The 53651-nt window shown below is 35.1% G+C and overlaps 1 protein-coding gene across 1 annotated transcript; it reads right to left on the bottom strand.

The window, feature by feature from the left end:
* Nucleotides 1-851: 851 nt before the first annotated feature.
* On the bottom strand, nucleotides 852-44944 carry Fbxl5 (F-box and leucine rich repeat protein 5). The gene is made up of 11 exons (XM_046423737.1): nucleotides 44766-44944; nucleotides 34215-34430; nucleotides 30862-30957; nucleotides 29388-29574; nucleotides 27291-27473; nucleotides 24595-24720; nucleotides 21147-21295; nucleotides 20498-20580; nucleotides 18924-19649; nucleotides 7764-7912; nucleotides 852-1642 (listed from the first exon to the last, which is right to left on the bottom strand). The coding sequence occupies exons 1-11, from the start codon at nucleotides 44847-44849 to the stop codon at nucleotides 1566-1568; spliced, it is 2076 nt and encodes a 691-aa protein (XP_046279693.1). The 5' UTR covers nucleotides 44850-44944; the 3' UTR covers nucleotides 852-1565.
* Nucleotides 44945-53651: the final 8707 nt, after the last annotated feature.

The following is a 53651-nucleotide window of genomic DNA, read 5'->3' as shown; positions in this document are numbered from 1 at the left end:
ATATTGTTGTCTGATTACACAAGAGATAAACCCGAGCCCTTCCTTGATGACTCAGGAGAATCCTTGCAGATGTTCAATTTTATCATTCAACCCGTGTAAATATAGAAGATGAAGTATTGGGCAAGATGAGACTCACTCCAGAAGATTTCTCAGTTTGTCTTCTCAAAACAGTCCCTGATGCCAACTTTTCAAATAAACGTTATTAATACCCAGGGAAATAAAAATACAGTAACTACGAAACCATCAACCTTACAAAATAAAACTTTCCTTTGTTTCCTTCAAGTGTTAGTTGAATTAAAAAGCACCTGTAAATTCTTATACTCAACAGAAGATTTTTTTCTTCATCTTTAGACAGCACAAAGAGTTTTTTTTTTTTTTTCTGAGTGTAAAGTGAAATCTGCCTTTCTGTAGTGTGTATTTGTCCTACTCCCAACTAAAAATGCCAAAGGCCACAAAGATCCTGACTATGATTACTTCTTTTCTTCTTCCCAGTTTTACTTAAAAAAAAAAAAAAAAAAAAAAAAAAAGTGGCATGGCACTCTTTTCTTCTTCATGACATAAAATTAAACAAGGATGACATAAAATGGACCTAATATATGCCTTTCTGAATGGTAGGTCTCACTTTCACAATCTTTTTACAAAAAGCAATTAAGATAAAAACATAGATTCAAATTTTGACTACTGAATGACTCATTTCAAAAAGAAAATTCAAGTCAATAATACTCAGTGTCTATAAAATTGTCAGGATCATGAAACACAAAAGACAAAATATTTAATACTATATTTAATACTATTTTATACTAACATTAATCTGGATTGAGATCTAAAATAAAATCACAACACAAAAGATATTACTTGGTAAAATCCTCAAAGTAGATTTTATTTATACATTTCTTTAAACGATTGTGGAATTTTTAAAAATCCCTCCCAAATTTGACAATATATGGGCAGCAGTGGGAACCAGGGGTCTTGGAAGAAAGCAAATACAAATAGGCTGGTGCTCTTCTAGCTCACTGAGCTAACACCAAAAAGCCAATTTATTCTACAACCTTAAAGAATCTCCTATGTGGGTATGTTTGAATTGGCCCTCGGATAACTGTTCAAATAAACAAAAATGTTACAGAAGAGAGATTCATTTCCAAAAAGTGTGGTCTTTGAAAATAAAATTTCAGAAATGTGTATCTGAAAAGATCTGCAGAGCTTAGTACAGTGTTTCTATGAAGCGATAACCCCAGTGACTTTAAAACTCAAAATAACCTAAAAAATACTTTAAATGGCATAGCATTAGTAACATTCTTTTCAAAGCATTCCATTTAAAAGAAATTAAATAAGACTGCTCTCACCCTTATGAAAAAACCTAACCCCTTTCTAAAACAAAAATGTATTTTGCAAGAGAAACACTGTACAATTCACTGGTAAATTAAGATTTCTGAAGTTGTGATAAACGGGGCCAAAACAAGACACAATCAAAAGGGATGGTTAACACAAGAAATGTGCTATAAGTAAAGTGCATGAAAGGAAGCCTGCTCAGCTAAATGAAGTAGACAAAGGTCAGAAGTCAAGGGTCATTCGCCAGAGCGGCAGCAGGCTCGAAAACCACACTGCAAGTTCTGGCATCCACTGGCGGTGTCAGCATGAGGACCTGTATGAAAACAGAGAAATGTGAAAGGAGGAATTTCTTAGAGATCATATAATAGTTTTTCTTATGAAGTAGCTAAGAAGTTTGTTCTCCTAGCAGTACACTGATATCACAGAAGTAAATCTTATACAGAAAAATCTTATTCAGAAAAAAATTGCCAATAGCAACTTGACTTTTCTTTCATGGTCTAAAAGGCAAATTGGGGAAGGTAAAGAAATAATTCTTTGGCAACAATCTTACAAAATAAAAACCCAAGAAGAAAAGAAGACAATCTCTAGAAATAAAACTGCCAGGCTCATTTAAAGACATATTCTTATATTCTGAACATCTTTCCTAGAAATGTAATTAAGGCAAAAACAACCTCATCTTTATGTAAAAAGTCAGCTAAAGAATCCAGTATTGAGCAATGAGTATCATACTCCAAGTTTAAAACAAAATATACTAGAGAGACATAGACTTAATATGTTTTTCATATTTTTATTTAACATTTGTAGCAAGAAAAAAATCATGTTAGGATTAAATTATTTTCCAAAATTTGAGTATATAATGAGTAAACAAACACCTAAGCATAATAAAAAACTGTGATTCACTTACAAAGAAGAGTAATAAAATATTTGTGGATAATTATCCCAGTCACACTATGATACCCAGACATTAGATAAAAGATCCATTAAGGAACCTAGCTGAGAATTAGAAAATAACAAAAAAGTTTCACAGCACATATTCAAATGTAAAGCACTCTGTATAAATGACAGGTTTCATAAAGGCAGGCAAATGTGGAAGAGTTATTTCAACTATATTGAAGTCTTTCAGGATGTCTGCACCATGAACAAAAAACAATTAATTAGTTCTTTATGTAGCCATTATGACAACCAAAATATTTATAATGATACTATAAAGATCAAAAAATGAAAAAAATACATGAAATATAACTTTACATTGGAACATAGCAAATGGATTGTAAGTGAAAAATTATAAAATGCTGGAGTGATACCTAGCTTAACTTAGAAATGTATTCTTTAAATTTTATTTATTTTAGTTGTTGATGGACCTTTATTTTTCATTTATATGCAGTGCTGAGAATCAAGTCCAGTGCCTCACATACTCGAGGCAAGCACTCTACCACTGAGCTACAATCTCAGCCCCTAGAAATGTATTTTAAATTTGTACTGTTTTGTTTTCTTAAGTAGATTTCAACAAGAATACTATGCTAATACTACTATAATAAAGTAATTCCTTGCAACTGAACATATATAACTTCTCCTTCCATTCCAAAGAGGCATACACAAAAGAAAAGGGATATATAGTCACTAAAGTGTAATGTTCACACATTTCACTATGGAATAAGTTTCAAAATGTATCTTTAAGAAATAGTGAACTTGTACACATCCGTGTGGGATAGCAACAGCTTATGACTTCACTTATTTTTAAATATTTATACTTAATTTTAATATTGACATGATGTCTAGGATTAGTTTCAAATTAACAGGGGAAGCACATATGGGAATAAGTAATGGTACAGATGAACTATAACTGCTGAAGCTAACGGTACATTTAGAATCATTATAGTACTCTGTTTATATATTTTAAATTATTCCATAGTTACTTTAAGTATAAAATTAGATCACTACAAGTCATTTTTATTTCTTCAAAATAAAAATCTTCACTTTTGAAAGTTAAATGTGTCAAATATTTAAAATTTACAAAGCATTTTTTGTTAATATTATTCTCTCTGAAAATAAGGTACATTGTGAAGCCATCTTAACCACAAAGTCAAGATAATTTTTTTTAGTACACATTAGTATTTACTAGAAATGCCCCATCAAGGAATGTTATAGTTTGAAACTCTTCACTCACTGTCAGTCTTTGGCCAGTTTTCCCTTTGAATATGTTTCAGCTTTACCTACCATGCATCACCCAGACCCCCATATTTCTTTGTCTTTGCTCAACCTTTCTATGGTTATAGCTTTGCCTACCAACCATCTAGTACCTTTCTCCAAGATCTAAGCCCTGCCTCACTTACCATCTCCCTGCCTTGACACTTAGTCTGTACACAAATTTTTAATTGCTGGTTTTTGCTAAATTATATCTGACTATGATTTTATCAGTATATAATTCTATCCTCAGCTTTTAAGGGAGAAATATGAGACAATAAGACTCAATTTTCCAAGCTAAAACACCCAAAAATTCTTCAAAATGTCTACATTTTTAAAAGAGACTGGCTCTTTCTATGTTGATCAGATTGGCCCCAAACTCCTCAGCTCAAGAAAGCCTCCAACTTCAGCGTCCCAAACAGGTAGGACTATAGGTATTGTCGGCTGCACTTATCTATGTCCCCCCCTTTTTTTAATGGCAGAAAGTTAAAGAAGGAAATTTCATACTGAATCCAACAGTGGAAAAATCAGAAACAATGGCTGGAAGCAAAGTTTCAAGGAAAAAATGTAAACAGGAGCCTCCATGGGGGCAATAGACCAAGAAAACTATTCTCCTAGAGACTCATGCCTATCCAGACACTAGAGAGCTGTACCATCCTATCCCAAAGATACAAGGGCCTAGCATCCTCAGTTTCCACCCTGTCTATCTGGGTCACTCCGCCCTCAAAGTCTAAGGCATGGTGGGGGGAAAAGGAAGAATAATGTAAACATAAAAATCTGTGCCCTGGATTAAGTGAAATGCCAACACAATTGTGATGTCAGCTCATCACAAAATTCTTGCTGATAATGATATAAAATGCATCAATTCCTTACTATATGTACTAGAATATATTTCAGTGAAATTCTAAATGATAAAGAGAGGAAATTAATATACTGGTGTTTTCAAATGTAAAAGTAGGCTCTATCTCGGTAATCCTATAGGTACATAATCACTAACATGTTAAATGCCTCATAATTACAAAAGCATCATAAGGTCATTAACAGAGCAGTTATTGATATCTGATCCTAATGATCCATGAAAGTAATAGTATTTTCCAAAGCATTTTATTGTGAAGATCAAAGTAAAAGTGAAGACACCTCTGTTTAAAATCTAGTCTCAAACTGTAGAAAACAGGGAAGAATAGCAATTCCCAAAGCAAGGCAACTGTGAGCAAGGTTAATATAACAAGCATCACAGAAGGACTGATGAGAAAAGAAAACACATGGACAACAGAAAAAGTAAGGCAGCATCAAAAAGAAATATAACTAGGATACACTGAATTGCCAAGTACCTCAGGTAGACAGCTAACTATACTTGAGAGATATTAACAATTCTAATGAGAGTTCCCTTTAAATATCTGACTCATCCAGGGCAAATTTCCAACCTCTTTGTAGGAGAAAATCCAAATGGTTATAATATATAGGGCTAAACTACATAAAGAATAACATTATTTAATGATTATGTATCAAGTAAAATTTAAAATGTGTGGCAAAGAATAACTTTTGGAAGAAAACATTTTAAATATTAGATGAAGGTAGCTATTATTTCCCAAAATTTTTACTAGAGAATGGATTTATCTTTCCTAGGTTTTAAGTACTATAACTTATGCTATACATCTGCACTTACCTTCACTTACCTTTAATTCCTCTTTAACTTAAATTAGAAATGTAAGAAAGCAAATCATCTGAAACTGTATCACCTCCAGAACTATGAGCTACTCTATCTTAATTCATAAACTATACATACATTGAAATGTGAATCAGTATAAGTCTATTTGCTATCATTTTTCAAATGTTCTTCAGAGCTCTAAATTATGCCATTCCAATTAACACTTCTTAAAAGACAAAGAATTTTGTAGGTGTTATGGCTAAGAATCATTTAAATTCAAACCAATTAATAGATTTAAAAGCCATGAAGAATCACTGGAAGAACTGAAATTTTCATCTTATAGCAGTACTTTTAATTTTGGTAGAGTAGTTATTGCTTGAATATCTAATAATGATCTTCAAAATTTGCTAGTGCTAGTGCTTAGGAAACAGACCATTCTGCTTTAATTATCACTTACTGATATGAATAATGTTTATCAATATTCTTTTAGGTACTTACAGATTTTAACAAAATACAATTTTGGTTAAAAGTTACTTTCAAATATTTAAAATATGATCTGTCACCTAAATGTTTTCGTGTTATTCTATACCACTATATCTTAAAACATACTGGCTGCTTTCAGAAATAGTAAATAAAAAGCTCCCCTCCTGCATTTACTAAAATAATTACTGTATAAGCTGAGCTGTTTTAAAACACACTGTGTCAAGACATCTTGCAAAATGAATACAATTCCAATACTTTCTAGTCACCCTGTGAGCTAGATTTCCATTTCTCACAAGTCACGCTTTAACAAGTCATAAAAGAAAATTTAAATCTGAACAATTCAAGCACTACCATTTCCTTTCTTATCTTCCAAAGTCAATCATTTATTGAAAAAATTACCAACCATTTATAAAATTTTTTTCACTGAACAGAAAGAATATAGCAGCTACTTTGGAACACTATAGTAGTTATATATTCAAAACAAATTAAGATAAAAAGAATACTGACACAATACAGAAGACTTTAAGCATTAAATACATCCTATCATTTAAATTATTTCAAGAAGTTTAAAAAGGCATAAACACAAAAAGGCAGATAATAAAAATTAACTGAAACCTAATACTTCACAACTCCAAACATTTATATAGCCAAAAATAAATGTAACAAATAAGGTTGTGAGATTTATTCCTAACTCCTGAATAAAGTGTTTTTCTTACAAGAAATAACTGCTTACTGATTATTTTGATAATATGCCCTATAAGTAGAAAGTACATTGAAGCTTCAATGACATAACTTTGTTTATATTAAAAAAAAAAAAATCCCTTCTCAACCCCTTTTTGTCCACAAAGGTAACTGCTTCGTCACATCAACATACTCTGCTTTTATAGGCTTAGCAACCTGCAACAAAAATAACATCATTTTCACTGCTTCTTGATTGTATACTAAAGCAAAAGAGAGCAAAGATATGCTCCAACTTAATGCTAAATATCAAGAACTCCATATCCTGCAAACCAATGTGATTCCAGGAATAGAAGAACTAAAATTCCCATCTCTTATATATAAGAAAAAAGTAATTTCTGAGAAATAGCAACTTGTTAACTCCTCTACTTTGTCACTACTCTTTCTAGTTTTCCTGGCTCCTGTCAATTGTTCTGTGTGAGAAAAACTCAGTTGATCTTCCTGATCTATTACAATGAACTGGGTTCTCAAAGGCAACAGTATGTGGTATAAAAAGATAGGTTAATAGCAGAATCTGAGTGATCTAAATTTTCTTCCAGTTATAAACATAGGAGGTTCACTTGTTTATTAATAATTGAAGGGCAGCTTTTTATGCTTCTGGGAAATTCAGCCTCTACCAATGATGTATCAGTGCCAAAATGGCACTGGGTATATATTAAACAGGCCCACTATAGGGTAGGATAGGCTTCAAACAAACAAATTATGAAATATTTATCTGATGACATTTAAAAGTAGGTTCAGGAATCAATTTCCAAAATACTATGAAAACTTCAGTCATATCTAAAGCATCTCAGCGTTTTCTCAACCCCATATACTATGACCCTGTCAATCTTCACTGAAATTTACCTGGAACCAGACCCCGAATTCCTAAAGAGTTGATATTGCCAAGGCCCTCTTTAATATACTAGATTAAATAAATCTGTCTTACAAGAAAAATGAGTGTATCATCAGTGAATCTAACAGTGTAAGTTTTAGATACACTAAGAAATCAGTGTATCTGAAACATCAATACCTCTAAATTGTTAGTGAAAGCTACAATACCAGAGGAATTTTCAAATTTTTATAAGAATTTTAGTATTTCTACAATAACTTACCATTTGTAAATAATTAATCTATTATATGCATCAAAAGCCTAGCAGAACAGATACTTGAAACATCTATCTCACAAGAAAAACTTACCTTTCTAGAAGTTAATTAATGAAAATCTGTGATTGTTTAAAATGTTATCAAATGTAAAGGACTAAATCTGAAAGTAAAACAATTTGAGTAATTAGGAATCTACAAATAGAAACCATAAAATAGAAACCATAAAAAGTATTAGAATGGCTAGAATTTAAAAAATCAATTCCTTCAAAATTATCTCATTGTTAAAATGCATTACCGTTAATGTTGTCACAGTAGTAAAAGTATTCATCATTTAGAGAAGGACATGCTGAGACCAAATCCTGAAGGCCTGCACCAGTTACAGTAAGACAGCCAGAGAGATTAAGGTGCTCCAAGTAAGGCAGCCCTCCTCCCAGAGTCAAAACCCTATAAAGGAAATGGTTCGACAATTAGATCCATTAAAATGCTTATGCTCCTGGTCCACTGAACCACTAGTTCAGCAAACCTTTCAACTTGGGAACAAGAAAATTTAAGAATTTCTGTAAAACACTTGATAACTAACCTAATCATCAGGTAGGAATACATTTAGCTCAGAAAAACTATAGGTTTTTCCTAAAGAAATTCAATTAAAGAATCTATGAAACTTTTCTTTATAAGAACATTGCATCAGCTCTTATAGGAAGGAAGTACTGAACCCTGGGACTGTAATGTTCCTTTTACCAGATTGCCTAAGTAAGTAAAAAGTATCAAAAAACAATTTTTTTTCTGAAGATCACTAAAGTTTTAAAACCTAATGACCGTATTACAGTTCCTCAAAAAATTACATTTAGCCTATAACCTGGTGTTTCTCTTCTAGGTACTTACCCAATATAAAAACTTATATACATGACTATTCACAGCAGCATTATCCATATAGCCAAAAATTTAAAATGACTCAAAAGACCATTAATTAATACATAGATATACAAAATGTGGCATATCTACATTAAATGTTATGTAGCCCAAAGTACTGACACATGTTATGAGATGCATGGACCTTGAAAACATGATGCTAAGTGAAAAAAGCAAACCCAAAATGATACACATTATGATTCCATTAATATTATCATGCCAAAATAAATCCACAGAAAAAGAAGGCAGGGCTTCTTTTGCCACGGGCTGAGAGCAAGGGAGAATGGGAGTGACTGCTAATAAGTACTAGGTTTCTTTCTGGGAAAGAATTCAGTACTTATAAATATTCAGTACTTCATAAAAAACTAAAACCGAAGGGAGAGAGAAGGGAAATTGCATGGAAATGGAAGGAGACCCTCAGGGTTATACAAAATTACATACAAGAGGAAGTGAGGGGAAAGTGAAAAAAAAAAAAAAAAAAAAAAAAACAAGGGGGAGAAATGAATTACAGTAGAGGGGGTAGAGAGAGAAGAGGGAAGGGGAGGGGAGGGGAGGGGGGATAGTAGAGGATAGGAAAGGCAGCAGAATACAACAGACACTAGTATGGCAATGTGTAAATCAGTGGATGTGTAACTGATGTGATTCTGCAATCTGTATACGGGGTAAAAATGGGAGTTCATAACCCACTTGAATCAAAGTGTGAAATATGATATGTCAAGAACTATGTAATGTTTTGAACAACCAACAATAAAAATTAAAAAAAAAAAGTCAGTTATAAAAAAAAAAAAACAAAAAACTAAAACCCACTAAATTTTATACTTTTAAAAAGGGGTTAATTTTAAGGCATATGAATTACATATCAATTAAAAAATCTACTAGCATAATGTACAGGAATATAAACATTCATATAAATAGAATAAAATGAAAGAGTACTAAAACAAGAGTGGTAAAGCCAAAACATATATTAAGAACAAAACTAAGGAACTGGGGTTGTGGCTCAGTGGTAGAGCGCTTGCCTAGCACCTGCAAAACACTGGGTTCAATCCTCAGCTCCACATTAAAATAAAGGCATATATATATATAAACAAAACTAAGAACATCAGTATTCCGTATAATAATTATTGAACAAGGGCTGGGGATGTGGCTCAAGCGGTAGTGCACTAGCCTGGCATGCGTGCGGCCCGGGTTCAATCCTCAGCACCACATACAAACAAAGATGTTGTGTCCGCCGAAAACTAAAAAATAAATATTAAGAATTCTCTCTCTCTCTCTTTAAAAAAAAATAATAATTATTATTATTATTATTGAACAATATTACAACAGGAAAAATTGAGAAATGTGGAAAAAGGAAAGAGAAAATTAAGAAACTAACAATACAATGAATTTAGTAAAAAATAACAACAACATTATGAAGATGTAGAGAAATTAGGAAGTATGTAAACACTTGAGATTGAGAAGAGTACATTTTAGAATCAAGTGCATACTGAACATATGAGAATTTTGCCTTAGGAAGTATCTGAGAGTACTGAGAGTTCTGTGAATGCACATTTAAAAGAGGAAAACAATATGTTTTTTATCTTACATTTTGGCTTTAAAGAACTTTTTTGTTTTCACATCATAGATTGCTACCATCTCTATAGACTAAGTTAAGAGCAGCAGCAGTTCAGAAACTCCATGGTTTGACAGGACCACAGTATTAGAAATAATAAGACAATACAGGGTTTAAAGTTTAATAATTTTTCTTTCTTTCTTTTTTTGGTTCTGAGAATTCAACGCTGGGGGTTCCATCCTTAGTACTTTCTATTTATTTATTTATTTTTTTAATTCTGATACAGTGTCTCACCAAGTTGCTGAGGCTGGCCTTGAACTTGTGATCCTCCTGCCTCCTGAGTCACTGGGATTACAGGCATTGCCACTGCACCAGGGTTTGTTCCTCACCACCACTACCCAATGTGGAACAGTTCATAAAATTAAAATATTCAGTTCAAAAAATGGCATAAAAGCTCTCAAGGGGTTTCTCAATGCAAGACAAACTGCATGGGGTATAAAATTTCATATTACAAATACACTTGAGTAAGGGATTTGTGCAGCCACTGGCTTTACTGACCTTAGTAAGAAATCAAACCAGTAAAAAAGTAAACAGCAATTATAATATCATATGATGAATGCTCGCCTGGGAATATGGAGAAGGGCCTTGGGAGATCAGAAAAGGTTTCCCAAAAGTGACATAAACTGTGATAGAAATGTAATAAATGAACAGAAATCAATAATGAGATGTTACAGAGCAAATACAGCTAAACATAAACTTTATGAACTTAATGAAGTCATTAACTTTAAGAAACTCAGTGAGATACAAGAGAAAACAGGGACAATTCAATGAAATCAGGAAAAGCAATTTATTATCTAGTAAGAAATTCAACAGAGACAGGTATTATTAAAAAAAAAAAAAAAGAAGAAGAACCAACAAACAAATCTTGTAATTAAAGAACTCAATGAATGAAATAAAAACAAAAGAGAGCTTCAACTGCAAAATAGATCAAGCAAAAGAAACAATCTGAATTTAAAGAAAGGTATTTTGAAATTACCTAGTAAGGAGGGGTGGCAATGAAAAACAGTGATGACAACCTATGAGACTTATGGTACACCATAAAGTCATTAAGTGAGCAAATAATCACATTATGACAGTTACAAAAAGAAGAGAGACAAAAGAGACAAAGGTACAGAAAGTTTATTTAATGAAATAATTACTTAAAATGTCCAAATCTTAGAAAAGATATGGATATCCAGCTGCATGAAGCTCAAAAATGTCTAGATATTTAATTGAAATAAGTGCTGTACATGGCACAGTTTAATTAAACTGTCAAAAGTAAAAGACAAAGAATTTTAAAAGCAGTAAGAAGAAAAGTCAAGCTACATGTAAGGAAATCCTCATTATGCAATCAGCAGATTTCTCTGTAGAAACTTGGTAGGCCAGGAGATGATGAGATGAGATGAGATGAGATGAGATGAGTTGAGATGAGATGAGATGAGATGAGATAAGGGGAGGGGAGGGGAGGGGAGGGGAGGAAGGAAGGAAGGAAGGAAGGAAGGAAGGAAGGAAGGAAGGCAGGCAGGCAGGCAGGCAGGCAGACATATGTAGGAAGTAAATTGTGGGCTGGGGTTGTAGCTCAGTGGTAGAGCACTTTGCCTAACTCATGTGAGGCACTGGGTTCAATCCTCAGCATCACATAAAAATAAAAGTACTGTGTCCATATACAACTAAAAATATTTTTTTTAAAGTAAAATGTGACATCAAAAATATAAATTGTGAGGCAGAAGGTAAAAGTCTAGAGTTCATGTATACAACTGAAGTTGTTAAAATGATTTATCAGAACTGTAAGATGTTTTAGGCAAGCCTTATGGTAAACACAGAGCAAACAACTATAACATACATAAACAGTCAAGAGAAAGGAATCAAAACAGCACTACAGAAAGTCTCCAAAATTACAAAGATAAATAATAAGAATTTTTTTAAGAGAGAGTGAGAGACAGAGAGTAAAGAGAGAATTTTTTAATATTTATTTTTTAGTTCTCAGTGGACACAACATCTTTGTATGTGGTGCTGAGGATCGAACCCGGGCCGCACGCATGCCAGGCGAGCGCGCTACCGCTTGAGCCACATCCCCAGCCCAAGAATTTTTTAAAAATTAACAAAATGGCAATAATGACTTCTTATCTATCCATAATAACAATGGATATAAATGGATCAAGTTCTCCAATTAAAGACAGAGTAGATAAATGGATTGAAAACGACCCAACTATAGGCTGCCTAAGAGATTACCACTAGGCTTAAGGAGAACATGGGCTGAAAATGAAAGTATGAAAGAAGAAATTCCATACAAATGATAACCAAAAGAAAGCAAGGGTGGTTATATTTAATTAGCTACAATACAGTTCTAGCTAAGGAGATAAAAAAGGTCATTATTTAATGATAAAAAGAACTCAGTTAAGAGGACAAAACAACTGTAACATATATATGTACCCAATATTGGAGCACTCAATTATACAAAGCAAATAGACATGAAGGATGAAACAGTAATATAATAATAGTAAAAGACTTCCAATACCTATTTTTAACAACAGATGAATAAGCCAGACAAAAAATTAATAAGGAAAGACTAGAATCGAACTTTACTTTAGACAAAATTTGCCTGATATTTAAAGACCTCTCCATTTGAAAGCTTCAGTATACACTTTCTTCTCTAACACACATGGAATACTTTTGTGGATAGACCAGACCCTATGGTAGGCTACAAAACAAGTCTTTAACAAAAGACAACAAAAACACAACATACCAAAAACTTATGGGATACAGCAAAAGCAGTTGTAAAAGGAAAATTTAGTGCAAGAAATGCTACATTAAAAATAGAAATAGGCTAAAGAAATAGTCTAACATTACATCTTAAGGCACTAAAAAAAAGAACAAACTAAGTCCAAAGTTAAAAGAAAGAAGGAAATAATAAAAACTAGGACACACATAAATCAAACAGAGAAACAAAGTTCACAGAAAACAAAATTCACAGAACCAAGAGTTGGATTTTTGAAAAAATAAAATCAGCAAACCCTTCGCTATTTCAAAGAAAGAGACTTGAATATATAAAATAGAAAATGAGTGTTTCATTTCCTCAGAAATGAAAAGGATTCTAACAGACTATTTTGAATAATTATGTACCAACAAATTCAATAACCTAGAGCAAGTTGATAAAGACCTAGAAAAATGAAACCTGCCAAAGATGAACTGATAAGAATTAGAAGGCCTGGATAGATAGTAATAAAAAGATAGATGTAGTAATTAAAACACCCCCATGGGCTGGGGCTGTGGCTCAGTGGTAGAGTGCTCACCTAGCATGAGTGAGGCACTGGGTTCAATCCTCAGCACCACATAAAAGTAAAATAAAGATATTGTGTCCACCCCTAACTAAAAGATAAGTGTTTAAAAAAAAAAAAAAAAAAACACCCTCAACAAAGCAAATCCCAGGAACAGATAGATAGCTTTACAGTTGCATTGGCTATATTAGTTAGTTGCATTCTATTAAACTTTCAAACACCAATACTTTCTAAATTCTTCAAAAAAAAAAAAAAAAACATCAAAGGAGAGCTGAAGCAGGTACCTGCTAACCTATTTTACAAAGCCAGCACTGCCTGATATGTGCGTAAATCAAAGATATCACAAGAAAAGTAAACTACAAGTGAATGTCTCTAAATGAACATAGATAGAAACAGCACATCAAATTTAAACAGTGATCAAGTGAGATTTATCCCTGGCATGCAAGGCTAGTTTAAAGTAAGTAAATCAATAATGTGATGCATCACATTAACAGAATGAAAGACATAAACTACACGATGGTACCAACTGACACTGAAAAGCACTCAATGAAGTTCTACATGCTTTCTTGAATAAAACTTTTAACTGTTTAGGTACAAAAGGAAAGTTCCTCAATAAAACAAAGGCCATTTATGGGGAGAAAAAAATCTCAGCTAACATTGTAATCAATGGAGAGGAAGTAAAAGCTTTTCCTCTAAGATCTGTACAAAGCAGGACATTCACTCTCACCATTATATCTTACAAAATACCAGAAGTACAATCACAAGCAATTACACAAGAAATAAAGTGTCCCCTCTCAAAAAAGAAAAATAACTACCTACATACATACATACACCACACCCACAACAGCAGAATACACATTCTTCTAAAGTGTACATGGAACATTCTCTAGAATGAACCATATGTTGGTCTAAAAAAGGCTTAATAAGATTAAAATCACATAAAGCATTTTTTCTAATCACAATGGTATAAAATTACAAAGCAATTATCAGAAGGAAAATGAAATTAATTAATATGTGAAAGTTAAAGAATACACTTATACAACCAATGGATTAAAGAAGAAATCATAAAGGAAATTGATACAAAGGAAAACAGAAAAACATACAAAAGCTTCTGAGATGCAGGAAAAGCAAGTCGTAGAAGGAAATGTATAGGGGTCAATGCCAACATTAAATAAGGAAGTTAGGGGGCTGGAGATATAATACAGCTCAGTTGGTAGAGTGCTTGCCCTGCATGCACAAAGCCCTGGGTTCAATGGAAGGAAGGAAGGGAGGAAAGAAGGAAGGGAGGGAGGGAGGGAATGGGAAAAGGAAAGAAAGAAAAGGAAAAAGAAAAGAAACAAAAGAAAGTTGGGAACTTAACTAATTCTTCAAGAATTAGAGAAAGAAGTACAAGCCCAGAGCCAGCAGAGAAAAGGTAATAATAAAGATTAGAGCAAAGACAAAACAGAAAATACAAAAATCAGTGGACTAAAAAAATTAATAGAACCAAGAGCTGAGTCTTTGACATTAAAAAAAAAAAAAGATGAAGCTTCAGCTAGATTAAAAGACACAAATTAAACAACTTAGAAATGTGAGCACATTATTACCAATTTTACAGACTTTTAAAAAAACTGCCAGATAGTACTACTAACAACTGTATATATAGGATTACCTACACAAAATAAGACAAATTTCAAGAAAACTGACTAGGAAAAGTACTAAAAACTGACTTAAAGCAGAAATGGAAAATCTGAACAGATTTATAACAAGCAAGAACAACAAATCAGTTATTGAAGAGGCCAAACCAGATAGCTTCACTGATGAACTCTACTAAATATTTAAGAATTGATACCAACCCTTATTAAATTCTACCAAAATACCGAAGAAGACGACTTCCTACTCTGTGAGGTCAGCATTGCTCAAAGACACAAAAAGAAAACTACAAGGCCATGTATACAGATGCAAAATTCCCCAACAAAATACTAGAAAACTGAAACTTATTAAAAGGATTATATACCATGACCAAGGGGTTTTAACAACTTTCAACATACGAAAATCTGTCAACATAATATACACTATATTACTAGAGGGGGAAAATACATGATCATTTCAATTGATTCAGAAAAAGCATATGATAAAGGTCAGATATGAAAACAAACATAAGGGCTGGGGATGTGGCTCAAGCGGTAGCACGCTCGCCTGGCATGTGTGCGGCCCGGGTTCGATCCTCAGCACCACATACAAACAAAGATGTTGTGTCTGCCGAAAACTAAAAAAATAAATAAATATTAAAAAAAAAATACATTAAAAAAAAAAAAAGAAAAGAAAACAAACATAATGGTCAATTGTGAAAGATTAAGGCTTTTTCCCTAAGATTAAAAACAAGATTAAGAATACTCATTACTGCCACTTCTATTTAACTTAATACTGGATGTTCCAGCCAGAGTGATTAGACAAGAAATAAAAGACATCCAAATGGGAAAGGAAGAAGCAAAATCATCTCTTTACAGATAATACCATTTTATATATGGAAAATCCTAAAAGATTCCACAGAAAGCCTGCTAGAACTAATAAAGTTAATTCATCATGATAGCAGGATACAGACTAAACACACATCTGGAAAAACCAAGAAAATAAGTCAATTTATAATAGCATCAAAGAAAATACTTAGGAACTAACCAAGTGTGAAAGATTTGTGCGATGAAAATGATAACAATGCTGAAAGAAATTTAAAATGGTCAAAATAGATACAAAGACAGTCATGTTCATACACTGGAACACTTAATATTGCTGTCATTATTATTAATGAATAACCAAAAGGATCTACAGATTAGCAATCCCTATCAAAATCCAAAGGACATTCTTTACAAAAATAGAAAAAACGACCCTAAAATTCATAAGGAACCTCCAAGGACATCAGATAGCCAAACAGTCTTGAAAAAGAAGAAGATTCACACACACTTCTCAATTTCAAAATTGACTACAAAGCTATGATAATCAAAAGTGATGGCATTTCTATTTAGCATAATACTGGAAATTTTAGCCAGAACAATTAGACAAGAAAAAGAAATCAAAGGCATCCAAATTGCAAAGTGAGAAGTAAAATGAACTTTGTTGGTAAATGACATGATCTTACATTTGAAAACCCCAAAGAATTCATTAAAAAAATGTTAGAGGTAATGAATAAATTCAGCAAAATAAGAGGATATAAATTCAACACACAAAAATCAGTTTTATTTCTATATACTAGCAATGAACAATATGGAAAGGAAATTAAGAAAACAATTCCATTTACAACAGTATCAAAAAATATAAAATAATTAGGAATAAAAATCACCGTGGATTTGTACACTGAAAACTACAAAAGATTGCTGAATAAAATTAAAACAATGACTCAAACATTTGCATGCTAGTGTTTACAGCAACACTACTCATAATAGCCAAAAGGTAGGAGGAGAAACTAGTATCCACAAACAGATGAATGGATAAACAAAACACAATAAAAAATACAGGAATATTATTTAATTATAAAAAAAAGAATAAAAGTCCTGACACATGGAATAATATGAATGGAACCTTGAAACATGCTAAGTGAAATACGCCAGACTAAAAATGAACAAGTATATGATTCCACTCTAAGAGGGTTCAAAAAGAAGGTTAAGAATTTGGAAAAGAGACTACTTTCTTATCAAAATTCAAGATTTATTCCATTCCTAATGAAAATCACAAAATAGAATATTAAGACCACATGCAATTCTGACTTCATTCTAATTTAAAACCTTGATTGTCAACCTACACTTTTACAGTTATGCTTTTAGCAAGCACCAAATAATAAACTTGCCACAACTCATTCTACTTATCCCTGAATAAAACTCAGTGACTAATGCAAAGAGATACAGTGACCGTTCCTAATTAGTATACCTCAATGTTTCTGTTCCCAAAAGTTTAGATGTATGCTTCCATTAGTTGTATTTTTTCTCAAACTAGAGAAACCAGTTGTACTTAGTACTATATTACTATAAGTGGTTAATTGAAACATTTTTTAATCTAATATAGTGAATACAAAAAGAGGTAAACTCTAAATCTGTATTTTATTTCCTTAGACTCTTCCCAGGAAATGTATACAAAATACACTAACTTTATCTAGATCTTTACTCAAAAGATGCTTTTTTTCCCAAAAGTTTCTCTGCTTCATAAAACAATGGAGTAGCATTCTGTATTCTCTATCCTGTAATCCTATATTTTTTTCTTTAGAATATTTTATCTATTTTATGTTTACTATCTATTTCTACCATTAGACTGTAAACTTCATTGAGGCAGGAAATTTGTCTCCTTTATTCTGGATCCCTAGCAATTAGAACAGGGCAAGAGCAGGCACTCAGTAAATGCCTAAATAATTTCAAAGGAGTGCTTTAAGGTAATTAAAAAGAGAATCTGAACTCAAGAGTGCAGACTATCTGAAAAGCAAAAATCCTCATCAAACTCATGAAAATCCTCAGGAAGAAAAACAATTTGACTTTTTTTTTGGTACTAGGCATTCAACCACTGAGCCACATCCCCAGCCCTTTACTGTATTTTATTTAGAGATAGGTCTCACTGAGTTTCTTAGGGCCTTGCTAAACTGCTGAAGCTGGCTTTGAACTCTCGATCCTCCTGCCTCTGGAGCCCCTGGGATTACAGGCATGTGCCACCATGCTTGACCTTAAGTATATTTTTTGATGCTAGGGAGTATTAGGTTTGTGCTAAGTAAATTTTCATATCCGAAATATGTGAACGTCTCTCTCCTAAAGAGAAATACATAATCAGTTTTCCAAAGGCTCATGTCAAAGATCAAACAATTATTACATAGCAGGTACTGCTTACTGAAAATGTATCCTGCATCTCTGCATCTCTATGTTACAATTATTCACCTATGTAAGCCTCACAGCTATGCTAGCTATACAGAAAAACACAATCAATCAACACCAAGTCTGTCTGATTCCAAAGCCAGTGAACCATGAACTGTCTTCAACACTATGGATAAGAGTACTTATGACCAACAGAGTTCCAAGTGGGTCCCATAAAACATTCAGAAGAAGGGTTAATGAATGTTTCACATATACCTCTTTTTTCCTCTAGGGGGAAAAAAAAGTGGTTCGGTTTAATCTGCTAAAAGATGATGGTTACAGAAAAAAGAAAATGTAGAACTTCTCTTACATGCTACTTTTATGTCTTAAGAAAGCAATAAGCAGACCATAATTAAAAATAAAAAATTCTAAACTATTATTACACAATTAACCTACAGCCTAGCTCGGAAATGCTTTGGTTTTTGCACACACTTCAGCCGCTGTATAACTAAATTACTTCCACAGACATTCTTTATTTTTCACATCTTCTATGTGAAATCATAATATACACAAATAATACACTCCAACAAAATATGGTATACATATTTTCTATTATACTATCTATAAAAACCATCTTATTGATCCACTAAAATACCTTTAAAAATGTAAGTACCCATTTACAAAGTATTTATTAAACTTAAATTTATATTTTTCTATATCATAAAGGGTTTGAACTGGCTGAAAAAGTTCATGATGGTATCAAGTCATATTGTTCTACCTTTCTGAAGTAAGTCAGACATTGGTTAAACCTCTTGCTTTAAATAAAGTCATTTGAGACTAAGAACATGTCCATTACTCTGGAATTTATTACTCACCTGAGACCATGGTCTGTGATCTGATAACATCCAGAAAGACTGAGAAACAAAAGTACACGGCCAGTCTCTTGATCAGGTTTTTCACTCCCAAAGTAAATTATGTCCTTTCCCCTAGGCAATGTAGTCCTTGATGATTTTCTACATATTGCAGAAGACTCTGGGAGTGCTGACATAGTTCTTAGGGCTGTTCCTGTGCAACAGAATGAATGCCCACAATACGCAAAAGCTGGAGAAGCACAATGCTGCTGCCAACAGACACTAGTCCTTAGTCCAACAATATCCTTACTATAACAAGCAGTTGAAGAACAACCAAAGTTGGATGCTGTTTCCATTACACAGAGACTTTCAACATTTCTATGTCTCCATTCTACAGCATCTTCAATATCGGCCAAATCTTCAGCATCTAACATCCACACATAAGGAGAAGAGAAACTTTCAGAAGAAACAGACTTAGTCCAGGTGTGTTCGTTATCTATTTCTTCTCCAATGCCTTTGTCAGTTAAACTTTGCAAACAGGCATACCGCTTGGTGGACTGCATGGTTATGTCTTTATTTTTCCATGTAGTCGAAGTAATTTTGCTTGCAGAAGTTTTTAAAAAGACACTTTGATGAGATGTCAGAATTCCAAGAGCTCTGGAAATCTTCTCTAGAGCCACATCTGTGATTTTCTCACATCCAGACAGATCAAGATGCCTAAGACTCTGGCAACAACCAAGCCAAGACCAACTGTAATTAAGAGGTTACAAGACAATTAATGGATGTTGCTAATTTCTTCAAAAGCATGTGAATACATGTTTCTAGAAGGATTATTAAAAGAAAAATTTTAAATCTACTGTAATTATTCAAACACAATAACAATTATCAGGCATTATTTTTGGTGTTAGGGATACAAAAAAGAATAAGAATAATTAGGAACTAATAGTATTGCTAGCCTAACAGAAGGGTAGAATGGAAGAAGGACAAAGATGGGAAGAACTTACGTTTAATATTCTAAAAGTAAAATATACACACAAAAGAAAGAATAACCAATGATTAATGAAAGAAGATACAGAAGAAATAAGCTCTAGAAATTGATAATCATTAGCCTTGGAAAGAGAAGAGTTTATCTGTTCCTTTGAAATAGAAAATGCTAGGATGGGAGAGAAAGGGCAATCTAGAATAAAGGGGAAATTTATCCATGCTATCCAAGGAAGTATATCTGTAAAGAGTGAAGCCAGAAAAAAGTAGTACAGCACCAGAAAACCTGCTAAGAATTAAAATGGAGCTTTGCCAAATGGCACTTAATAGCCCAACAGAAATCTTAAAAACATAAAGCCACACTACATAGTAGTTCAAAGGCCTACACACAATACTCAATTATAAAGATGGCAAGATGATACAGAAGTTTGGATCAGGTAGGAACTATGGACAAGAAGTAAAGAACTGGAGGGTGCTATCAAGTTATAGTCATATACAATAGTAAAAAATAGTAGTATAATTAAACTACAACTAAATAAATGAAAAATTACACAACAATTCTACCAATTCATAGTTAGTCAGAATTAATTATATTTAAATATTTTTTTAAAACTCACCTGTCAAATGCAGAATCTGAAATGTCAGTTTGGGTAAGATCCAGATGCTCCAAGTTAGGACAAAGTTCTAAAATCTGCCTAACCTAAAAGGAAAAACATCACTTTGAAAATTTGTACATCTTTAGTTAGATAAGCAACAGATTATTGTTAATAAATATAATCCAGTGGTTTTCAAATTTATGTGCATGTAAAAAAACATTACTTGAACAATGCATTACAAATAACATTCTGGGTTCAAATCTCTGAGAATCTATTTTAGAAGCTATAAGACTAACCCATAAAATTTACATTTTTAAGAAATACCCAAGGAGATTCTGATGTAGGAAAGTCACAGACACACTTTTATAACGACAATGACTTTCACTTGGCCCTTTTCACCATACCTTACATATTACAGAGAATCATAAAATTAGGTTTCATTGCTTAACAGCTATGAAACAAAATAAAATATTTAATCCTTTTCTAGTCTCAGTTACCTTATATATAACATGTAGGTAAAGATATCCACACTACAAAGATTGTTATAAGAACTGAAATAATATTAAAGCCTGGGAAGACAATATTTTTCTCCCCTTAAACTCGGGAATAAGCAAACCAAGTTCTGTCACTACTTTTCTTAATATCTAAACTAGTGCTAATTTATACATACCATTTTGCTGGAAACTGCAGAACTGTATGCTAATACTAAAGTTTTTACGGAAGTACCAACATATGGAAGAACATTATGAATTAAGCCATGGAGTAAACGTTTTTCCATCTGTGCAATGCTGATAGCAATCGATTCTTCTGCAGACTCTTCTGCAAAATGGATTCAAAAATCAGAACTCAATATACCAATTTTATAATAAGGCTGTTTAAGGACTTACCAAATCATTAAGTATAAAATATTTTGTGCTGTCCTTAAACTCTCTTCTATAAACAATTCCATTTCTAAGCAATGACAAAAGTTTTGAAAAGAATTCTGAATATTGAAACAATAAAAACTCTCCAAAAGATTAGAATATATGATATCAAAAGAAAAAAATGGCCTACAGTAAACAGCACCATCAGTTATCTACCTTAGTAAAAAGAAGAGAGCTAAAAGAAATTTGAAACTGAACACAATTAGCCTGAACATCTATGAATCAAGCAAAGGAAGGTACCTGAGAATCATTAAATAGTTGAATATGAACATGGCTTTTGCATTTTTCTTAATAACTTCTGAAAATCTTGGGTGTTTACAACAGGCTACATGACTATAACACCAATCACAACAAAAACCACCAATTCCAATTCTTTGACATAAAGAAAAACATATTTCTTACAATAAAAAGAATAAGCTAAGAATTTTAAAGCCTCTCAGGATCCTATTATTATTATGCCTGAAAACCTAACTGGACTGTTTCCAAAACATGAAACAGTTTAAAAGAACAAGATTTATACTCAGCATTAAAAGAGAATAAAATTATGGCATTTGCAGATAAATGGATGGAGTTGGAAAATATCATGCTAAGCAAAGTAAGCCAATCTCAAAAAATCAAAGGCTGAATGTTCTGATAAGTGGATGCTGATCCATAATGTGGGGAGGGGGCATGAGAAGAATGGAAGAACTTTGGATTGGGCAAAGGGGAGGGAGGGAAGAGGAGGGAAGGGGAGGGAAGGGGAGGGAAGAGGAGGGAAGAGGAGGGAATGGGAGGGAAGGGGAGGGAAGGGGAGGGAAGGGAGTATGGGGGTAGAAAAGATGGAGGAATGAGAAGGACATCATTACCCTAGGTACATGTATGATTGCACATAGGTGCGATTCTATATCGTGTACAACTAGAGAAATGAAAAGTTGTGCTCCATTCGTGTACAATGAAATGAAATGCATTCTGCTATCATGTATAATTAATTAGAATAAAAATAAATAAGTTTTTAAAAAATAACAAAATTACTTAAAATAAATGAAGTACAGTAAACAAAAGGAACATAATTCAGAAAATACTGAACTTACTACTAATGATTTTATGTACAGTTATCTTAAATCTCTCCTTTAGCAGACATATATGTAAAATGTAGAAATAAAGATTACTTTAGCGAACCCTATTTATTCTACTACAACTTTACTCTCAAGCCATTCTTTTTTGTGTACTGTTTACTGGAAAAGCTTAAAAAGTAAAAAAGTAGTAAACATCCCATAAGGAACAGTAGCCTCTCTGCATGACTAGTATAACACTTAAATTGAAAAAGCACTGAAGTAGATGGGTAGATCCTCAGTTTAGATCGTTTTGTTTTTGAAATAGGTTCTCATTATGTTGCACAGATTGATCTTGAACTTCTGAACTCAAGAGACCATTCCCTCTCAGCCTTTTGAGTGCTAGAACTACAGGTGTGCACCTCTACATGCAGCCACAGTTTAGTGGTAAATCCACTAATGAACGAATAGGTATGTTACCTCAGGAAGGCTTAATCCTTTTTTTTTTTTAATAATTTTATTTATATTTCTTGGTGTTTTACTTTTTTTTTTTTTTTTTTTTTGGTGTTGGGATGGAACCCAGAATCTTGCATATGCAAAAGCAAGTACTCCACCCTTGAAACTTCCCCTTGGATATGAAGGAAAAAACAGATGATCATCTTTTTACTATGTTTAAGACTGAAACAAATACACTAGTTTGGTAAGGCCTTTAAAATTCTTATCATGGATATTATGAGCTAATTTTCTTGGAAAGATAAATTAAGTCTTCCTTGAAGTGACTTGTGAGAAAAACCACATCTCCTTCTGATCTTTGCTCAAATTTCTCAAGGGACTTAAATTAATCACTCTTTCAAACTGCCACTTCTTTCCCCTCTTTCAGGCACACTTTCCCTTCTTTATTTTTCTCCATAAAATCTGTCCCCTTCTCATATGGTGTATAACTATCTTTACTTTACTTTGTCCATTTCCCCTTTCCAATTCTAAGCTCAACAAAACCAAGGGTTTTCTCCATTTTGTTCACTATGATATCCCGTTCATCCCTCACAGGCGAGTGTATCCTCCAATCTAACTGATATTAATAGATTTCTTCCTTATGAAGTACCTTCCAACATGCAAAACTATACCAAAGGTAACATCTTCATTTCAAAAAAGTAAACTATTTTAGTTGCTGAAACAACAAGTTCTATACTTACTGTCCTTATTTTCCACATATTTAGTCTTTTACCAGGTCAACTTATTTTTTAAAGTGGGAAGTTTTCATAAATAGAAATTTCCTACAGTTTCACGTTTACCAAAGAAAAGACGACTTCCCGTCTGTTATTCTACTATTTCATCAATATTTTAGTTAATTATCTAAAATAATACTTATGACAGAATTTAGGTCTTCTACTTCTATACTCCCAAGCAGCATCTCTCTGTACATCTATTGCAGCATCTTTCATTATGTATCACAAATTAAGAATTACACATTCTCAACTCTCTACATGTGAGTTCTTTAAGGGTAGGGAAACACCCTTGTTTACCCTTGAACTTCTCATATGGCTTACTGGATGACTGCACTAGTTTTTATAACATTTTACAACCTACAAAGAAATATCATATGTGGATCTTTTCTTTTTTTTCAGTGCTGGAGACTGAATGCAGTGACTCATGCATGCCTGGCATGCGCTCTACCATTGAGCTACAACCCCAGCCCAGAATTTCCATAGACCTTACTTCTTAATTCTACAATTACTTTATGAGGCAAGTGTTATGACTTTAGAAATGAATAAACAGACTCAACAGTTTCATGGTTCCCCCCTCTGGGCCACAGATGACTCAATAAATGCTGATGAACAGACTTAATGAAATGGCCCTAAGAAATACATTATAAACTATAAAGCACTATAATGACTGTACTTTATTTCCATATGGAAAACAGACATCCTTTTCTGGCTTTTTTATTTGAATATTTTAAAAAATGGGAAACAACACTACACATTTTTAAAAAGAACTCCAAATAGAGTAACATTATTATTATTACTGTAACTTTAAATTTTAAATAATAGACTAAAAGACAAGTTTCTTTAGAAAACACAAAACACATGACTCTTAACACTTAATAATTATCAAATATACTGTTAGTAAACACTATGTAATAATTTTAATTCCAAATATGGCTTACCAGATTCATCTATATCAGCATCTTCATCCCACTCCTGAAAAGCACGACTTTCATCTTTCCTACTTTTCACCCATTCCTCATCAGGCTCAGTATCAAGTTCAGTAGCAGGACCACTATACCAGTCACCTACTCAATGAATAAATAAGAGGAACATAGAAAGATCAGATCATCTATCACCACAAAAAAATTAACCTATTTTTAATAAAAATCTCTACATTAAAAAATGTTTTGAGCCTCAGGCAATGAATCATCTATTATTTTAGAAATATTTAATGGGTGAGTAAGAAAAATAGACTTAAATAAGCATAAGCTTCAATTTCAAACATACTTAAAATAACTATGTCTATATGGGTCCAACTAATTAATTAATTAATAGCTTATATTTTTCCAAATAAATCTTTCTAAAACAATAACAGAACTACAAAAATTTACATAGTCTGCTATACATCTGCTATGTATCTACTCTCTATATAAAAGCTTTTTAATTTTACCTTTAGAAAAATAAGTTTAATGGTAATTATTTTGCTATGAAAAACATTATCAATAGCCTTACATGCAATTTTAAAAATCACTGAAAATAACCTAACCTTTGTCTCCTACCATGGCTTCACACTGGCTCCATTACGATGACAGCTAATAAACGAAAGGAAACGCAACTTTCTACCCTGTAGTAAGCAATCAGTGAGCAATTCAGAAGTAGGTGGGAACACAAATGAAAAGGAAAGACTAAGGTAAAGCAAAACTACAAATTTATAGATCCTGGAGAATATAATGTAACCAAATCATAAAACTGTAAAGTGAGAGACAATGCAGAGTTAATTTACTAAACTCTTATATCTGAATTTAGGGTTTTTCAATCTAGACACCACTGACATTTTAAGCTGGGCAATTCTTTGTTGTGGGGGGTTGATATATGTACTGCAGGGTACTTAGCAGCACTCTGGCCTCTACTAACTAGATGCCAATAAAATATCCAAAGATGGGACAAGCAAAACTGTCCCCAGACATTCAAAATATCCTCTTGGGGGGGGCGGGGGGGGGACACATAAAATACCATAAGTAACAAAAGCCATTTTTTATCAGAACTTTTGTATAAATATATTAAAACCAGAAAGAAGCATATTTAAAGATTTGGGAGCTGGGGATGTGGCTCAAGCAGTAATGCATTCGCCTGGCATGCGCGGGGCGCTGGGTTCGATCCTCAGCACCACATAAAAAAAATAAAAAATAAAATAAAGATGTTGTGTCCACCGAAAACTAAAAAATAAATATTAAAAAAAAAATTCTCTCTCTCACTCTCAAAACAAAAAAAAAAGAATTTGGGTAACTTCATGGAAATTAGCAAAGCATTATCACATTTGCTAACGCTGTTATCAAATCATACCTAATTATATATTTTTCTTAAATATTCTCAATAAAAAAAAGCTGAACAAAAAAGTATTTGATATATCCATATTTGCCTTTATTAACTTTTTGCTCAATGTCATTATCCTACAATAACTAATTAAAAACACATTCCACATAAAAATAATCCTTATGATTCAAATGTATGATATGTTAAGATCATTATACTGTCATGTGTAACTAATTAAATAAAACAATAATAATAATAATAATAATAATTTGAATCATGTAAGTCTACCTAATTCTCCAAATAGCTTCACACAAAAAATATTAAGTATCTAACAACACATTATTTTTAAAGTTCTACCAGTTGGTTATGGTAGCCCACGCCTGTAATTCCAGCTACTCAGCAGGCTGAGGCGGGAGGATTGGGAGTTCGAGGCCAGTCTGGGCAACACAGAGAGATCCTCCTCTCAAAAAAAAAAGTGCTACATGTTATTGTAACAAATAAACTTTTAAAATAAGACTCAAAATTCAAATCAAACAAACTTTTATGAAAAATACATACTTCCATACTAAGTCACACAGAGAAAACTATAAAAAATTAATGTGAATTTAGAGGTTAGTTCTCACCTAAAACAAATCACTCTAATTTAGTGACAGAAATTTGTATATATATTTAGTTATACCTGTTCCATGAATGCATTATATGCTTATGAAAAGAAATTTTTCTTTTAGTTGTTCATATGTAAATCTGACTTACAATGAAATTAGTTATTAATCTATTGTTTAGAGAACAAAGCATTAACAATTACTAAAAGAAAAAAAAAAGAAAGATATGTTAAAGACAAAAACAGATTCAGCCACTACCAAGACAGCCATAGTGGATAATGGTGCCTTATCTTTAAATTATACAGAATAAATTTAGTCTGTTTTTTAAAAATACTCAATCTGGTTACTTAAAGAAGTTCTGAAAATCAAATACATTTAATTTTAAGTTTTTATTCTAAAAACATCCAAACATAGTCAAATGTAGAAAAATGAATCCCCATATACCCATCACTTATCTTCAACAATTATTGACATTTTGCTCCTGTTTTTTGCATTCCCTCTCCCAATTATTTTTTCCTAATTATTTCAAAGGAAATGGTAAGATATATAATTTACCCATGAATACTTCAGCAACTAATTTTTCTAAAATGCATGGTTACACATCATTTAACTACAAAATCTACTTTTTGGTCAAGCTTTGAGTTTTCCTGCCTGGCCTTGATTATTAATAGCCATGAGGATTCATCTAGAAAAACAAATGGAAATATTTTTTAAACAAACTAAAAGTCCTATTTACCTACCTCTGGCCCAATGAACAGGGTAAAGATGTTTCCAAAGTGATCCCGTTTTTGCCAGTTGAGACCATTTAGTGCTGACTTGACTGCATCGACATAATTCTTGAGGATTAAGATAACTGAAAATTGACAGCATTACCTCAGGAGGAAGATGGGTTATACCCGTGGAGTGCTGTGACACTTCTGCTTCTGAAATAAAAAAGATAAACTTTAGCAGTAAAGGACACAAGAGTAAATGCAGTGAGAAATTACAATCACATTTCTGTAAGTAAAATCCAGTGCCTGAAGTTAAATCCTTCCTGCTTGCATGATGTGAAATGGAAACAACACGTATTAGAGGTAACATGAAGATGTTAAACTTGTTAAGAACCGGTAGGGTTAAACTATCATGGCCCAGATCATACTTCATCAGTGGGAGCTACAAAATGAACACAGAATTGACTTCCTTTTTTTTACAAAGGAAGTCACAGAAAAAACAATACTCACTTTGTAGCATAAGTAGCATCATTTGAAAAAGGAACCAAACAGGTTATACCGCTTTAAATCAACAAGTAGAGTCAGCCGGATTATGAGATCTCCAAGGCATTTTTAATGACACATACAAATCTCATGACATTTTTTTTCATGCATATGGCTCCTATTAGTCCTTCCTTGTATTTCCTCTTTGATTTTTGTATTTCATATAAAAGGTCTGTGAAATCTGACTTATTTAACCTATAGGTGCCTTTACCTACTTAAATTATGTGTTAGCCCCGACTACATAATATAACTATTTCTGATCCTGGTACACATTGATAAGGAATCTTTGTTAGCAACAACTGCAGAAAGTAAGTCAATGGTTATACAATTTCCTATAATCTATTATTTCAGTACCAATTTTCTGAAAGAAAAGTGAAAATGGGTGTTACAATAAAGAATATAAGATATGAAAGATTTATCACTAAAGTACTATGAAGAATTTTAATACTTTATCTGATTTGCCTTTATAAAGGAATTTAAATACAGAAATGTTATGATCAAATTACTTTAAACTGCCACCTTAAAATGCAAAATATTTTAAAACTAATGCAGCTATAATTTGCTTTGAAAGAGTGGGAAAATTAAACGTACTAAGTGTGATGCTTTTAAATCCTGTGTTATAATTACAATTAAACTAGACACAACAAGTCTTAGCTTGGTATCTAAGGCACAAGCTGCATTTCAGAATAAAGCTTACAAGTTTTATGGGTTTAATCATAGCTTAACTTATAAAATCATTTTTGTTTCAACATGAGTCTTACCTACTTCTTTAAATAAAATATGAGACTGAGAGCTCAATGAGGCTGCTCACCATTTCAAAAAGAATATCATACTGCATATAGCTGGCCTGGGAAAAGATGAAAATTCAAAATTTGAAGTATGGTATGTGAATTGCTTTTGTACCACTGTAGAGTTGAAAAATCATAAGTTAAACCATGGTAAGTCAGGGGCCATGTGCATAAACATACCGACTTTGAAAATTAATGAAAAAACACAAGGAAAGACAAAAGCACCCACTTTAGTCAATGGAGCTCAAAAGTTAGGTGGTCTGTATAGGGTAGTTCTCAACAATTCTGACTGGTCAAAGTATATCTAAATTCATTCAAGAAACCCTATATTGCAAATAGCTATAAGTGTGTGTGTGTGTGTGTGTGTGTGTATAAAATCACCAACACTAAGTTCTAAAATAGAATTACATTTGTAAATGGAAATGATTTCAACTGACCACAATGCAAGTCTGACTTAAATCATTCCTCAAACAAAATCTACAATTCATCACAAGACGCCTGTGGCCCTGAACTAGTAAACTGTTCTTTATTTAAATATACAAATTTCAAGTTGGACATGATGGCTCATGCCCATAATCCCAGCGACTCAGGAGGCTGAAGCAGAAAGATCAGAAGTTCAAGACCAACCTCGGCAACTAAGCAAGTCCCTAAGCAACTTAGTGAGACCCTGTCTCAAAAAATTAAAAGGGCTGAGAAAAATTAAATAAATAAAAAGGGCTGGGGATGTGGCTCAGTGGTAAAGCCCCTCTAGGTTCGCTTCCCAGTACTAATTAATAAACAAACAAATGAATCTCACCTATGTCTGACTTTTCATCCACAGAATATTTGAAAAACTTCTGTCGCTCTTCAGCTTGATTCCATAGGCTAAGCCCTCTAAGGAGTTCGGCGGTATCCTTCTGAGAGCAATGCTGTGCAATCACTTTCTTTTTAATGTCCTTAAGTTCCTCATAGGTGAAATATTCCATTAACATGGGCTGAAAAACCTAAAACATTCATTCATTAGAAAAAATATTTGGTTTTATTTTACTCTACACCTTTTAAATTATTATTGACTCAAGTGTAGTATTATAGTTTTATATTTTAATCAGATAAAAATTTTAGTTATTATCACTAAGTCAGTTTATCCCAAAACTGAAAAGAATATCCCCTAAAATATCCTTCTATGGTTTTGTCAGCTAGTAAGTCAGACCCTAAATAATTTTAAAACATTAGGACAAGAAGGTTTTCAAACAGGGTCTCTTCCTCAAATGAGAATAATACCCTGAATACTAGAATCATAAAAGTTAGAACACTACTGAGACCTTGAGATAGTCAATAATGTTTCAGGACTTTAAAGATGTTTCCTCTAATCATTATTTTAGTTTTCTTTTTTTGTTGTTGTTGTTTTGTTTTTTTTCGGTACATTGGTTTTCTTGCCAATTATGCATGGAGATTTATAGATATATTTATAGAATTATAATATTCAGACACAGAATCAAGGTTTTCTTTTAGTTCCACTTATTAAAATAATAGGTATCACAGGTTAAAAAGCACTGCACTAGTAACTCAGTGATTTCAACACTGACTTCATGTTATAATGACTTGGGGAACCTTGAAAAAAGATCCATGCCATGCCTCCCACCTGATTTAATTGGTCTGGAATGGGCTTAAGATGTAAGTGGGTTTTTATTATTATTTTATTATTATTGCTAATTGATTATAAGGCGAAACCATACTGATAATCACTACAGTAACTGTTTGTAGTTGAAAAAAATAATTTCTTTCTTTGTATATTATATTGACATTCATCCCATATTAGAGAAAGAATAGAATATTTTCTGCTGGTTCAATCAATGATATTGTAATACATGTGTATTAGGCAGAAGATAAATTTAAGACTATCATTTAATTACTAAAGTCTACTACCAAAACAAAAAACTCTAAAAACTCTTTATACTTAGCACATAGAAAATACTCAAAAAATTCCAGAATTCTCTAAATGTTCTGCAAAAATATTAAGGTGACACAAAAAATCATCAACGCTTAATACAGTGCCATTTGCACATATGAAAACACATTCTGTAAAAGCAATAGCCTTCATGAGGATTTTAAAACAAATGCATTTTTTTCCCTTGGGTTCTAGTTCCCAAAGGAACTAGAAACCTCTCATCAGCTGGAGGCTTCTCTCCATCAACTGGACATATCTTCCTATGTAATATTTTGAAGAAAATATGGTAAAATATTTTTAAAATTTTGTAAATCTAATCTCAATGGAAAAAAATTACACTTACCTCTTCCTCCTCTTTCATGTGAGGAAGGAAATCTCTTGTAAAGGCCTCCAATCGCTCTTTCAGCTGTTTTGCATAATTTAACTGCTCATATTCATTCTGGAAACAAAAATATTGTATTTCAACAAAAATTCTGCTTCATTATTTACATTGCACCTGATCCCAAGAAGTTAATTCAACATAAAACCTCAAAAAAACAAAGAAACAAGCAAAAAAAAAAAAAAACAACCACAGATAAACAGCACAGTGGCCTCTGTACTTTTATGATCATCACAGGACCTTAGGCCTAGGAGTATAACTCAATGGAAGAGCACCTATCTAGTATGTACGATGTCCTGGGTTTAAACCCTAGCACCACCAAATAAAAAGATTTGAAATTTTTAGTAATGTAATTGATCTCCTATTTCTCTTTAAAAATATCATTTAAAAGTCTAAAAATAACAAGTATTTGCTTAAAACTTCCACTAATTTGATTCTGAAGTTACATAATTTTCATGTTTGGTTTTCAATGTATCTACAAGTAGTCCACAAGGACATGGTGGACTTCATCATTATAGAATCCCTTTAAAGTAATCTGACATATTCTCCACTAAAAAAATTCAAAATACCTATTATGTTATGCTGACAGAAGCTCATATACATTAGTACCAAAACTTCTAAAGGCAAGAGACTCAGTACATCTTGAAGTGGATCGTTTTAATTTTGGACAACACCAAAAAGTTCTTCCTCTCATGAACTGAGATCCTATCTCCCTGTAACTTATCCACCTATTCTGCATCAGGCCTCTCAAATTACAAAATAATGAAATTTGAAAAATACGAGAATATTTCATCCTTTTTCTTGAGCTAATTCATTCAACTGCTCCCCAATATTTAATTCAATGTCATATTTTCTTGGAATTTTACACATATTCCTTAAGCTTGTCCACATGGCTTTCATTTCTACTTACTTGCTCGAACTACTAAATTTGTTTTTCTACACCAGATCACTCTTTTACCCATTAATTCTGCCCAGGCCTCACCTTCTTCCTATAAATGCCCACTTAGATTATATAAACAATTCAAATAGAACCCTCTTCTACTACCCTAGAAAGACAGGCTCAATAATCACTTATCTTTATCTTTTCTAGCTCCTTATCACTACATTCTATCAGTCCCATTCCCTACATAAATCTGTTCCCTCTTCTCTATTTCCACTAGACACTACTGTTGAGAGCCACAGCCAAAGGGGCCCCAGCAAACTTCCAGCTGCCAGCAAACTTCCAGCTGCTGGCTGATGATTGGCTCACAGCGGCCCCAGCAACATCTAGCTGATTGGCTCCTCTGCGGTGATGCTCATTGGACTGTTTCCCTGCCCTTTCAGACCACGGAGCTGCTCATTGGGGGACTTTTTTGGCTCCGCCCACGTGACCCAGCCAATCGGCCTCAAGAGCAGGAGGATTGTGGGAGGTGGAGAGAAGCTTGTGTGGGAGAGAGAGGCTTGGGGAAAGCCGGTGGTGGCAGTTGAGGCTCTGAGGGTTTTTCCTGAGAGACTATTTTGTTTGTCGTGTGTGGTTCTAAAAATAAAGTTAGTTTCTTTTGACAAGTGGCTCCTGATTGTGCCCAGCCAGACTGCGGCACACTACTTTAGATAATACATGAGTATGATATAATATTCAGAAAGTACAAAGGACTATTTAATAGAAAAATAAATCTCTCATTACTATTCAGTACCCTACCCAATCTCCCATCTCCCCAATAATTAGCTACTAAGTATCGTTTCAGAGACTATCAGAATAAATTTTTTTTTATAGTATTCTTTCTACTTGAGGCTTCTTTCCCTTCAATCCATCCTCTACCCTGCTGCAAAACAGTCTTTCTAGAACAAAATCTAAGTGACGGACACACGGTAGTTTAAACCTATGCTTCATTGAACCAGAAGGGAAATAAACTAAGATCAAATTTTAAATATCCTTCAATACATAAATATAATTAAGATGAAAATTTCTCTATAGTACTATCCTAAACTATACTCAAAAATGCCTTTAATTTCCTGGGCATAGTGTCACATGCCTATAATTACAGCACCTGGAGAGGCTGAGGCTGGGGATCGTAAGTTTGAGGTGAGCCTCAGCAATTTCACAAGGGCCTAGGCAACTTAGTGAGACCCTATTTCAAAATTTAAAAATAAAAATTAAAAAAAAAAAAAAAGAGCTGAGGATATACCTCAAAGGTAAAGCACTAGTGGGTTCAATCCTCAGTGCCTTTAATTTTATATTATACAACCAACATTATCATATTTAACCACCCTGTTTCCTACAATTAGGAAAATCAAATATAATAAATGTTATAGCCGGCAATTTTTGTTGTCTTGATGTTTTTGTTGTTGTTACTTGTGGAATTAGGGAGCAAACTCAAAACCTCCCAAATGCTAGCCAAGCGCTATCCTAAACTACATCTCCAGCACTCAATTTTAAAATAAATGAAATTTATTTTTTTTTTAATTTTTAATATTTATTTTTTAGTTATTGCCGGACATAACATCTTTGTATGTGGTGCTGAGGATTGAACCCGGGCCGCACGCATGGCAGGCGAGCGCGCTACCACTTGAGCCACATCCCCAGCCCATAAATGAAATTTATAAAGCTGAAGTGTTTATTCATTCTAAGTAACAATTTTCCCTGAGTCACCAGTGCCTGGGTTGATAACTTTCCTTTAAGAATTTAGCAAATGTTAACAGAATATAACAATTTTATAATATTTCACTCAAGAAAACAATTTTAAAACTAAGTAAGGGACATCATTTAAATTTTTTATTAAATAGTAATAAAGTCATAATCGACAGACTCTAATGAAACTTAACCAAGCTCTTCTGAGCCTTCTTCTCAATTAGACCCGACCTTGGACTCTGTCCTTGGCCCTCGTAGTACACCTTCAGTAAAAATCCTGCTTAGTTTATCAAAACTCTTCTACCCTTGGTATCTGACCACCTCAGTATCTGATCAAATTCCTCATCCCTCTACCCTCAGTCTCCTACCACCCTGGCCTGCCTTCAGTAAAAATCCTGTAGAATTGACATAGCAAGAATCCTCCTGATCATTTTTCCTCCACTGACCCCCACCTTGCTTCCTGGCTATTAACTCCAACTTACTCTTGTATTTGCAGTTGAGTCAGATCTCTTCCTTACTGCAAGCCCCCAGTGCAGTTATCCCTACTGAAAAAGCCTTCATAGCCATCTTTAACAAATGATTAAAAAGGCAGACTATAGTTTTCCTTTAACACCATAGCATTTACTACAAATTGCTAACAGGTTTTGCCAATGACATAACAAAAGATGGCATAAATTTTAATAGTTATATACCTATTTTTGCAACTCACCTTAACATTCTTCAGTCCCTTTTCAAAGAGGCTAAGCATCTCAGAGAGTTTATTGTCAGAATGTACATTATAAATGGTCTGGCTGCGTTGTTGAAGCAAACCAATAATGTACTCATTTTCAATCTGTTCATGCATTTTGAACTCCTTGAAAGTAGCATACAAAGACTGCAGAAGAGCACGGAAATCGTTGTTGTTGGAAAAGTTGGTTTTAGAAAGCTAAATAAAAAGTTAAAAAGAAGACATAATAAATACATACAAATATGTAACAATGTACCAATAAAGAATATTCAAATGTGTTCCCATTTACTTTTCACATAAAGATATTTATCTTGCATTTGGTTATATTAAAGTACAAATAAAGGAAATTCATAAATAAATAAGTTATAATGGTAAGATTAAAAAGTATACTAGGCCAGGAAAATGTTGGTTTGCATTCTTTTTTTTTCCATTTTTTTTATGGGTGCATTACAGTTGTATACAACAGTGGGATTCATCATTACAAATTCATACATGCACACAAAATAACAATATAATTTAGCCAATATCATTCCCCAGTGTTTCCCCTTTTCCTCCCTCTCCTCTCCTCTACTGGTCTGATTATCATGAGATACCCCACACACACCACCTTTCTTTTCCTTTTTCCTCTCCAGCTCCCAAATGGTTTGCAATCTTAAGGATTTGATATTAAAAAAAATAATAATAATGCACACACAAATCACTTAGTTTCTTTAAAAAGGATCTGACTCAATCCCTTCCAAACTTAAAATTCCATTATTTTATAATAAACACAGGCAGATACATTATAGAGATGTGGTAAATATTAAGAGAATTACACTAGGAGAATGTGGTAAATTTTTCAATGTTCTTTATGCTATTAAACTTTTGCAATTTAAAAATCAAAAAACATTTATAACAAAATGTTTTTTTAAATTTTAATATCAAGATGAGACTGATATAAGCAAAAAATAAAATACTGAACTATTAGAACATTACTAGATAATTTTTCTTTTAATGTCAGTTTCTTCTTGGTGTTAAATGGGAACAAAACACCTGTAGATAATTTTGGGGATTTAAAAAAAAAGAGAGAGAGGAAAAAAAAACTGTTTCAAATACTTAACAACTATTTAAGAAATCATCTACTCATTTAATAAATATTACTTTCAAAATTTATGGTATGATAATAGAGTAATGTGGAAACCTAGCTCACCAGAATATGAGTGAAGTAAACCCACTTGAAGGAAAAATACAAATCAATAAAAATATGAAGAAATGCACACATCGTAAGTTTCTTTAATTCTAATATTTAACAAAAAATGTGTATTTAAGATAATTCTAACTTTTTACACTTAGTAGCAAATTAAATTCTAATATTTAAAATATACAAATTATGTTATACAAAATACAGGTATGAAGATGTGAATTTGGTGTCAACATACCTTAAATACAATCAGAGTTATGATAAATTGTGGTATAAAGGTGTATTAAGAATTGTAATGCAAAAATAAATAAAATAAGCGAATTATGAAGAAACTTGCTTCAAGTTAAAATTCAAAGTAACACTCAAACCCTCCATTACCTATATTAAATAATCTACCTTCCACTGTTATCAATTCTATTTCAAAATTTATTTTCAATGTGGAAATCTGCCAGATGTTGTGGCACACTCCTTTAATCCCAGTGAACTGGAAGGTGTAAACAGGAGGATCACAAATTGGAGGCCAGCCCAATTTAGCAAGACCCTGTTTCAAAATACAAAAAAGAAAAACGGGCTGGGATGTAGCTTCGTAGTACAGTGCCATAGGGGAAGCCTGATCAGGTTCAATACAACAGATAGATAAATGAAAGGAGAAATGCTACTGACCAATAATTGCTAAACTTGCTTTCTAAAATCTGACCTAATACTCCTAAAATGGAGCACCAATATAAGCTGTTTTATTACCTGTTCTTGGCAAGAATTGTGGTCTTAAGACAGAGCATCAAAAAAGACAACTCACAAACTCCCAAAGCAAAGTTGTTCCATTATACATAACAGAATTAACTAAGTATATTATATAAAAGGCAGTATGGGCTAGGCATTAAGAGTCACCTGTAGCCAGGTGCAGGTGGCACACGCCTGTAATCCCAGCAGCTCCAGAGACTGAGGGACTATGCAACTCAGTGAGACCCTGTCTCTAAATAAAATATTAAACAGGGCTGGGGAAGTGGCTCAGTGGTCAAGTGCCCATAAATTTAATCCCCAGTACCCCACCCCACCAAAAAAGTCACCTCTAATCCCAATAGCTTGGGAGGCTGAGGAAGGAGAATCAAAAGTTCTGCCAGTCTCAGCAACTTAGCAACTTAGTAAGATCCTGCCTCAAAATTAAAAGTCATTTTTAGAGAACCTAGGATCCGATTCCAGTTCTACCATTTATTTAGCTATATAACCCTTGTAAATTACTTTTTCTTGTAATGTCAGTTTCTTCTTGGTGTTGGATGGGAACAAAATACCTGTACTTCAAATGGCTGTGTGATACTAAAGTATGAGTTATCATCATTTTGAAAATTAGACATTCATTTTATAAATTCATGCACTTCTTACTCTATTTAAATATTTATTAAGCAGCTATATGAGCCAACAACAACTGTTCCTGGTACTTGGGATACATGAGTGAACAAAATGAAGATTGCTTAATTTATGGAATTTATAGTCTAGTGAAGGGAAATAATACAATGAATAATTAACCATAATACATAATAAACAGGGGTTGTCAACTTTTTCTGTCAAGGGGCAAAGAGTAAATATTTTACCTTTTTAGGGCAGATGTTCTGGTACCAACAATTTAACTAGGCTGTATAGCACAAATATACTCAGATAATATGTAAGCAAATGATTATGGGCTATATTTCCATAAAACTTTGTATTAATGGACAATAAAATTAGAAATTCCATATAATTTTCTTTGGTTTTTCAACTAAGTAACAATTCAAAGGCAACTTTTAGCTGTTGAGCCATAAAAAAACAACATGCAGGGCAAATTTGGTTAAATCCACTATGCAGATTTTAAGAATACTAAGAAATGCCACACAAGATTACAACAAAATGCATTAGTAGATAACTGGTGTAATCACTATTGTGTCATTTTACATAAATGAAAATACCTTCACAAATTTTAATAGTAGAAATATGACATAAATCAAAGCATTGATTGATTTTTAAATGGCAAAAAAAAAATGCACTCACATGAGTTAAGATAAAATCTTAACTTAATCTTAAAAATTTTGCAAAACGTCTCATTAGACTATTGGAAATTCTCTTGGGACTTGAAATAGAATAAGGTAAAAACCAGTTTTTAATGCTACAAACTGAGAAGCAAATGGGCATGTAAAATGACTCATATTAAAGGTTCAATTCAGCATAATGGTTAAAAGAATTAACTCTGGAGCCAGATGGTGAACTGATTCTGCCAGCAAGTCACTAAATATCCTTACACCTCAGTTTCTTCATCTGAAAAATTGGGTTAATTATATTAACTAACTGATAAGGTTCCTGTGGATGACTTCATAATATATTACTATAGTGTTGATGTTATTCATATTTTAATAATATATTATTATGAATTTACAGATATACTATAATTATCAGTTATTAATATACTAGTAGATTCAAAGAGACACAGAGGATAACATCAACTAGCCCTATAGGGCTTTTCTGCTATTATTTCTGTATTTGGTTGAAAATAAAAGTATCATTAGAAGTCCTTTAAAAAATTGGTACCACAATTATGGAAAATAGGATGGAATTTCGCCAAAAAAAAAAAAACCTAAAAATAGAACTACCATATGATCCAGCACTTCTGGGTATATGCCCAAAGAAAATGAAATCAGTATATAAAAGAGATATCTGCACTCCCATGTTCATTACTGTTTTTCACAACTGTCAAGATACACAAACAGGGGCTAGGGCTGTGGCTCAGCGGAAGTGCACTTGCATGGCATGTGTGAGGCACTGGGTTCGATTCTTAGTGCCGCTTATGAATAAATAAAATAAAGGTCTATCAACAACTGTTAAAAAAAAAAAAGATACACAACATTAGTGCTTGCCAAAAAAATGAACAAATAAAGAAAATGTGGTTACACATAGACATATACACACATACGCGCACATGCACACACATACAGCAATTTAGCCATACCCTGCAGCCTGGATGCTGGGTGGTAGAGTGTTTGCCTAGCATGCACAAGGCCCTGGGTTCAATCCCCAGTATCAAAAAAAGAATGCAGGTTTAAAAAAGGAAACCCTGGCATTTACAAAAGCATGGATGAACCTGGAAGACATTATGCTAAGGGAAATAATCCAGAAACAGAAAAACAAATACTATAGGATTTCATTTATATGTGGAACTTTAAAAAATGGAACTCACAGAAATAGAATGGTGGCTGCCAAGGACCATGGGATGGAGGAAATGATAGAGATGTTGGTCAAAGAGCACAAATTTTCAATTTTAAGGAATAATACTAGGGCTGTGTATATAGCTCAGTTGGTAGAGTGCTTGCTTCACATGCACAAGGCCAGGGGTTCAATCCCCAGCACCATTAAAAAAAAAAAAAAAAAAAGGAATAATACTGTATCTACTATATTATTTACTTGAAATCTGCTGAAAGAGTAAATCTTAAGTATCATCATCCCCCCTACACACACACACACACACACACACACAAACTATTTGTGGTTACAGATGTGTTGATAATTTAATTTTGGTAATTATACAATGTATATCCATAACGAATCATCAAGTTGTATACTTTGTCTACAATTTTAATTAATTAATTATGCTTCAATAAAGCTGGAAAAATGATCACCAGATAAAAAGTCACATTCTTGAAGGGAAAAAAGGTTTACACAATAGATGGAAGATATAAGAGTTTCATTTGTGTTAAATCCTCGACACGTTTGTTGATTTGTGAATAAGTAGGACAAGAAGGAAAAATAACAATAAAAGAAAATGAAAAGAGTCTTTAAAAATACTACCCACGTCAGTTTTTCTGCACATGAAAAGTGCAAATGTTTTTAACCTGTTACTGAAAATTAGTAGATATAGCAGTTAAAATAATAACCAGAAGACATAATATAACTCTTTAAAAATCTATTCATATAAATTTTTTTTCAAATTTCTGTCTCCACGAAGGTATTCATACATATAGACTTGACTGGGGGTTGGAAGGGGACCCTAAATACTAACAATTTCTAGAACATGCTGAGGCCTCTAATAGGCACTATAACACATGTTTTTAAGTATTACTTCTTAAAACAATACTAGAAAGGAAGTATTGTAATCCCCATTTTATAGAATAAAGAACTGAGACTCACAGAAATAATTTATCCCAAATTATACAACTATACAGTAAACAAAACAGAGATCAGGTCTCTAGGACTCTAATACCTATGTTCTTTCCACAAGAGATGATGCTTGTCCCAATCGTAAAGCTATCTTTTCAGATCCAAAGAAGCAAATAGAAGAATATTTACTCTAAAGCAAAAGTTCTCACCACAGGGGTAATTTTGCCCCACAGGATTATGATAAAGAGCAAGGTCTAGAGATAGTTTTGTCTGTCACCACTGGAGAAATGATGCTGACATCTAGTGGATAAATGCCAGAAATGCAGCCAAAACATCCTACAATGCAGAGGACAACCCCCATGCCCACAGTCTGGTCCAGAATGTCAACAGTGCTTCACTTGAGAAATACTGCTCAAGACAAATGTTTTTTCAAACACTGTTTTCAGTGACCTTCAGCATATAATACAGTGCAATCCAGATACACAGATATCACAAACAGTTCAAACAGATTTGGGGACATGATATTTCACTAACTTGTGATGGGACGCATATTTACTTTTCCCCTTGTTTAATGCTGTTTCTGACCCTCAAATCAACTTACAATGTACTAGTAGGTCACAGGACATATTATGAAAAACAATGACTTACAGTGATACAACCCTTATATATATGAGACAGAACACATACAATTAACAGCAGTAGCAGTTATGTGGTCTCTTCCATATTTTTAAATTTATAACTGTCTCAGGCACTCTACAACTAAAATATAACAACCTTGCTTGAAACCAATTCAAGTGTTGTGTCACTTAAAGCCGGTAAGTTCGAAAATAGGTATGAAAATATATAATGAAAACCAAAACATTACTACCCAAGTACATTTCTACTTTCTGTCTACATGGCCAAACAATGTTTTAATTTATATTTTATGATCAATAAAAACTTTAGTATTAACTGGGGCTGGGGATATAGATCAGTCAGTAAAGTACTTGCCTCACATACACAAAGCCCTGGGTTCAATCCCCAGCACCACCAAAAAAAAAAAAAAAAAAAAGAGAGAGAGAAAGAAAAATAACTTTAGTTTTATCTCGTCAAATTTATTCACTGATGGAAAAAATAATAATCCACAGGTTAACTGTTCTGCATAAAATCATAAGAGTAATAAGCAGCAGAACCAGTAACATAATGCAGAAAACACAGGTTTCAGAAGAGGGGGAAAAAACTCGAAGATTAAAATTCAGGCTCTACTAATTACTACCTGAACAGGTTGGATAAGTTATTTTAACCACTAAGACTGTTTCCTCATTTTTAATTGAGGGATAATACTTGTCTTACAGGGTTCTTATGAGGATTAGGAGAAATGACATCAGCATGTAGTAAGAACTCATTAAATTCTCTCTTCCTTCCTCTCCCAGCTCTCAATTCAATATCCTCTCCACTAAACCAACCTTCCCAAAAGTGAATTGTTTTATGGATATGCAGAAAATTAAGAAAAACTGGTCAAAAAGATATTCATACTATTAAAAAAATAATATATTCATTATTCTGAGTTTCCTTAGACCTTTTATCATAAAATATTCTTTTATATACACTACTAAAGCACAGAGCATTTTTAATATACTTACCTGAAAAACTCAGGCATTCCCTAAAGCCTCCACCACTTCCATTTTTATTTTTTTTCCTCTCTTTTTTTTAATATTTATTTTTTAGTTATCGGTGGACACAACATCTTTGTTTGTACGTGGTGCTGAGGATCGAACCCAGGCCGAACACATGCCAGGCGAGCTGGATACCGCTTGAGCCACATCCCCAGCCCCCCACTTCCATTTTTACAACTGATTTACATATAAGCCTGGGAATCTTGGCACTAACCACATCCTTACAAATTCTACCCATTTTGTTCTCAGAAATCAATTCAAATAGACCATTTCTGATACTTTACCACAGAACTGACTATACAGCCTTCCTTTGTCCCCATGATTCCCAGTTTGGATTTCATCCTAGCACAGTTGTTAATACATATTAAACTGTGAAGTCCTTAAGAATAGTGACCACATCTCAATAACCAACAAGCTACTACAAGCAAGACTGACAAGTAGAAATTCCATACTCACTGACAGAATTAATGAAGTTTAGAGGATTCAAGAAAAGACAGGAATTGGAGTGAAATGGGGAAAGGATATCAGTCAATGCAAATTTTTACTAAAATCCTTCCAATCTGGATCAGTGAATTAGCATCTCTCAGCAGACTACTTACCAAAAACATCAGTAACTATTATGGTTTCACATGAAGAAAATCAAGCTACAGTCCTAATCCTGACCTGGGTTTCCATCTGGATCTATAACTAACTGCTTTCATAACTCAGCCTATTTAATCTAGGCCTACAAATCCCCAGATATAAAACAAAGTACTCCCTGCCTTTATCTACTCCAAAGCACTGTCAAGATGACAAAGGTGAAAAACCTTTCCATAAAGTCTATAAAAGAGAAAATTCATGAGCAAAATATTAAATTAGGTACTATAAAGCAATATTTAACATGACCCATAAATTGAGAAGAAATTTTCTAAGTAAATTAGTCTAAGCACAGAAATAACTGATTTGATGTTTGTAAACAAATGATTGCTTCTAAAATATACCATATTTTTAAAAAGTTCAATGCTAAAAAAAAAAAAACTGACTTCTTTATGGATACCACATGGACATTCAGAGTCAAAATTTAGAATATAGTGAAATATAATTTATAGCTTTTTAGTTTGACCATAAAAAAATGTTGTTCTCATTTGGGATAGTTTTATTGCAGGCTATACGGACTTGATATCCTTGATCTACACAAGGATAATGGTAATAGTAAAACTTGCAATGACAAATAAAAAGCAACACACTCTTAATTCTGTAAGACCATTTAACCATCACAAAATACATATTTTCCCACTCTTACTCAGAAAGGACATCCTAGGAGAGATTTCCACTAGTTAACAGAATCAAAAAGAAATGATGATGTCGAATTCCTATGCATTTTTTTTCTTTTCTAAATTACCTTGGTCACCGTGCAGAAAACTGGACTTTTAAATCTTAACAAACACATATAATAATCTTATTAACTGTATGTAATCAATTCAGAATTAGTGATAATTTTTTCACAGTAACGGGGATAAATTCATGAAAATTTTGACTTAATGCTATATAAAATTGAAAATGCTTTATTAAACATGTTATGCAAGAGGGAACAAGTAAGAATTATTTGACTCAAATATTGTTTTTTTAGAAAAGGCAACTTCATTTTCAAAATTTGCTCAAATGTTCTCAATCACCAGCAAAAGACACATAAGAATGATGACTAACATCTTTAAACTGTTAAAATAAGGCTAGGACTAAGGATGTAGTTCAGTGATACAGTGCTTGCCTAGCATTCAGGAGGCTCTCAGAGCCTCAGCACCGCAAAACAAACAAAATTAAGGCTGGTTAGTCTTGTCAGCAAATAAATGAATAGTGATTATTGGAAGGTCACAATTATTTGGAAATTTGAAAAAAAAAAAAAAAAAAGTAAACGTCTCCTAGAAAAATGTATACAAGCACAAAATTTTCCACACAATAGCAGGTGACCCCTTAACTATCTCCTTTAATATAAACTGGAGAGAAAACTGTGCAGAGAAAATCATAACTTTTCCCTTTATGATTTCTGAGAAAGTGGAAAACCTCCCCATTTTTCTTTCCTGCAATTAAAGGACACTGTTAGAACAAAACTGAAAAGACAGGAAAGATAGAAACAGACAACTGAAAAATTCACATCTGCTGAAAGACTTCTCCATTCCTCAAGAGTTTCCTAGATAAGTGGTTCTGACCCTGGTCTGCACACTGCACTCAACCTGGAGAGATTTAAATTACACTTATGGTTCCACTCTCAGAGATCTTAATTTCAGTGGTTTGAATATCAGGATTTTCACAGCTTTCTGGGTGATTTTAATAGACAACCAAGTTGTTGATCACTATCCTAGCCAATCCTAGTGTTTGAACACTTGAATTGGGTATTTTTTTAATTTTCAAAATGAAGGGGGAGGAGGAGAGGATGTTTGTGGGGCAAGAGATGTTTGTGCTGAGATCTGAAACTCAACCTTACCTCTTTCAACTGCTGGTCTTGAGTGTGGCCTAGCAATGAACACTCTGGGCATCCTCCAGCCACCTTTCTGGGCTAACAACCTCTGTTTGCTTAATTCTACGTAATTTCTGAAAATTCATAAAAGTTGATTTCTATCCTTAAGCAATACGTTTAAGTTCTATTTATTTGGTTCATTTCTACAAGAAATAAGACTGCCCCAAGTTTTAAGGCTATCTATATGACTTTCCCCAACATAAATTGACAAATGTGAGAATTTTAACTTAGTCATTAGCAAAAGGACCTGAGTACCTCCACAAAAGTGCTTCTCCAGCTTACGCTGGCTGCACCAATTAAGAGTCCGAAAAGGTTCCCACAGTCAAACCAACTTTTCCCCAGCCCCCCCCCCCTTTTTTTTTTTTGAGCCAACGCAAAGAATTCCAACAGAGAAGAGCTGTCTTGTAACAAATTCTACATGGAGTAAATATTCGGGGCAATAAAAGTTGCGGGGAAAACAAGAACCACAAATGAAGAATGAAGGTCCACTAGCTCCTAAACAGTTTTTTTTTCTCCCAAATCCAATCCGCGAACAGCCAGGAGGGAAAATGAAGGGGGAGCTGGGAGCCGCTGCCCGCCGAGCCAGGAAGCAAGCCCGAGTTGCACAAGGATGCACGGGTGTCTGCAAAGACGCGGGGAGCCCGAACAGGCCGGGGGCGGGGATCGCGGGCGAGGAAACTGCAGTAACCGCCTGCCAACGCGGACCGGCAGCCCACCGCGCCGGCCGCCCGGCCGGGGTCCCGGGAGTTCGCGGCCCCGCTCCCCGAGGGGCTGGCGGCGGGCGGCGCCCTCCCTTCCCCGCGCCAGGCTCGCGGGCAGGAGGACGCCGCCTGGTAGGGCGGCGCCGCGCGCCCCGAGGGCACGTCGGAGGCCGCGGCCGGGCTGGGGGCAACTCCAGACAGGACAGGGGCGCGGGGGCCGCGCAGCGCTGACAGCTGCGCAGGAGGCGGCAGCCCTGGGGGCTGCGGGCGCCGCGCAGGCCAGGCCGCCTCGGGGACCCGCCTGCTGCTCTCCGCCTACTGCTATCCGCCTGCTGCTCGCCGCCTGCCGCGCCGCCCCGAGCAGCAGGCCCCGCGCTCCGTTACCTTGTCGCAGTAGAGCCCCACCAGCTGCTTCATCCGCCAGTGCGGGGCGGTGAAGACGTCCACTTCTTCAGGGAAGGGCGCCATCGCCGCTGCTTGAGCCTCCGCCTCAGCAGCCGCGGCCGCCGCCTCTCCATAGACACCCTCGCCGCGGGGCAGAGGCGGCGCGCCCCCCTGCGCATGCGCCCGCCCCGTCGGCGCGCGCGCCCGGGCTGCCCGGCCGGCGGGGATGCGGGAACGCGCGGGCCGCCGCCATGCGGTCCCTGCGGCCCACGTGACCGCGCGCGGAGGCTTGTGGCTTCCACCTCCCGCTTCCCCACCCGTTTCTTGTCCTCTTCGTGTGTCGCAGGAAGAAACTAAGCCTTCTCCCCGTTGTGTCGCGTCCTAAAAACACTGTATGAAGGGAGGAGGTGAAGTTCAGGGGTGCCCGCCGGCCTTGAGGCCCAGGCAGCCCCGCACCACGACTGCAGTGGAGCCCGGAGCACACTGGGCGCCGGAGCGCGACGCCCTCCGGCCTGCGCGCGACTGTGCCCTCCTTGACCGGCCTAGGTTCCCTTGCGCGGCCCTCACCACCTGCCAGGCGCCGGCCTGGGTTTGGTTCCCGCCCAGGGTCGAGCTAACCGGGCTGGGGTCTCCAGGAACGTGTGGCCCACGCGGGGAGCGGCAGGACCCGACGCTGCGGGGAGCCCAGGCTGAGGCCGGCAGGGAGGGTGCGGGAGAGAACCCTGGTGCCATCCCTCCATCTTAAGACCAGGCTTAGCAGGAGAAAGGACTAAACCCGCGTCACTGGCCTGAAGAAGGTCCCTGGGTCTCTTCGCCTGTCCTCGCCCCAGGGGAGACCCATTCTCGCCTCAGCCTGATCAACCCTCCAGGGCTCAAAGAATCGGGAGGAGTTGGATAGGCAGAGAATATGGGGAGGATGTGTTTATTGATTCCTGACTTAATGCCAGGAGGGCCAGAAAGGTGTGTTCACCCTGGCATCTCCATTATCATAGTTTCTTGACAACATGGAGGTCCAACGTTGAGAAAAAGATAGAGTAGAAGGAGGTTAGAAAGAACCTTGCCCTGGAGTGCCCCTGTTTAGTTCTAATCTTACCATGTGCCATTTGTTGACAGGCAAGGTGAGCCAGCAGTGGCTCAAAACACAGATTCTGGAGATAAGTTCCTGGTTTTGCCAAATACTTGTTGTACGACCTTGGACAAGCTACAGGACTTCTCTGTGCCTCAGTTTCGTCTTATGTGAAATGAGGTAATAATACCTAGTTCATAAGTTTTTTAGAAGGATTAAGCAAGTTCATATATTTGAAGTGTTCATAGTAGTACTTGGCACATAATAAGTACTATCCGGAAACTATTAATGTTAGGTAAAACAAGCTGGGCTTGCCTCCCAGCTACTCGGGAGACTGAGTATGAAGGATCATAAGTTCAAAGCCAACCCAGGCAATTTAATGAAACCCTCTCTCAAAAATAAAATAAAAAGTGCTGGGGACATGGCTCAGCAGTAGAAGGTTCCTGGGTTCAATCAATAAGTACCTAAGTACATACCTAAAGTAACTCTGTTTTAGTGCTGTACAAAACTGTCAAAGACATTCTGGTAATTGCCTAGGGTAAGTGAATAATCTGGCTTATGAATCTGGTCTGACAATACCCTCCCAGGCACTGTCTTAGTTGGGACACAGATGGCTTATACCGTCTGTGCTAAGGAAATAGGAAAAATGCTTAATGGAACAGACTGATAGACAAAGTCCTTAACAGAACTCTCTCTCTTTCCTTCCCTCCCTGTTACCCTCTCTCCTTGTTTTTAACCTCTCTCTTTTATTTTCTGCTCTTTTGTTAGGGCTTTGCCTCTATACTTTTTAGTATCCCTCAAAAGACATTTTCTTATTTACCCCCTGTTTCTCTACTTCATTCTGATCTTTCACACTAGCTGTCTTGGAATGTTGAATCAAACCTCAGGTGAACCAATTCTGTAGAGAAATGAGCTCCATGAGAGGTGCTCATTGTCTCCTCAGCACTCAAAACAATGTCTATCATATCACTGGTACTCAATAAATATTTGCTGAATAAAGAAAGAAGGAATGAGGGAAATTCATGGAATTCTTATAATCTCCTCATTTTTACTAATTTTGCATATACTTTGTAGTTTTTATTTTCACCTGTTTGTATCTGCATTGTTCACTAGCATGTCCCTAAAAGCAAGCACATTACAAAGGTATTTAACCACAAAAATAACCATCCACACACAGTTTGACTGTAACTCAGATTTCTAACTGTGCAAGTTGGCTGAAGTGTAATAACAGCTACTTTGGACTCTGCCCATTTCAAAAAATTTAAGATGACAAAAGGAAAGAGATAAAGTGATTAAAAAGGGGGCGGGAGCCTGTTGGTCATTTTTCCCTTTAAGAGAAGCTGTTAACATGAACTCCATATGCTGAGTAGTGTAGCAATTAATCACCTGATATACAGAATAAATGATTAATTTATAATGAGCTATAGCTGGAGAGAGAAGACATTGATCAATGTAGTGTCATAACTATAGATTCTCACAACTACAACAAATAGGAAATGTTTTTATGGCCCAGTTGTCAATTGAATCACCTTTCTATATGATGTCTTTAGATATGAAAGCAGACAAATTCTAACAGATAAATCAGCCTTTGGCCACTCAAAGAGACTGCATAGGATAAGGCATGTGAACAGAGCAATGAAAACCCACATGGTAGAGTGCCTGGTAGGATTGATGGGTCTCTGTCTTCCCCACCCTCATTCTTTCTGAAAAACTGCATGCTACAGGGGGAAGAAAATCGGTATTCCCTGGCAACCTAAAAATACAATGACCCAGGCCTCTTCTGTAGAATTTTCCACCTCTAGTTTTAAGGGCTCTGGAAAAGATTACTTGTCATGGAAGGTCTATTCTAAGGCATTTAACTCCTTTCATTTTGTTATGACATAACACTTTCTCCAAAACAGTTAGTTGTGAAAATAAGCAATGAAAGAATGTAATTACAAAACAGTTGGAATTATAATCCTAACCAAATTTGATCATCCCTGTTGGTCAAAATAGCCAATCAACAACTGCTCTATCAACCAAGTTGATTTAGGGGTAAAGCTTTCAATGTGAATGATGGCAAAATAAAAGAAAAGATATCGAGTTGAGTTGCAATACCAAATGCTACATTTGTTTTCACTGTCCTTTAGTATACTTTATGTGCAAATGAAAGTTAATTGAATATATGTGTGTATATGTTTGCAGTTTCCCCAAATCCTTACTTTGTTTAAATTAAATACTGAACACCCATTACCCCATTGATTTTTACTATATCCTTATAGTATGTAATAGTATAGTATATAGTATATAATATAATCATATATATTACTTTACTAGGGCTGTCATAACAAAATACCACATACTGGCTGGCTTAAGTGAAAATTCATTTTCACACAGTTTTGGAGGCCAGAAGTACAAGATCAAAGTGTCAGCAAGCTTAGCTTCTTCTGAGGCCTCTCTCTGTCACACAGATGGCTACCTTCTCAAAGTGTCTTCACTGAGGCTTTTCTCTACATGTGTGCATGTCTGGTTTATCTAACCTTCTATGACCTACCAGTCAGATTTACTTGCCCTCTCCAACCACCTCATTTTAACTTATCCACTTTTTTTTTTTTTTTTTTTTAAAGACAGTATCTCATTAGGTTGCCCAGACTGGCTCAAACTGTATCAACTTCCCCTGGCTAGGATTATAGGTGTACTCCACCACACCCAGCGCTTACTCACCAAAGTTCTATCTCCAAGATGTAGTCACATTCTGAGGTACTGTGGGTTGGGTCTTAATTAAATTTAAGAATTTGGAGAAAACACAAATAAGCCCAAAACACTATAAAAGAAAAAATTTGTTCCAAAGATATATATAAAATCTTTTTCACAATAACAACAAAGAATTTGGAAGTAAATAAATGTCCATTAATAGAATACTGATACCATAGAAATTATTGCACATCCAATTGATTGAAAAATAGGCCACTATTAAAAAGCATAAGATAGATCTCTAGCTGGGCACACTATTGCACACCTGCCATTGTAGTAATTCAAGAGTATGAGGCAGGAGGATTGCTGGATCAAGGTCCCCTGGGGCAATTTAGCAAAATCCTATCTCAAGATGATTAAAAGGGCTGGGGATATAGCTCAGTGGTAGAACATTTGCCTAGTACATATGAGACCCTGGTTCAATCAATCTCCAATATTGGAAAAAACAAAAAAATAAAACTCAATTTGCTGATGGAATGAAACCAGGAAATATGCTCTCATTTAGGGAAAAAAAATATGTTGTTAGAATAACATAACAGATTTATAAGCTGAAGTTGTGGGATAGAAAGCAGTTAAACGACTTTTAAAAATATATATGGTTTTGATATTTTAACACATTATCAAAATGTAACAATGCCTGCCTTTAATTGATAGAACTATGTCTGATTTGGAAAAGAGCTATATTTTCCAAAAAAAAACTAACAAAAATTTTCCCAAAATTATGTAGCTGAAAAACAAAATAGGTGTGTGTGTGTGTTTAAGTTTTCATTTAACATCAATCACTATTAATCTGTAATGCCAGACCGCCAGTCTCTGGAAGTCCCATTCTCCCTCAAACATGTCCAGATGCTTCCTTATATTTGTACATGGAGATGTTTGTCCCAGTCTCCTGCCACATATGTCAATCCTTCTGATACTTCTGATATAGTAGTCTCCCAGCTTGTCACCATGAAGCCATTCCAATGAGTTCTACCTGAGTTCTATTCCCTAAACCACCATCAAGCCCCTGTAATACTTCTACCATGACAGGCACAGGACACCATTTTCCTAGGTCTCTCAAGCAAGCCAGAGTTGTCAGCAGCAGTTTTTATCATTGACATAGTTGTTAAAAGTTGGGGCCATGCCCAACTTTGGGCATTTTCCTGTTCACTGCTCTTTGCACCCTGTGAGTCCTTGTATCCATTTTCAGAACTTTAGAAAAGTGTCCCTCAAAGGCCCATGTATTGAAGGGTTGGTCCCCAGGCTATGGAGCTATTGGGAAGTAAAGGAACCTTTAAGAGGCGGGGCCAGGTGGGAGCTCTTCAGGTCAAAGGGAGTGTGCCCTTGAAGGGAATAGCAGGACCCCAGACCCATCCCAGCCATAAAGTGAGCAGTTTTGCCACTTGTTGCCATGGATTTGCAGCCTAATCACAGGACCAGAAGATTCAGGGCCTTGAGGGAGTGATATCTCCAAAAGTGTGAACCAGAAGAAATCTTTTCCCTTTATAATTTGATTATAAAGGTTTTGTTACAGTAATGGAAAACTGACTAAAGCAAAATGTCTATAGAGCACATGGTTCCTATTCTTGACCTAAAGTATAGGATAACACATTGGAATGCAGACATTGCATTACTGTGCCTTTTTTTTTTGGGGGGGGGCACCCAGGGATTGAACCCAGAGGTGTTTTACCACTGAGCCACATCCCCAACCCTTTTTTATATTCTGTTTAGCGACAGGGTCTGGATGAGTTGCTTTGAGACTCACTAAATTGCTAAGGCTGGCTTTGAACTCGAAATCCTTCTGCGTCAGCCTCCTGAGCAGCTGGGACTACAGGTGTGTACCACTGCACCTGGCCTGTGCTCTTTCTTCAAGGTGTGGAGCTTTCTTCCCTACTGGTGGCTCACTGACATATTGTACAAAAGAAAAAGAAATAGTTGGACATACACAAAGGCATAAGTTAATGAAAGAGTTGAGAAGAGGAAGGGGTGTAAAGGAAAAGGGGACAGTTGGGTGCCACAGTCTGGCTGGGCACAAAATCACAAGCCACCACACACCTTGTAGATTCAAACAGCAACTCTTTATTCTTGAACTGTCACCGGCACTTTACAAACACGTTCTGGGCAAATCCACGTTCTGGGCAAAATCCACACACTCCACCGGGCTCTGAATCCCAAATACTCTCTGAATCCCGCGAGAACTCAACGGGAACTCAAGGAGCGGGCGTGCCTGAGGCAGCAGGATACGCCCTATTCCCAGCAGGGTACACCTTAAACCTGGAACCACCCTAAACCCAAGGAGCGGGATACTCCCTAATCCCAGCAGGATGCACCCTAAACCTGGATCCGCCCTGGTCCTTGAGCAAGGTCACATTACATGCAATGTCACTGCAAATGACCTGGGTCATGCCATGCGTCATACCTACTTGGCAATGGTTCTCAGCATCTCCCCCCTTCTGATTAATTAAACGACAAGCAATGTGGCTTAAGGACCGTGCCTGGTAGGTTGTCTAATTCAACATATGGTTCTTACCCGTCATGGGAAAAACTGACCTCTAGGCGTCAGCCTCCTGTCTTAGGTTGATACCACTGCAATTGGATCATACCCATCACTGACTACCGGTCCAGCATACAGCCATACTTGTGGATAGGCCTATGCACCAGTGGGGGGTGAGGTTCTTGCCTCACCTCTGTTGGCCCCCAAATTTGGCCTTGGTGCCAGTGGGGGGGTGAGGTTCTTTGCCTCACCTCTGTTGGCCCCCAAATTTTAGACCATCACTAGCAGAAGGGAGGAGGATACAGAAATGCCACGACACCAAGCCAATTGACGGCTCCTTAGGAAAAATTGCATCACTGGTGACACCATCAGCAAAGATATGCCAGCACTACCATAATTCGCTGCACCAAACGATAGTTACATAGTCCAGGCAAGTTCTGCAAGCAGTTCAAAGCGGAGGAATCTATCAATATGTCCATTTCCTCCCAAAGTAAGTCGACTCCTTGATTGAGCATTACTTGTTGAGTTATACTCATTGATGCATCAGTTTATACAGTTTACTGTGATAGCTATCATAGAAGCTGTAGTTTGGTTTTATCTTTGTCTTCACTGGCACTGGGATGAAGATAGGAATTCTGGCAATGATGCTAAAGAGACATTATCCTGAAAAGAATTATTAAATATAATGAAAAGGAAAGGTGAAAATAAACAAACAGATCTGTTAACCTCCTTTAAAAACAATCCTTAACAGCTGTTTACCTAATTTAAATTAAACCATTTAAATCACGGTAATAAAAAAAAATTCGGATCCATTTTTTCATGAGCGCTCCTCATATATGAAATATGGACATACACACACACAGACATATAACACAAAACACAAGAGTGCACACAAACGTACAGCACATAAGACAATAGTAAAGGCCTTGTAGCTTTACCTAGGTGAAATCTCCATTGCAATGTTTAAAAACTCCATAGTCAAAAAATAAAACTGATCAGAAAAACATTAACCTAGGTTTGTATGAGCTCAAAAAATAAAATAGAACTTTATGATGTGGGAAAAGGCAGTAATAAAATAGATATTGAAAAAAGTATCCTGGTTAATCACTGTCACAGATGTAGGAATAGCCAAGCTGGAGCTCTGGATATTAGCTGTTATGGATTTGAGTCAAATCATCTTCTTTTTGGTCTGTAGAAATTGTTTTGGTTAGTCTCTCTGGAATCCAAATCGGCTGCTGTTCTCCCTGTGGAAACACACAAACAGAACCCCGACTCCAGACAATCACTGGGTCAGGACCTTTCCATTGTCCTGTTAGAATATCTTTCCGAAGTACCTTAGGCTTATGTACATTTTTTTGGATACATATGTCTTTCCGCAGCACTAAGTCCTGATGAATCCAAATTTAAAAAGTTTAGAGTAAAAATGGTTATTTTAAGTTTATCTTTCGGGGATATATACCCCTTTCCAATTCCCTCTTTTTGCTTTAATAAGTACGTTTTAATAGTTTGATGAGCTCTTTCAACTATGCCTTGTCCCTGTGGATTGTATGGGATTCCTGTTATATGAGTAATACCAAATGATGAGCAAAATTGTTTAAAAGAGGTAGAGGTATAGCCAGGACCATTATCTGTTTTTAACTGTTTAGGAATGCCCACAGTGGCAAAATTTTGTAAGCAATGAGCTATAACGTCTTTAGTTTTTTTCTCCGGCATGAAGGGAGCCCATCAAAAATCCAGAAGAAGTATCAACTGTAACATGTAAATATTTTAATTTTCCAAATTCTGGCAAGTGTGTGACATCCATCTGCCAAATATGGTTAGGTATCAGTCCTCTAGGATTGACTCCAAGATTAACTTGTGGTAAAAAGGTCACACAATTTTGACATTGTTTTATTATATGTCTGGCTTGTTCCTTAGTTATTTTAAAATGCTTTTGTAAAGTATTAGCATTAACATGGAATCTTTTATGAAAATTTGTAGATTCTAGTGTAGAGAAAATATGTATGTCATGTGTAGTTTTATCTGCTAAATCATTGCCCAAACTAAGGGCTCGAGGCAATCGTGCATGTGCCCTGATATGTCCTATAAAGAATGGATCTTTTCTGTCCCAGATTAGACTTTGTATAGTGGAAAACAAAGAGAAAACAGTAGAGGAAGGAGAAATCCTACCAGCATCTTCAAGGCATGCTATAGCATTAACTATATACTGACTATCAGAAAATAAATTAAATACAGAATCTGTAAACATCACAAAAGCTTGTAAAACTGCATTAAGCTCTACCTTTTGAGCTGATTGTTTGGGTACTAAAAATGTAAAAGTTTGATCAGGGGTAACTACTGCTGCTGTACCATTATTTGACCCATCAGTGAATATATTTGGAGCATTCATGATGGGGGTTTTTCTTGTCATTTTAGGAAAAACTACAGGATGCTTAGACCAAAAAGACAACAAAGGATTAGATGGTAAGTGATTATCAAATGTAACATTAGATTTACACATGATTATTGCCCAAGTATATAACTCATTAGCTAACTCATCAATTTGATCCATAGTATATGGAGTAATAATTTTATTGGGAGAAATTCCAAACACTCCCTTTGCTGCTTTTATTCC

Source organism: Marmota monax, unplaced genomic scaffold, assembly GCF_021218885.2.
Source record: "Marmota monax isolate L192 unplaced genomic scaffold, Marmota_monax_Labrador192_F-V1.1 WCK01_AAM20220418_F8-fsc00009, whole genome shotgun sequence".
NCBI lineage: Eukaryota > Metazoa > Chordata > Mammalia > Rodentia > Sciuridae > Marmota > Marmota monax.
Note: the sequence above shows the minus strand (reverse complement) of the source record. Positions and strands in the feature narration are given on the sequence as shown.

Coding starts and splice junctions, on each gene's coding strand:
- Fbxl5 (XM_046423737.1), bottom strand. CDS start 44,849: ATGGCGCCCTTCCCTGAAGAAGTGGACGTCTTCACCGCCCCGCACTGG. Junction 7,913..18,923: donor ATCACAGACCATGGTCTCAG/GTGAGTAATAAA, acceptor TTTCCTTTATAG/GGTTTTGACTCTGGGAGGAG. Junction 1,643..7,763: donor CTACTGTGACAACATTAACG/GTAATGCATTTT, acceptor GTTTTCATACAG/GTCCTCATGCTGACACCGCC.